Here is a 71,556-nt window from a genome sequence, read left to right on the forward strand (position 1 = left end):
CACTGATGCAAGACAACACTTTAGGATTAATTCTCATTCCTAAAGTAATCCAAATCTCAATGTCCAACCAAGATTTCCTATTAGTGTGCCCTAATCCATTTTCATGTTTCAAATTATCATTCTAAGGGTTTTTAATCTCAAATCAAGGATTAACAATGCTAATGGATTTATCTCAAGTCCCCAAATGAAGCTAATTTGGGTTCTCCCCGAAAACAGGGGTCAAAACAACAATTCCAGGCCAAACAGGGTCAACCCCCGTGTCAACCGGTCGACCGGTGACAGTGCAGTGCAACACTACCGGTCGACCGGTAGTGTGCACACCGGTCGACTGGACAGGGCGACCGGTCAGCCTGCAATCCGGTCAACCGCATAGGTCGACCGGTTTTCATGTGATTTGGTCGACCAGTGGAATCAGTTGCGCGAGAGAAGCTCACAGAAATCAGTCTAAAACCTGCAAATTCAATCCCAAATCGAGATATTTCAAAGGGAAACCACTAGATCTGGGTTCTAGGTCCTAAAACAAGTCCAAAGAACCCAAGATCTCCAATTTCTACTCTAGTTTTACTCAAAAACCATCAAAATCCGGTTTGAACCAAAAATAAGTTTTGAAATTCAAAAACTTGAGATTCAAGAGAGGTTCTTTCAGTAATCTTACCTTGAATCTTTCTCTTAACGTTGAAAACTTCTTTAAATCTTTTCTTGGTTCAAGATCCGTTTGATTTGGGACACAAATGAGAGAGAGAGAGTGGGCGAGAGCACGGAAGAGTGAGAGAGAGAGAGACGCACGGGAAAGGAAAAGGAAGGAAAAGGAAAAGAAAAGAAAAGAAAAAGAAAAGAAAAGGAAAAAGAAAAGAAAATGACATGTGTACAATATTTTAAAAGAACAGTCCAGAAATGCACCCATACACATTTCTCGGTTAAAATAAATTACTGAGAACAATTTAAATACCTTGGAACTATTTAAACTCACACGTGTCAGAAATATTTATTAATTAAACTCAATTAGTAATCCAGATTAGGCACACTAATAATCTCAATTACCTTAATTAATCTCAATTAATTCTTCAGGGTGTTACAAGTATATTTAGTATAAAAAACGTGATATAATATGCTATTTTTATTTTTGTTCTAATGCATAATTCTATTTAAAATGATACATCTATTTTTTTTCTATAATCATTAAGCTTTGAAAATTATAGAGGTGAATTTTTATTTATCAAATAATTTAAAATGTAAAAGTTGCAATGATTACATGAAAAGTAAACATTTCAACCAATGACAATTAAATGTCAAAATTTCAATATGCTATACTTGGTGGGAAATTTATCAAAAGTTTTTTGCACTCAAATGTTAAATTTGTAATTAGCATATTAATTATAACATTACATCATCAAAAAGTGTGATATGACATGTTATTTTTTTATTTTTGCTTCAATATATAATGTTATTTAAAATGTTAAATCTACTTTTTTCATAATTATTAAGCATTAAAAGTTGTAAAAGTAAATTTTTATTTTTAGAATAATTAGAAAACATAAAAATTGCAATGATTACATGAAAAATTAAACATTTCAACCAATCTCATATAGAAAATTTGTCACAACAAATAACAGATTACATGGAGAGTTTTTTTTTTTTTTTGGTACTTAAATGTGTTACAATTGGCATATCAATTATAACAGCATTTGAGATGCTCTAATAAATAGTTGATGTCTGCATTAGGCTAATTTTGAGTTGTTAAATTTGACATAATACTATGTATTCACTTTAGAGCAAAGAAAAAATATATATATTTATCATTATTTTTCCCTTGTACTATAATTCAAATAGAGATGGCAACTTTTTTAAATTTTGGATAAAAACTCCAAATAATTTAGAAGAATTGAACAGGGAGGGGCTAATGTTTTTCTTTTTTTTCTTTTTTGGGTAAATGATTAACATTTTATACTATTATAGTATGAGATGGTTTTTATTTTTTATTATTTTTTCTCAAGACAATTATTATTTTGCATGTGTCTAGGGTTTTAAGAAGAATTCATTAGTCTATCGAGCTAATTTTTTTTATTTCTTTCTTTTCTTTTTTTGAATTATTAATATTTTTTTACTTTCATCCGTTAAATATATATTAAAAATTATTTATTTTATGTACTTTTTAATTTAATATGATTTTAACGTAATCTAATTATCAAAACTAACACACAGGTCTACTCTATATATATATATATATATATATTTTTTTTTTTGCAAATGAGTAGTAAATAGTAGTAATTAATATTAGTATTCGTTTTTTGATTCGAATCATGATTCATAATTCACTACAGTATTTTTTCTCATAAAAAATATACATAAATTAAAAATTGTTGTAATCTATGAACCTAATGGCTCTAAGCCTTTTCCTCCATTTTTCATTGTTTTTTCTTCTATCCGATTTTGTTTCACGATCCAATTAACAGCGCGTGGGGCAACATCTTCATCACCATGGAAGACAACGCCTTCTTCCGTTGGCGGGGTCGGTACAACGTCTCCATCACCCGCCGTGGGTAATGAATAGAAAAAAAACACCAGAAAAACTTCTCTAAAAAATTCTTAATAAATTATTAAAAAAAAAAAACAGAGAGAGAGGTGGGGTATTAGCTATGGAGTCACTCCTCGGAGAGAAGAAGACGAACCGAAACCAAACCCTTAATAAATCCTCCATCTCCGCCATTGCCAATCTTCCCCCTTCCTCTCCTCTCCGAAACCTCCACTGTTATGTGCTTCGCAACGAAGCCACGCATAAGCTTCGCTGTGGATGGGCGGCGACGGGGACTACGGCGACTCTCCGACAGGTCCTCCGCCGCCAGACGACGCCGTCCCGGAGGAGGATGACTCTTCGCCGGCTTCTTCCTTGCTCAGAAACCGACTCGCCGAGTCGCCGATCCTCCTGCTCGTCTACTTCCACAAGGCGTTCCGCGCCGAGGTCGCCGACCTCCGTCGCGCTGTCGCCAACGCGTCGGAGCGTGGACACCACTCGCGGGACTTCAACTTCGAGCTCTTGCGCCGCTTCGAGTTCCTCAAGCTCGCTACGAAGTACCACTGCGCTGCCGAGGACGAGGTATGTCTAAAACGATTTTCCGATCTTGAATTGGATCGGAAATTCTCGTCTAAAGCAGAGTAAAATTCTTGATTTCGTCTTTGAATTATTCGCGTTTTCTTCGATTTTGATCGCTGTTTTTGCTTCGATTGTTTGTGTGTGTTTGTTTGGCAGGTGATTTTTCTGGCGCTTGATGTTCACGTGAAGAATGTGGCGAGTACCTATTCGCTTGAGCACAAGAGCATCGACGGGCTTTTCGATTCGATCTTCTTCCGGTTGAATGCGATGTTGGAGGAAAATGGTGATCAGGACGTTTCGGTGAAGCCGTTTCAAGAGCTCGTGTTTTGCATCGGCACAATCGAGACCTTCATTTCCAATCATATGCTTAAAGAAGAGAAACAGGTTTCATGTGCATTAATAAGTTAATAACAAGCAAGTTTTTCGTTAATTTATGGCGTAATTAATTCTTTCAGATGAATAAACATTGTTGATAATCTAATTATGATTCTTTTCCATTTGGTTCTACATAAAATAATAACATTTATTCTTCGAGATAATAGAATGAATTTGTGATTTTTTTACTATGCATCTGTTCAGAGGAATCGGCAAAGAAAGTGCTATAATAGTTGCAATTTTGCTACTTTCTTGCATTTAAGACAAGAATTAGCTAGGATCAATGACACAAATAAAGTTTTCTTTTGATAAAATATTGGTGCTATTCTTTCCTTTTGCATGTTAAAATTGGTAACATTTGACAAAGATAACTTTATGTGCATCAGTATTCAAAGTTCTGTTTCTTTTTTCTTAAAAAAAAAAATGAAGAATAGCACCAACACTTGAGCAAACTGGAAACATTTTTAAAAATAAATTAAAGAGAAAAGTAGAGTAATTAAGACATTATAGCTTAGGTTTCTACCGGATTTCATTACAATGTGCCCTCCATTTCTCAGCAAAATTTGTTGCCCAGACGGTCTGTGTACATTTTAAAAGTTTTCTTCTAAACACAATGTTTGATTTTGCAGAAGGTAATAGATTAATAGGAGTGTGTAGCCAAATTCAAAATGGCTCTTTTTTTTCTCCCCTAAATACATATATATATATATGTATATGTATTTAGATATTTACATATGTATGTATGTATTTATGTATGTAAATATATGCATGAATATAGCTGGCGTATTTTTCATGATCAACGCCTTATATAAAATGCCCAGATATGTATGTATCTTTATTCATCATTAAATGTATGCTTTGCAGATTTTCCCATCGCTCATGGAGCACATCTCCACCAAGGAACAGGCCTCACTTGTGTGGCAGTTCCTGTGCAGTGTCCCTATAGTGCTACTGGAGGACATGTTTCCATGGATGCTCTCCTTTCTTTCACCTGAAGAACAAGTGGAAGTTACAGATTGTGTAAGGGAAATTGTACCTGAAGAAAAGTCGCTACAGGAGGTATAAATAAAGCACCACAGGAAATTTTTTTTCTCAAATGAATCAATTCACATCTTGATTAACCTGTCTAGCTGTTTTGCTAAATGGTCGTGACTAGCTTCAATATATTGTGAAGGTTGTACTTTCTTGGCTTGGTAATAATGTCCATTCCTCATTGGGTTCCTATAGAAAGAGTGGAGGAGTTGCAGACATGAAAATGTTACTCAAGTCTTATTCATGTCGGAGACTTCTTGGAGACACTTGGAGAGCAAGTTCTCATAATGAAGTTGGACACAATCCGGTTGATGGTCTTCATCTTTGGCACGGTGCAATTAGGAAAGATTTAATAGCGGTGCTGGAGGAGCTCTATCAATCAAGAAGCTCAAGCGAGTACTCAAATCTTGACAAACTTGTTGTCCGACTAAAATTCCTTGCTGATATCATTACATTTTACAGGTAAACAAAGTGGTCCGTGAAGCACTTTTACTTGACGCATGCAATAAATAAATTGATGAGGAGACAAATATATTTACATGCATATATACACACACGCGCGCGGGCATATATTCCTTTTGGCATATTTATCTTTCTAGTTAAACATATTCTCACTAGATACTTCCTCATCTACAGCAATGCATTGGACAAACTATTCTGCCCCGTGTTAAACCAACTTGTCCATGGCTGTATGTCTCCCTCAGCTGAAGGGTTCCGCGGTGAGAAGCATATTGAAGGTCTACAAATGCTTCTCTACCAAAGTGCTCAAAAAGACATAAATGTGGGCAAATTTGTCAATAAACTTTGCTGGGAGCTCGAGTCTTTCATCGTGGAACTCAGCAAACAGTTTGCTTTCCATGAAGCAGAGGTACACACACTTTGACTACGTACTGTAGCGAAACATGAAAAAAGCAGAGGTAAAATCATTTTGGTACCCTGTGTTATAGCGAAACATATTCTTAGCACCCCGATGTTTTTAAAAACATCTTCTTGGTACTTTAAAGCTGATTTTTGAGATGTAAAATGACCTTAGTATCCTTCTATTTAATTAATCAAAATCCAATAGATTTAGAAAAAAGAATCATGGCATTTTTATTTTGTTTTCTTTTAAATATTTTAATGTTTTAAAATATTTTCAGATTTTTTTAAAAGATACTGATTTCTATTCAATTGATAAGAATGGTAGTTTGGACATTGCATATCCCAAAAATTAGCTTTAGGGACCAAGAAGATGTTTTAAAAAACATCAGGGTATCGTTTTAATATTATCAAAAATAGAGGGTACCAAGAGCATGTTTTGCTGTAATACAGGGTATCATAATGATTTTATCCCAAAATATAATTTGTGGGATGATTATAGTTTCCAAGATTTGGCTTCCTGATATATAGGAACTTTATGGCTGTATGTATGATCTCATATCTATTCTAATAAAAATTATTTGTGAGAAAAATTTTTTATAAGCTGCTGTTAGCATTACTAAATAATTGTTTAAACAAGGCAGGCCATATGTTTGTTATTTGACACTTCTCCAGGATTTTTCCAGGTGTTTTCGATCATTGGCAAGAATTGTAGTCATCAGACACAGCGGCAGCTCCTGTTTGCGAGCGTTCATATGATGCCACTGGGGTTGCTAAAGTGCGTGATTACATGGTTTTCATCTCACTTATCTGATGATGAATCCAGGTCCATCCTTAACAGGATCAAGCAAGAAGATTCTTCAATTAATGGATCTTTGGGGTCACTCTTACATGAGTGGTTTCGCACTGGTTGTTCCGGTAAAATCTCCATTGAAAAATTTGGAAAGAACCTGCAACAAATGTTCAAGAGCAGGCGCTCTTTCTTATCTGAGAAAATCAAGGATGGTGCTGGATCTTCATCTTTATACTCCAATAAGCAACCTTGTGAGGAATCCGACTTAAGGCTAAAGGTGCCAAGCTCTGCGAAAATGGGGAAGAGCTGTTTGTCATATTCTTCATCTTGTGGTCACACTGCTAGGAAATGTGAGACATCATATTCCAGTGTAATTAATCTGTACATCTATTTTCCAGAAGCATTAAAGGGAACTCATCCCTTTTCAGAAATTCTAGGTGGAGAAAGTCACTCTGGTTCTGTTCTTAATGATCCGAAACCAATGGACCTCATATTTTATTTCCACAAAGCCCTCAAGAAAGATTTAGAATATCTTGTCTGTAGTTCCATTCAGTTGGCTGCAAAGGTTGGGTTACTTGAAGAGTTCTGCAGGCGCTTCAATCTCATACAGTTTTTGTATCAGATCCATAGCGAAGCAGAGGATGAGATTGCCTTTCCAGCTTTGGAGGCCATGGGAAAAGCCACAAACATCAGCCACTCTTACACCATGGACCACAAGCACGAAAGTGAGCACTTCAGAGGAGTATCACTCATACTAGATAAGTTGTCTGAATTGAGTGTTGCACTTTCTGAGGTTGACTCAAACAGGGATCAGATAATGAGGAAGCACTACCAGCTATGCATGGAGCTTCATGTTATGTGCAAATCTATGTATGAACTCTTATCTGACCATATTCATCGAGAAGAGTTGGAACTTTGGCCTTTATTTCGAGAATGCTTTTCCGTAAAGGAGCAAGAAAAGATTGTCGGAAGCATTCTTGGAAGAACAAATGCAGAAATACTACAAGATATGCTACCTTGGTTGATGGGATCTTTGACACAAGAAGAACAGCATATAATGATGTCCCTATGGCACCAGATCACAAGAAATACGATGTTTGATGAATGGTTGAGAGAATGGTGGGAGGGGTATGATATCTCTGAGGTAGCAGAGGAGTCAAATGTTGCACCTTCTACGATTGATGATCCCTTGAAGATTATCTTTGAATTCCTCTGTGAAGTTAATGAGCAGCAAGGAAAACTTTGTAGCCAAAACATGATAATTGCGGAGAAAGGTTATGTTGGTGGTACTGTCAACCGAATGGGAGATCATAAGGTGGATGAGAAACCAATGGATTCTGATTTCGACCTAGATAATGACGGTAGTTTAGAACATAGAGGACCTTACACTGAGGATGAGAAAAAGAGAACCCTTGAAGTACAAAATGTCACATGTCAAATTAAACCGGGAGCATTTATTGAAGCTGCCCAGAACTCCAAGTATTATCATTTCCTTTTGGAAATGAGTCAAGAAGATCTGGAGGCTGCAATCAGAAGAGTGTCACGTGACTCTTCCTTCGATTCTCAGAAGAAATCATACATAATTCAGAACCTGCTAGTAAGGTGAGTTGTAAGCGTCTCTCTCCCTTTATTATTTATCTCTAACCTGCTGGCTTCATTTTTTCTTTACCTTTTCTTTTCCACTAAAAGAGTATACAATTTTTGAGCTGATTGCGGATCTCCACTAAACAAAAACCATCACCTTTGATATGGCCGCTTCTTTGCAAAATCTCATGGATTAAAGTTTGCAATTAAGGGAAATAAATGACGTAGCTTCTTTTCTGTTTCAGCCGGTGGATTGTCAGACATCATTCTCATTTAACTCCCTCGAGCAATGAGCAAGAGTTTCCTGGTCAGCACGCATCATATAGGGACCCTCTCAATTTAAGTTTTGGTTGCAAACACTACAAGAGGAACTGTAAGCTTGTTGCTCCTTGTTGCAACCAGCTTTACACTTGCTTACGCTGCCATGATGACATGGCTGACCATACTATAGATAGGTATAGACAGCCTTAATTAAGTTTTCCTTAGAATTTAATCTTCGCATTTTTTGCTAATGACTCCAACACACATGCAGGAAAACCGTAACAGAAATGATGTGCATGCAATGCTTAAAAATTCAACCTATTGGTCGCACATGCTCAACGGTTTCCTGCAAGAAATCTTCCATGGCAAAATACTTTTGCAGGATCTGCAAAATTTTTGATGATGAAAAGTACATAATCTAATTGATCTAGTTTGATCTCAGTATTTCACCTTACATTTGCCATACATAATAGCTCTCTGTTTTGCTGATTCATTCCTAATAAACACTGTACTGTCCTTTGCCAAAAAGAGAGACTCTAATGTTGAGTTCTGTGTTATGTGGAGGTTCTGATGTAGAAGTTCTCCGCAGGGAAATTTACCACTGCCCTTACTGTAATCTGTGTCGTCTTGGGAAGGGATTGGGTATTGACTACTTCCATTGCATGAATTGCAATGCTTGCATGGCACGAACTCTCTTCATGCACGTATGCAGAGAAAAGTCGTTTATGGATAACTGCCCAATCTGTCATGAAGACATCTTCACCTCCAGTTTGCCGGTGAAGGCTCTTCGATGTGGGCATATGATGCACTCTAAATGCTTTGAGGTACTCCATTATTCCTCTACTTCTTTTGTAGTCGTTTTGCAACTATTGACAAGCTTACTGTAGCTCATACTGCTTTCAGGCGTACACATGTACCAGTTATACCTGCCCAATTTGCGGCAAGTCACTTGGGGACATGAAGGTAAGTGTTACTCTTTAGCATCTTCCCCCCCACCCTAACTTTCTCATTCGGGGTTTGGTTATTTTCAAATTATGCTCAGAATCTTAAGCCTGTAATCTTGAACTATATTACTGCAAAAAATACTTTTTTGGAAGAAGAAGAAAAATTCAAAAATTGATTAATGATAGATGTAACAGGCTTTCATACTTCTAGGAAGGATATTGCTAGATCCTAAGTGATTTACCAAATTTTCAATACCAAGTGACTTGGCATATGATTCGTCGTCAACTATTATCGTCTTGCAGGTGTATTTTAATATGCTAGACGCATTATTGGCTGAGGAGAAAATTCCAGATGAGTACTCCAGCCAAACTCAGGTTAGTACATGTGCCGTTTCTTTTCGCCCTTCTTGTCGTGCTTTATACTTCTGTAATGTAAGGGGTGTTTCATTTGGCTACTCTCTAAAAGTTGCAGGCCATACTATGCAACGACTGTGAGAAGAGAGGAGAGGCTCCCTTTCATTGGCGTTACCACAAATGCTCTCTTTGTGGTTCATACAACACCAGGGTTTTGTGAACATTTTTTATTTTTTTAATTTTTGGGTAGAAATCATGATGTGTAAATAAATTCCTTAGCGAGTTTGAATAATTGCTTTGATGAAGCTACCGGTATAAATCAGCATGTACCAGTAATTTATTACGGAATTTGGCAAAAACATGCCAATTTTAATGTTTGATTAATTTAGTTGCTTTTATTGAGCATAATTTAAGTAACCATTTTGTTTCCTTGATTCAAAATGTGCATGTATCAAGATTTGATATGTTCTAGTACTCGGCAACAGAGTTGCATTCTCTTATGATTGACTCGTGCCCATTGAAGAACAAACATTCAGAGGGGAAAAATGGCGCATCATATTTTTTATGGAGTTAAAAAAAAAAAGAAAAAAAAGAGAAAAAGATGATCCATCCAAAACCAGTTTAGAAGATACATGATAGAAGATGACTTACAGATCAAGTGCTTTTACAGCTGTTGGCTCTTTCTACTTCTACTTTATATGCCCATAGAGAAATCTCAGAGTGAATTGCTCGTTGAATTTGGTTTGGCCACCAAATCTTTGCAATGGTTTTTCTTCCTGGATAATGAAATATATTGCTGGAAGCCGCAAATATTCAAGAGATCAAACTTGAAAGTGACCACATTGTTATACTGTAATCACCTCTGTAGACCTCAAATTTCAGACTTGTTCTCTTACACTGAAAATGCTGTTTGCCTGGCAAAGCCAACAATTAAGCAGGGAAATATGATGGTACAAAAAGCAGTTTTCTGCACCCCACTGGACATTCTATCAAAGCACAAATCAAAATGTCGTTCGAAACCTATCTAACTCGGGAGCTAAAGCCTTCTAAATGAAGTAAGTTATAAGCCATACATCTAAATGCTTTCACTTTGCATTAACTAAGATTCTTCTCCATATTCGCCAGATCTATGACTTCATTTGTTCATCAAGGTAAGCACTGTGATGCAATGGAGAGAGAATTTTACCCGCCTAACCTGAATATATGGTGGGATTTAGAGTTCCCAAATCCACCTAAACAACACTCATAATGGGAAAATCTTAAATTGGAGAGAAAACTCAAGTATTCAATATCTCAATAATCAAGCCTTCTTATTACAATAACTACTGACTATGGATATTTATAGCTCACATGTACAATGATAATAAAATACTCACTAAGACGAACGACATGATAGACAAATAACGATATACTAACAACAGAATAAAAACTAAGCTAATGAACGATAATACAACTACAAATAACAACTAATATAACTAGAACCTCCTACATGCTTCTGATGGAATATGCATAAGAAAAAAAAATAATAAAAAAAAAAAAAATATATATATATATATATATATATATATATATATATATATATATATTGGGTAAGAATATGCGTAGGAACGTTAGATAACTTCGAAATCTGATTTCAAGGTAAATACTAGTAGTTCTAAGGCTTTACTCAAATATGAACGTCGAAAAATGAAAGTAAAGATCATTTGCATATATGTTGTTTTAAAAATAAAATAAAAAAGGCTCCATTTGATGACGTGGTAAAATGCAAAAGGAGATTTCATTATATATTTTTTACAATTAGCCAATAAGTAACTATAGACTGATTAATTCATGAAGTGTTCCATGTGATATAGCATAGAATGAAAGACGCGATAAGCTCAAAATTGTGGAACTTATTCATAAAAGAAAGAAAAAAAAAGGGAGGGCAAAGAAGAAGGAAGAGGTCGTGGAAGTTCTATATAAATGAATTTGGAATAGAAAACTACAATTAAAAAAAAAAAAAAAAAAAAGGGAGAAGGAAAGCGTTTGCACTAGTTTGTTGTTTGCCGGCTTCATTTATGATCAGTTGCCGCTGTCACACTGGTAAGGCTAAAGCATGCAGCAGCATTCTTCAATTCAATATCCGCAACAGGATCAAGTGACTGAGTTGTGTCCTTCAATACGGATTCTTCCGAGCTGCATATAAATTTTACAATATAAGCATGAGATTCTTAATGGGAATCATAATTACCTTATTTGATCAACATAGACAACTAAAACCAACCCATATTGTACCTTGATTCATATGCCTCTTTAGAATCCGCGAAAGATTGTCTGTCGTCCATGAAAAACGGCATCTCATCACAATCCTGCACAACTTGTTGCTGCACATCCAGCGGCTGCGAAACCACCATCTGGGACTGAATAGCCATTGAGCTGTTGTTATTGTTTTCACTGTTATTAGTAGTACTGTAAGGATATTGAGCCCACAAAGGATTCCCCACATTGTTGTTATCCTTAGAATCCATAAAAACAACTGCGTCATAAGCATCATTCGTGTTATTAGAGTAAGCTTCATGTTGAGTCACAGCCAAACCAGGCATGGCATTATAAGCCTGTGCGGTAGTATGATCACTCAAAAGCGGGAGCGCATTACTAGGCGGCGCCATGCCACGCTCTAGCTGAGACGTGACATGTTGATCATGATGAGGCATATTAGACGAAATCTGTTGTTGTTGATGATGATGTTGGCGACAAATCTCGAGGTGAGTATGAACAGAATGAAGCTCTTGCTCCAAATGCCAAATTTGGTATCTCAACTGACAGATCTTCCCCAAGCAACCATGGGCAGGATCTCTGTCCCTTTCATTGGCTTCGTAAATAATGGACCACATAGCAGCTGCTTTCTGCTCAGGGTCCAACTTTTCGAGTATTTTCAAGATGTTTTTTACACCAAACAGCTTGTGGGCATTCTGAAAAATCTTTGGTTGGTCAGGTGGGAAGTAAGGAGCTAAAAGGCACTCTGCCGTACACCTTCTTCTTTGGTACTTGCAAGCAGCGCAAGCCTGGCTTGTGCCACCTTTAAGGGTCATTTTATTGTCGTTTTGGCCCACAAATGATGGGAACAAACGAGATAGAACCTGAAACTAAAAACCCAGAAAGGAAAGGAGGAAATGATACTGAAGAGGAAGAAGAAGGAGGAGCAGAAGGTGGATGTGAACAAGGACCATGAGAGTTTCGGTGATGAGAGACTGAGATGAGAAGCATTTTGTTTTCTTGTTGAGCTATGTTGTGAGGAATAAAAAGGGGATGACTATGAGGAAGCATTTTGGATCTGAAAAGGTCTCTGGCCAAGTGCGAATTTGGAGGGAGAGAGAGAGAGAGAGAGAGAGAGAGACTGAGTAAAAACAACAAGAAGCGAGTTTTGTGGGAGATCATGGTGTGGGTTTTTAGTTTCAGGGTAGAGAGAGAGAGAGAGAGAGAGAGAGAGAGAGAGAGACATTTAAGGACAAAATTTGTTAAGCTAGGAGGATGTTCCTAAACTTTTGGGCCGCATCATGGCTTTATGGCACAATTAGTTAAATATTTTAAAGAGAGAGAGAAAGAAATATGTTAATATTTGAGATGAATTAAAATTAATAAGTTAATAGTTTATATAAGTTAATAAATATGCTAAATTATTATTTTTGTACATAACTTGTCTGGTTATGAACCATAACTTGACAAATTATTATCCATAATTCACGGTTTTTATCCATAACTTGTTTGGTTATGAACCATAACTTGATAAGTTTGGCCATAACTTATCTGATTATGAACCATAACTTGACAAGTTATGGCCTATTAATTTCTATAACTAAAAATTGGTCTATATACTTTCTTAAGCTTATCATATTGGCCTATTTTCTACTATTTTCCTATTTAAAAATATATATATAAATGCAACTCAAATATATCATTTTTATATTTATACCACCTAATAATATAAACTTAACATTTATGTCACTTAATTCATCACTAAATATGGAATATTAAAAAAATATCTTACCGTATTATTTTCTTCTTGGTGAAGATATTCTGATATAATATCATTTTTTTTAGTTAACAAAGATAACAAGAGACCAAATATCATTAATAAAAAATTGAAACATTTTGGTCGTATATTACGTAATTTTCTCGATATTATTTGCATGACTAATAAGCTCATCATTGTATCGACGTTGGTGGATGAGGTTTCAATTATCGCTGTATAATGTTTACGAGGTGTGTTTCATATTTGGGTACATACCACTTTATTATATTGGTGTAAAGTTGGGAAACCATTTTAAGAATATACCAACTAATATATTTGTTTAGTTTATTTAACTTCATAATTGTTTAATTTATTTTGAATCCAATATTTGATTAACATTAGATTAGTAAAAGTATTATGAGTAGAAATCTTCATTGAAGAAGCCTAATAGAGTATGTCAGGTAAATGAGGTGGCCGATGTAATGGGGGCTTTTTACCGCATACTAGCGATAATCTCGTTGTATTCGGTTATCACGAGTAAAATGTCAATTCTATGTGTTAGTAGATTATATTCGTATCAATCCGTTTATTAATTGTATTAGAAAATATCAATTTAAACATGACATACTTATTAAACGTGTTAAAAATATCAATCCAAATACGACTCATTAATTAATCGTGTTAATCGTGTCAACCTGTATAACATGTTTAAATAAATATATAAAATGAATAACTAATATAATAATAATTTATTTAACACGGTCAAGACAATTTTAATATATTTATTGGTCAATTTATCTTTTTCTCTAAGAAAAATAAATGAATTTTACCTATAAATATTAAAATTCACATTATTTGTATTTAATATGTCATATAAACTTTTATGTTATATCACATGTTTTATATTGCAGAAGAAACATATAATTAATCGTGTCAATTCGTGTTAAGAGGTCAACCCTAACTTAATTCATATATTAATTGTGTCAACCCGATTATGACCCAAACTCAATAATAGTAAACCCAAACCCACTAACTTCGTGCGGGTTTTGAATCATGTCGTCGTGTTACTATCCGGATTGTCAACCCTAAACATGAGTTGAGTATAAGGGTACATAAGTAATAGAACCATACTTTTTGGATTTTTTTAAAATAATATTCATACCAAATGGTGATATAAGTCAACATGACTAATGGTCGGTAATTTTTAGCTCATATTGCAACATTGTATTTTTGCTTTTTTTTGGTCGCTTAAAAAATTTATAAATTTTTCTTTCCGATTCGAATTGAGACAATGTTTCTTCATATGCGTTCATAGAGCTGCAAATTCGGGCTGGCCGGGCCCGGGCAAGGCAGCTCAAAAGGGTAGTTAGGGCCAGCCTGTAGTTTTAATCGAGACAGGTCGGGCCGGCCCAAAATAACTTTATATAGGCCCAGCCCGGCCCTAAGGGGCCCTAAGGCCCGATGGACCTAGGGCCGGGCCGGCCCGAATTGGCTCGGCCCAGCCCAACCCGACCATGATTTATAAAAATTTTAAAAAAGATAACGAAATTTTATAATAAATAGTGAATATTGTAAAATTTTAATAGAATAAGACTTTATTGGGACACTCTCGGGTCACCCCCGGGACACCCCGGGGACCCAACCGGGAGACCACCGGGACGCCCCCGGGACACCCCCTGGGCACCCCCGGGACATCCCCGGGAGACCCCCGGGACTCCCCCGGGTCACCCCAGGGTCGTCCCCGGGGCACCCTTGGGACACCCCCGGGGCACCCCCGGGACACCCCCGGGACACCCCCGGGGCACCCCCGGGTCCCGGGGGTCCCAGGGGGGGTGGGTCCCGGGGGTCTCGGGGGTCTCCCGGGTGTCTCGGGGGTGCCGGGTGTCTCGGGGTCCCGTGGGTGTGCCGGGGTCCCGGGGGTGTCCCGTGGGCCCCGGGGGTCTTGGGAGTCCCGGGTGTCCCGGGGGTCCCGTGGGTGTCCCGGGGGTGTCCCGGGGGTCCCGGGAGTGTCCCGGGGGCCTCGGGGGTCCCGGGGGTGTCCTGAGGGTCCCGAGAGTAGGTTTTCTAGGATTTTTAAGGTTTTTAGGGTTTCTAAGGTTTCTAGGGGGTTTCTAGGGTTTCTAGGATTTTTAGAGTTTCTAAGGTTTAAAGCTTGAGTTTTTATAGAAGTAGAAGAGGGATGGGAAAAATTCAACCAAATATGTGTTATTAGGTTAAAAATAAAAACTACTAGTTACGTATACTGCCCCTCACTACGTGTTACTATCCAATACGTAACCGGTTTACAACTGACACAAAAAAAGCATCGCTTGAATATCCCTGGGACAAACAGACCATAAAGATTAATTTCAATTGTTGATATTAATGAATGAATAGGAACTTCAACAGTTTATTGATGGATTGCAGAAGCAACCATATATTATAAGCGTTGCTATGCGGTTCCAGATGACTCCAACTCCATAGCAACGCGTGACTTTCTTATATTTTGAAATAATAATGTTAGGAAACTACCTCAAAATTTAACTTTGTTTATCAATTAATGTAATATATGAGGTCATTTTTATATTAGTGAGTGTTTAAAATATTATCACGTTAATTAATAATAAGATTTTATCTATTAATAAAAAAATGATAATTCACACACTACATTAGTTATAACACAAAAGTTGAAATTTAAATTGATGTGCTTAGCTTATTCGTTTTGAAAATAAAACTGCCCTACAAGTGGGACGCATTCCCTTGGCAACAACTTTTACTTTTGCACTTGCTCCATCATCCGGAGTTAAAAAAGGGTGTATATTATTTTCTTGAAGTCGTTTCCTCTTTTAGAAAGAAAAAAAAGCGAGACGTCGTTCTTTTGTTTTAAAATATGGTGTCGTTTCATACTAATATTATTTAGAGAAAAAAAGACAAATATCTTTTAAATTGTATGAGTTTAGATTTTCATTGCTCACTCTTAATTAATATCTTTTACTCCTCATTTTTAATTAATATATTTCTTCATCAAATAACTATATTAATTAAAAAAGTATTTAATCAAAAGTAAGGAGTTAAAATTTAGATGCATGCAATCTGAAGTAAGTTGAACCATTTTCTTTATTATTCTAACGTGTAGTTTGTCGTCTACAGTTACACGACATGTCGTGTAAAGTTAGAAAGTATGTATACTACCCTTTATTGTATAACGATACGTCGTTTGCATATGAAAGCTTTTTGTGGTCATTTCACAAAGTATTAAAACGTGTACGATCAAATAGATAACTAACTGATAATTTTGTATTAAATTTTATGCTCACCTCTGGACACGTGCCAAGAAGAATTGCAACAAGGGGAGGTCAAAGTGGCTGAAGAAAGACAAGTGGAGGATGACATGGTAGAGAGTGGCGTGACAAAAGGTAGAGCTAAAAGAAGCATTAGAACGAGATTTGATGATTGAAGAGTGGCTGCTACGAGGGGATTGCTAGTGTGATGATTTGAGGCGTTGCAACAAATTCAGTTAGAGGTTGCATTGGTTCTGTTAGAAATTCTAACTACCAGTAGTTAGTTGGGAAGGAGAGTATAAATAATGAGGGTGTACAACTCTGATGCAAATAATGAGAATTACAGAATTTCAGCCATTTGTTTTCTCATCTCATCTTCTTGATTCTCTATTTCCTCTTATCATCTTCTTCTTTCTTTTCCTTTCTCGAATCTTTCGAATACAGTCCCCTTATCAATTGGTGCTTTCATTCGGCTGCCATGGCAACCGGAACTCGAAGCAGATCTATTGAAGAATGCATGGACAAGCGGGAACAATTGATAGGCCAAGTGCAGGGCGAAATGGCATGCCTTCATGCTGAATTCGGGCACGTTTCTGTGAATTTGAATGATATTTCGTACAAAGTATCGACGATGTTCACGGAATGGGAGCAACGGAGGCAGAATCCATCATCGCCGATGAACAATTCTTCCAGTTCGCAAGGGGGACATGAAGCGGTATTGGCGAACTTGAAGCCATTGAAGATTGATGTACCTCGCTTCGATGGAGGAGACCCACAAGGTTGGGTATTCAAGATCCAACAATATTTCGACTACCATCAGGTTGTAGAAGATCAACGATTGAAGGTGGCACCTTTCTACTTTGATGGAAAAGCATTAGATGCTTCGCAGTAATCAGATTACGTCTTGGAATGGATTTCTCCCTTCGATTCAAGTCAGATTCGGGCCATCAGAGTTTGAAGATTATCAAGGGCAGTTGTCGAAGCTCGTTTAAAAGGGATCAGTACTGGAATACCAAGAAGCCTTTGAATCTCTGTCGAACCGGGTAAATGGACTATCTGAATCGTTTTTGTTGAGCCACTTTATTTCAGGGCTTAAACCAGCAATCCATCATGAAGTTGTTTCTTTTCAACCAATTACCCTCACCAAAGCTATGGCTTTAGCCAAGATACAGGAGCTGAAATTGCAAACCAAACCTCAAACACCCAAGCTGTATTCCCCTTTTCCACCTCTGTTACCAACACCACAAACCAAACTACCAACTTTCCAACCTTTTAAACCAGCATACACCAAACCAATAATCAATTCTACCAATACCCAAACAACACACCAAAACAAACCACAAATCGAAAATTGTCCCAGAGCCAAATTCAGGCCCGAAGAGAAAAAGGATTATGTTTTTACTGTGATGAAAAATACACAGTAGGACATAATTGTAGGGCATCTGTTCATGTTTTAATAATACCAGATTATGAAGAAGTGGAGGAAAAGGCATCACAACAAGAGGAAGCAGTTGAAGAGGAAACTTTAGCTGATGCATTTTGTGTGGATACTCCTTAAATCAGCCTGCACGCAATGTCTGATTTGATCACGCCACAAACTCTACGGTTCAAAGGCTTAATTGGCAAATCTGAGGTACAAATCTTAGTTGATGGAGGTTCCACTCATAATTTTTTTACAATCTCTTATTGTGTCTATGCTCAACTTACCAGTTTCAAGAGAGAAGAAATTACATGTAATGGTTGGGAATGGGGAGACCCTGGCCTGTGAAGGAATGTGCGCTGTCGTCCCAGTTCAAATCCAAAAACACATTTTTTTGGTCGATTTCTATGTTATCCCACTTTAGGGAGCTGAGTTAGTTTTGGGGGTGCAATGGTTGCAACTCTTGGGGCCTATTGTAATGGATTATCAACATTTGGCGATGCAATTTGAATGGAATAATGAAACCATTCAATTGCAAGGAGAGATGCAATTTTAGCAACAACTTATAACAATGCATTAACTCCGAAAGTTGCAGGCTAAGGATGCAGTAGCCTCATTGTTTCAAATTACTCTAGTTTAGGAAGAGCAGGGCCCAGGTGGAGATGCCGTGATGGCTGAAATTGACGAGTTGATTCATGAATTTTCAAGTGTATTCGATGAGCCCAAATCCTTGCCACCTCATAGGGAATTAGATCATGAGATTCATTTGGTTCCCAACACAGTGCCGGTAAATGTTAGACCATATAGATATCCCCAATTCCAAAAAGGGGAGATTGAAAAATTAGTGTCTGAGATGTTGCAAGCATGGATTATTCGAACTAGCACCAGTCCATTTTCTTCGCCGGTTCTATTGGTGAAGAAGAAGGACGACTCGTGGCGCTTTTGCGTAGATTATAGAGCACTCAACAATCTCACGGTCAATGATAGATTTCCAATACCGACAGCGGATGAGTTAATGGACGAACTTTGGGGTGAAAAGGTATTCTCTAAACTTGATCTCAGAGCTGGTTATCATCAAATCCGGGTTAAACCGGCTGATGTGCATAAAACGGCTTTTAGAACCGACCAAGGACATTATGAATTCATTGTCATGCCGTTCGGGCTAACAAATGCACCGTCAACATTTCAGGCAACTATGAATGTTCTTACACAGCCCTATTTGAGGAAATTTGTTGCGGTGTTTTTTGATGATATTTTGATATATAACCCTACATTACATGATCATCTGATGCATCTGAGAATGGTGTTGCAAACATTGAGCGATAATCAGTTTTTTGTGAAAAAGAGCAAATGTGTTTTGGTCAAGACTCGGTTGAGTATTTGGGGCATATAGTGTCTGTTTGTGGAGTTAGCATGGATAGGCAGAAAATTCAAGCTATGTTGGACTGGCCAATTCCTAAGAACATTAAGGAATTAAGAGAGTTCCTGGGATTGACGGGTTATTATCGCAGAATTGTTCGTTCTTATGCATCAATTGCCTCTCCACTCACGGATCTACTTAAAAAAGATTCATTTCAATGGAGTGACGCTGCACAACATTCTTTTGACGCTCTTAAAGTGGCTATGACATCTGCACCTGTTTTAGCGCTACCCAATTTTAAGGAGGAATTCATTTTAGAAACGGATGCCTCAGATTTGGGCATCGGAGTTGTATTGATGCAAAGGGAACATCTTATTTCTTACTTTAGTAAGAAACTTTCCTTGCGTATGCAGAAGGCATCTGCTTATATTAGGGAATTATATGCAATAACAGAAGCAGTGCGGAAATGAAGGCAATATCTATTGGGAAGAAAGTTCGTCATTAGAACAGACCAAAAGAATCTTCGGGGATTGCTAGATCAAGTAGTACAAACACCAGAACAACAACATTACTTGGCTAAGTTACTCGGCTACCACTATACAATCGTGTATAAGCCAGGTAAAGAAAATAGATCCGCAGATGCACTATCGAGACAACCAGACGATGTCGTTGCACAGTTCTTGGCTTTGTCACAAGTCAGCTTTCAAATATTGGATCAACTAAAGCATGAAAATTCCACCACTGAATTTTTAAGCAAATTTATGCTTCTTTGGATAGAGGTACATCTACAGCCAGTGAGTATGAGGTTCGAGAAGGATTATTACTTTGCAAAGGGAAGTTGCTGCTTGCTCCTACTTCATCTCTCATTCAACAAGTCTTGCAGGAGTTTCACTCTTCGCCACAAGGAGGCCATGGTGGTATTCAGAAGACTACTGCTCGGATTTGTGCAGTTTTTTATTGGCAAAGCATGAAAAAAGATATTCAAAGATTTGTGAAGGAGTGTTTGATATGCCAACAGATAAAATATCAAAACAAAGCACCAGCAGGTCTCTTACAGCCCATTCCATTACCAGAAAGAATTTGGGAAGATCTTACAATGGATTTCATCACCGGTTTACCCATTTCAAATGGCTATGCAACTATCGTAGTGGTTGTGGATAGGCTTTCAAAACAAGTTCATTTTGGTGCTTTACCGAGGAGTTATTCAGCACCTAAAGTAGCAGAACTGTTTGTACAAATGGTCTGCAAATTACATGGTATGCCGAGGACAATAATTTCTGATCCGGATGCAGTTTTCATGAGTAAATTTTGGTCTGAACTTTTCCAGTTAAGTGGCACGGTTTTGAGAAGAACCACAGCATACCATCCTCAATGGGCAATCTGAAGTAGTCAATCGTGTTTTGGAGCAATACTTGCGATACTTTGTGGGAGAACAGCCACGCAAATGGTCTAAATTCTTACCATGGGCTGAGTACTGTTATAACGCGTCCTTCCATTCAGCCACAGGCATGACGCCTTTCAAAGTTGTCTTTGGCCGAGACCCACCTTCGATGTTGGATTCCATTCCAACAACGGCGCAATCAGAGCTAGTGGATTCCATCCTACCGGCAAGATATTCTCCAACTGTTAACTCTGAATTTTAAAAAAAAAAACACAAGCTACTATGAAGAAATCAGCTGACAATCGCAGACGGGATGTGCAGTTTAAAGTTGGGGACCCAGTCTTAGTTTAGGTTCAGCCATACTGGCAGAACTCTGTGGAGAATAGGACATCAAACAAGCTGGCCAAGAGATACTTTGGTCCATTTCCAGGGGTGAAGAAAGTTGGGGAAGTTGCATATCAATTGAAGTTGCCACCTACTGCAAGAATACACGATCTTGCTGAAACCATTCCATGGTAATACATCCTTGCAACCGCTACCGTTACCTATGGAGATTGTAGCTTGCCATCCTGTTACGGAGCCCTTGGAGGTGCTGCAACAAAGGACTCTTCACACGGCTGATCAAATGATAGAACATGTGTTAATCCATTGGACGGGACTACCAGCTAATGAGGCAACTTGGGAAAATGTTTCTGATTTTAAATTGGCTTATCCGAGTTTCAACCTTGAGGACAAGGTTGATTTTAATGGGGGAGGTATTGATATGCCTTTGGACGTGGACAGAGCAGAAGAACATGCAAGGGAGGACACGTGCCGAGAAGAATTGCAACAAGAGGAGGTCAAAGTTGCTGAAGAAAGACAAGTGGAGGATGACGTGGAAGAGAGTGGCGTGGCAAAAGGTAGAGCTAAAAGAAGCATTCCCAGGAAAATGATTGAAGAGTGGCTGCTAAGAGGGGATTGTTAGTGTGGTGATTTGAGGCGTTGCAACTAATTCAGTTAGAGGTTGCATTGGTTCTGTTAGAAATTGTAACTACCAGTAGTTAGTTGGCATTTTCGCTGTATGAAGGAGAGTATTGATAATGAGGGTGTACAACTCTGATGCAAATCCCGTTTTTGTTTTTCACGTTTTTTTAAGAAAAAAATAAAAACATTTTTAAAACGGTATTTGACGTAATAAAGATAAAAAATAAAAATGAAAACGATTTTTTAGTGTAGTGTAAAATGAGAAAAAAATGAAAAATAATTTTTAATCGTTTTTTATTTTTTTTGTTTTTGTTTTCTCATCTCTCGAGCAGAGAGAGGAAAAGAGAGACATTAATGGATTTTTTTACACTGAAAATAATCTCTTAATAAAACTATTAAACATATTTTCAAAAATTATTTCTGTCTGAGATTGAAAATGTTTTTATTTTTATTTTTATATAAAAAAATAAAATTATTTTAAAATGAGTTTTAAACGCGTTTAATTAGAAATTGTAACTACCAGTAGTTAGTTGGGATTTCCACTGTATGAAGGAGAGTATTAATAATGAGGGTGTACAACTCTGATGCAAATAATGAAGAATTACAGATTTTCGGCCATTTGTTTTCTCATCTTATCTTCTTGATTCTCTATTTCCTCTCATATCATTCTTCTTTCTTTTCCTTTCTTGAATCTTTGGAATACAATCCCCTTATCACTAACCGTCTAATTCCATGGTTAAAAACAACAGTTTTTATTGATAAAGCAAAAATACGTATTCTACCAATAGACAAAAATACATGTTTTATTATGAAGGCTCTCGAATTAATTATGTGAAAATTACTTTAATCTTTTGTTAAAAGGAGAATTACTTTAATATTGTGTTATATAAAACTAGATTAATAGAAAAAATTAATTAATTAACATTCTTTCACCCAGCGACCAGTGTGAGGACGTTTGGTTGGAGGATTCAAATCATGTGATTCGAATCATTTTCGATTTACGTGAATTTTGTGTGTGAGAAAATACTGTAATGAACTACGAATCAGGAACGAATCTCTCTACTAAACATCCTATTACTCTTAGGGGAAAAAAATAATAAAAAAGAACTTCTGCAGTATTCTAGGTCCAAATCAGGCACTCTACATCATTAACCTTGTGTATTAAAACCCAGTCCAAATGGTACTCATTGCAGGCCATGACCACACATGAAGGAATGTCACTTGCCACAAAAGGCCAGTGGGGAAAAATATTGATTGAACTTTATAAAAGAAAAAAAAAATATTCCCCAACTACTTACATAAAGGGTTGTGTTTGTTAACCAAAGTATGAAAAAGGATTTGGCTGCTTATATGCTAAAGCAAAAAATAATAATAATAATAAAGCAAAAAAAAAAAAAGTCATAATCTGAAGGGATTAGTATCAAGTTGGTTCTTTATTATGATGTTTAGTACAAAGTAATGTCTCATCTCAAATGATTCATTTGCTTTGACAAACCAAAAAACAAACAAACAAAATAAAGGAAAAAACTGATTAGCTTTTGAATAAGTGTGGAAGCATAATGAGGTTCTTTTGTCACTCTAAGCCGTTTTGGTAATATTTGATGTTTTGTGTTTACACATACTTTACACGAGCTAGACAAAAAAAGAAGAATCAAATAGGAAAAAGTTTTCTGTTTGTTATATGTTTTGCTTCACATCAAATTAAAAAACAAAAACATCGGTTAAAAAAAAAAAACTAACACGAAAAAGTTTCTAAATATCACATTTTCATTAGACGGATGTATCACATAATCAAAATGACGTAAATTTAAGAATAAGAAAAACATTTTTGCAATTAAATACTGTTCTTCTATAGTTATAAGCTATCAATAGGGGCTCTTATTGAAATTTATTCCAATTACTCATGTTTCTTTTAGCAAGTTGGAAACTCAAAGTCAGTAGTGGCATATATATATATATATATATATATATATGCTGCAAAACATGTTAGGAATTGAAATGTTTTCAAATACTGGAAATAACACAATATAGAATGATATTCTTACAAATGGTATAACATAAACTATACTATTTCCTCTTGTCGATTGGTGAAGAAAGCACAAAGGGAGTTGATGAGATTGAGACTAATTAAAGAATGGTTTAAGATTTTCAACCCAAAATGACAGCAAGCTATGTTACAAAACTAATCCACAGCGTAGTTGTCAGCTTGATATTGCACAAAGTCATAACTTATGTCCAATTCATATGTTGTCTTATCTGAAAGACTTCATTTAATTGCGCACCGATAAAGTAGGTTTTTGAGAGACTTTTCCAGTGTTCTATTTTTTAAGAACATTGATGTTATATGTTTTTTTGCCGTTAAATCTATATCAAAATCTATTTATTTTACATATTTTTTTTAATTTGGTGTATTTTAACTAGATTTAATAGTTAAAAAAACATAAAATAAGGGAACACTAGAAAAACTCTCCCAATTATAATCGTGATATGAATAATTGGCATTGGACTTACCAGTATAATTTTTTTTTTATTCTTTTTGTTTGAATGGACTTGGTTTATTTTCACTTAATGTATGTTATGCAAGTGTAACAAATTAGTAGAGAAGCCAAATATAAATGAGGGGGGATACGTACTCATATTTTTGAAATTTGTTTATTATTCTTAATATTTTTGTAAAATTTCAATTGTATTCCTATTTTATAAAAAATATATATAATTATATAGAACTATGTCCTCATTTACTGAATAATTATTTAATAAATTTTTTCAAGTGCATAAATTATTTGTAACTTTTTTCACAGTGCCCTTGAAAAAATTTTATGGTTTCGTCACTAGATAGGATAAGAAGATATGATATGAGCTGCCAATACGGAATATTAATACCAAAATAGTCAATTATTTTACCCATCTCCATGATTCTCTATCCTTCTGTACCTTTAAAAAAAATTCATTAGTGAAAGTTGTGGGGTCAATAATAGGAAACATTTTTTATAACAATAATAGGAAACATTAATTGCTCCTAAATGGTGTGTAGGCTGCAGAAAATTAACACCACAATAGTCAATTCTGGCATTTTCTGTAAGAGAATTCTGTCACACACCCTTTCTTTAACCAAGTGTTTGGGTAATAGTTTAATGTAAAAAAAAAAAAAAAGGGTATAAATTCCGTGGTTCTTAAGAAAGAGACAAAAAAATGATGTTTATAATCTCATAAAAGGGGAAAAGATTTTGTAGAAACCATGAATGAGGACAAATAGAATCTCTATTATAAAACAAAGGAGACCAAATCTTACATGCTTCATGCTTTCTAGGGAGTTTGACTGCTTCCTTTTCATTTCCTTTTAGGCAATATACTACTATATTATATAGTTGTTCTTGTTCTGCAATTTTTTTTTATTTCAAATTAAATATAACAGTTGGCATGTGCAAGCTCAGAGATGGTTGCTGGTACTAGAACTGCAACATCTAACCAAAAAGCTTATTAATTAGACTTGTTCAAAATTCCATACACATCACAATCTCTGTGCATGCGTAAGCTGCATACGCTACATATCTGAAAAAATTTAAAAAGACTATTAATGCTCTTTTTACCGCTCTCTTATCACTTTTTATATTTACTCTTTAAATAATAATATATGATCATATAACAAATAACAAAAAAAAGTAACAAAACGAGTGATATTAACATTTCTTATATTGATATTTACTTGAAGGGTATTTTTTAATAGCTTGAGAAGAATGGTATTCTAAATTATTATCGGCAATGATGTAGTCACTAAAACTAGGATTATACAATAATCAAATAGATGTGACATTTTACGGATTTGAGTTTTCAATTCGAGTTGAGATGTAACATTTTTTGAGAATTTTTCACTGTAGCAGAAAAAGTTAGATGTGACATTTTTTGATAACTTTTTACTGTAAAAACTTAAAATTGAAAACTTAAATCGATGAAATAAACGATGCCTTAATCTGTCATAGACTCATAATTCTCGTGTTGTATTAGGAGTTTGTAGAGCTGTCGTTTTTTCTTTTAAGAGTGGATGAAACTTACATTTTCTTTTTCCCCTCTGAAATTTCACAACGATAAGTGAGCGCAACTATAGATTGTAGTTATACCTTTGTACTTCTTCATTTGATTACAGTGAAATGTTACAATAGACGTAATTAAGCTATATATATATTAAGTTGTGGAGTCTAGTTATTACCTCGACACAAAGACAACATGCAGATTGGTCACCTTGGAGGGTGGGATTGCCAAGCAAAATTTCATCAAGGGTCCTTAGAGATTTCATATTTGTAAAATTGAATATTGCCGCAGTTTTTTTTCTCTATATTTAGAATAAATCACTGAAATACAAATTTTGCGTGTAATTTGTTTATTTTTTATTATTTTTTAATAATAATTATTCAAGTTATTACATCTTAGTTGAGTAGTCGATAAACTATAATGCATAAATAGTAGTTGAGAAGACTCGATAGAGAACTAATACGACTAGGCATCGAGGAGTGAGAGATCTAGATAAGAGCCAAGGAGATCAACATTATCCCGAGAAGTTAGGAAGAGTTTAATGATCTACATTCAAACTCAAATAAGGATCGTGAGAAGATAAGATCCGTGAACCGTCAAAGATATGGATTATCTCCTTAAATTACAGTTTAGAATTCAAATTATGTAAAGCAGAGTCTATAAATAAAGGCTAAATCTCCTCATTTATTTTTTATGCATAATTAGTGAAAATTAGTGCACCGAAAGAGAATACAAACATTACTCCAGCTGAATCTCTATAAATTTTGTGCCCTTAAAATTCTTTTGCTTTGAATATCGTTTTTGCATTTATTATTCATCGTTTTGCCAGCGAATATTTCCTGGAGTGAGTTAATTGTGAGTCGACGAAAACACAAGTCTTGCATAATCATCCCTAAAAAAAATAAAAAAAAATAAAAAAAAAAAAGTCATGTATAATTATGCGACAATCTTGGCATGCTATATAGCATGTCCACGGGGGACTTCAATAGTTCAATGGTCATAAAAACTACTCCTCAATCTAATAAGAGAGATGCCTGTTGATTGTTGATTCGGAAATATACTAGCTGTATAAGATAATTAACGGTATTTTTATATATAAAAAAAAAATTGTTAATCATAAGCACTAATTGCACTTTGTCAAATGTTGTTAATTAGTCAGCCCTATGATATTGATCAGAAGCTTCTTTAATTTTCCCTATTCGATCCTTATAGTGTAAAATATGTCAATTTTCATAGTCAACGCTACTTTATTTTAATTTCATTCATGCCCTTCATTTGAGAAAATGTCAAACAAAGCGAGTAGAACTCGACTACTCGTAGTGTCATTTTCAAAGCATTCGAACACACCTTACCCATTATTAATCAGAGTCTGATATTGATGACCAAAGAGGCAAATATATGATAATAATATAAATCTCATTTGGGAATCTTTATAAATTATCTTTGATAGGTGCATATTGTGGGGGGATAAAATGATTGATTTTAAAATTATTAAGGATAACTAACTTCCAATTTAACGATAAGAAGTCAATTTGTGTTACAATTAAAATCAATACTTTATTTTATTGTTCTATAAATCAGTAAAGGGTTAATAAAGTCTTTACCACCATGCATGCTCTACAATAGTATTTTCTTGAAATGATGTAGAAGTAAATCGAATTTTCTTCTAAAACTTACGCATTTTTTTAGAAACAGATATGAGAAAAGAGTTCAGATTGGTCGTCTTTATTTTTCTGACTTATCTTTTTAATCTCCACTATTCATTTGCAATATTATCTAAATTTAACAATTAGACTATATGTTAAATAACTAAATGCAAAAATGCTCCAACAAATCAGGAGGTATCAAAATTTAATAGAAGAATAACTAACAAAGCAGGACACTAGATATTGACTCATGATAGGGGAAAAGAAAGAGGTATCCATCAAGCCAATAGTCATTTGATAGAGAAAAAAGAAAAAAAAAAAAACTTATTTTTAAGCGCATGTTTGGTTTAACAATTTAAATTGTAGTGAATTAAATTGTGATTCAAACTGATATTTAAATATATAAATAAATTATAATTTAAATTAAAAATGTAATCAAAACTATATTTAAATAAAACTTGAAAACTGTCATTAAAATTTTATAATAAGTTTTATAATTATGAATACATTAAAGTTTTATAAGTTTTATAACAATTAGACTATATGTCATTTAAATATAAATTTATTCATTTTTTTATTATGAATATATTAAAAAATCATTCTAATCAAAATTAACATAAAAAAATTATAACATTTTTAAATTTAAAATAAAAAAAATAAAATCAAAATTATTTTCACTCTAAAAACTTAGATTACATACAAAAATGAAAATGAAACAGAAAAAGGAAAGAAAATCATTTCGCTCAAATATGGCTGACAGAGGGATAGAGTTAACCAAACGAGTTGGCGAGTTGTAAGTTCTGACTGGTCAATGACTCCATTTGACAATTTCGATCGAAACAATAAAAACAAAAGAAAAGTTAAATCGAATTAAAAAAAAAAAAAAAGAGAGCGAGAATTCTAGTTTTGGCCTTTAATCTATGTTTCTTTTATCTTATTTTGGCCCCAAGCTTTGGAATGTTACAAATTACATCCCTAAATGATACTCTTTGTCTCATGTTTGACCCTTTATGCAATCAATCATATGAATATATATATATATATTATTTTACTTCTAATTTTTTAATTTTAAATTTATTCATGCCTAATTTGTTTAAAGTACCCTTAATTAACCAAGCGTACAAGTGCGACACAGTGGATTTCATCGAGTTTTTAACAATTTTTGTGACAAGAACAAAACGTGGAACAAACAAATGAGCATAATTCAGGGGAGCAATTTGTAATATTTAGAGGTTTGGGGACCAAAGTAGGACAAAGAACATAGTTCAGGAGCCAAAATGAAACCAACCCAAAAAACAACGTAAGCAAAATCCTCATCTTCTAGATATCCCAAGGTAATAAAAGAGTAGCAAAAAGCTGTGTCCGCCGCTGTCCGAAGAGTCCTCTCTGACTGTCCAACAAACCCACCCCCCCAAAATCCAATCCTTCTGTTTCTCAGTCAATCGAATTCATACTCTCTCTCTCTCTCTATCTCTCTCTCTCATACTCTTCGTCAAAATTTCATCTCTTTCCAACACCCCACAAAACCCAATTCCTTCTCTCTCTCTCTCTCTCTCTCTCTCTCTAAAACCTCGCCATTGACTTGAACCAACAACAAGAAGAAGTAACAATCTCAAGCTTTTCACTTCAAAGACAGAAAACCCATGCTTCTACAACCCAGAAAATCACATTCACTTTAAAGAATCTTTCTTTACTCTGTAAAAACTGTAATAGATTATGGGTGGAAATGGGAAACACAGGTGGAAGATTTCATTCCATCGTCCTTCTTCTTCTTCGTCAAGCTCAAAGATGGAAGCCAATCACCATAACCACCACAAGCAACAAGAAGAACCTCCCAAGGACTTCCTCTGCCCAATTTACGGAGCTTTAATGGCGGACCCCGTCGTCGTCTCCTCTGGCCAGACCTTCGAGCGACTCTCCGTCCAGCTCTGCAGAAATTTAGGCTTCTCTCCCAAGCTCGACGACGGCTCAATTCCCGATTTCTCCGCCATCATCCCGAACAAAGCCATCAAATCGGCGATCCTCCATTGGTGCGACTCCTCCGGTGTGGTGCACCCGCGTGTACCGGATCCCGCCACCGTCGAGAAGCTTGTGAGGGCGTTAATGGCGGAAGAGGAAGTTTATCCTTCTCCTCCTCCTTTTTCGTCGCCGCAGCTTAGGGTTTCGGAGCGGGAGCTCATCCGCGGCGTGGCGGAGAATCCGCCGGTGACATTCTCCCACGCCGCCACCGAGCTCGGTCCGCGAGTGAACCATTTCTACTCGAGCTCGTCGGAGGAGTCTGTGGTCATCACCGCAGATAATCCCGGCACTCCTCTCCCCTTCGCGACGCGGCCGCTCTGTTATTCCTCTTCGTCTTCCTCCGAAATCACGGAAAGCGAAACCCTAGCGTCCTCGATCCCCAATTCAGCTCCGGCGTCGGAGGAGGAGGACCACTTGGTGAGGAATCTGAAGAGCGTCGACGTCGTTGACCAAGAGGAGGGCGTACTTTCTCTCCGCAAGTTGACCAGGACGAGAGAGGAACTTAGGGTTTTGCTCTGCACCGCTAGGGTTCTGTTAGCCCTAAAGCCTCTGATAAGCTCGAGGTACGCCGTCGTCCAGACGAACGCCATAGCTTCCTTGGTCAACCTCTCGCTGGAGAAGCCGAACAAGGTGACGATCGTGCGATCGGGATTCGTTCCCTACCTGATCGACGTTCTGAAATCGGGATCCATCGAGGCTCAGGAGCACGTCGCCGGCGCGATCTTCAGCTTGGCGCTGGAAGACGACAACAAGATGGCGATCGGAGTCCTCGGCGCGTTGCCGCCATTGATGCACGCGCTCGTCCGATCGGAGAGCGAGCGGACTCGGCACGACTCGGCGCTGGCTCTCTACCACCTGACGCTGGTCCAGAGCAACCGAGCCAAGCTGGTGAAGCTCAACGCGGTGCCGACGCTGCTAGCCCTAGCACAGACGGGGTCGTCGGCGAGCAGAGTTCTGCTTGTGCTCTGCAACCTGGCGGCGTGCCCGGAGGGGAGGTCGGCGATGCTGGACGGGAACGCTGTGGAGTGCTTAGTGGGGATGCTGAGGAGGAACGAGTTGGACTCGGAGGCGACTCGGGAGAACTGCGTGGCGGCGCTGTTCGCCCTCAGCCATGGGAGCATGAGGTTCAGAGGGCTGGCGAGGGAGGCGAGGGCGGTGGAGGTGCTCAGGGAGATCGAGGAGAGAGGGAGCGAGAGGGCGAGGGAGAAGGCGAAGAGAATGTTGCAGATGATGAGAGGGAGAGACGACGGAGAAGACGAGGAAGGCGACTGGGAAAAGGCTCTCCGTTCTGGCGGCGCCGGCGGTGTTGGGAGGAACTTGCACGGTCCAAACTCAACTACTTTTTGATTTTGATTTTGTTTAATGGGTCTCCTTTTTTTTCCTTATTATTATTAATGGTTTTTTATTTTTATTTTTTTAAATCTTTGGATTTATAGATTGATTGTAAATTATATAATGTTTGTGTCAAAAGAAAAATGTGTAATATTTGTTGGTGTGAGGGAGAAACATGAACAATTTTTCCCCAAAGTTTTTTTTTTTGGGTCTTTTTTCTTGATCGGGTTTTGGTTAATACAAGTAATTTAGAATGTAAATTACTTTTGATTCAAGAAAAAGGAAACAAAAACAAAAACAAAAAAATGTAATGTAGTTTTTATTGTTGAGGAAAAAGAAACGAGAAAAGGTGTAATTTTTATTGGTGTTGGTTGCCGGGGATTTTTGGGTAGATATTGGTGCAACTTCCTTTTGTCAGCAATGCTTAAAGTGTTGTATAGAAATTGCATTTGATGTCCTCTTCGTTTCTACTTGTGAGTCTTTCTGTACACAAAATGTTGAATGCATTGTGCATAAGCTTTTACTTGACAATTGACATAAACTAAGAAGAATGTTTTGAGAGAAATCTTGACAAATATCTCTAAAAGCGTTTATTTTTTTTTATTTTTAATTAATATTTTTTTAGTTAAATAATTATATTAACAAGAGGGTATTAATAAAAATTAAGAAATAAATTTTAAAGGAAGTTCATTAATTTTCTCTTTTTTTTTTTTTTTGAGGGTTAAAAAACTAATTCGACTTTGTGAAGTTGAGGTCCCAGGAGCCTACTCGTATTTCTTCAAGAAACATAAGATTGTGTCTTAAAATGTGGTATCACATATGTACAGCTGGTGAAGTCTTGTAGAACTACTAGTTTATGTGGGAGTAGCTCATGAATGTGTATGATGAAAGTGAGTCTAAAAGTAGTTTGTTGGGAATCCATTTGTTTAGGGATATTATTGGTAGGGCATGCCATGCATAAGTGACAAGTATACTTTTCCCCTTTCGTGTTTGTTCTTTTCTTTTTCTTCGTGTAAAAGGTTTTGGCACGCACGCTACTTTTCTGTTGTTGGCTATAATCTATCATTTCGCCGATTCGAGTTTTGTTACAGTAAAAAGCTCTAAAAAATAATTACATTTATCTTTTTTATTACAGTAAAAATCTCTCACACAACATCACATTTCAACTCAAATTAGCGAACCGGATTAGTAGATAATGAAATAAAGCTCACAGCTTTGGAGTGTTACTGGAATGGTGGTGAAGGATGGATTAGTTTAATCCTACCTTCTTTCCCTCAGGGGAAAAAAAAGGGATGTTATAGGCCTCCTAAATTGGAATAGTAAGCTAAAGCAAAACGGAAGAGGAAACAAAAGTGTAATTCCACAAAAAGAAAAAGGGACATGCAAAAATGATTCTTTTTTAAATATTTTTTTTAGTAAATAATCATGGCTTTAGACGTGGCTTTACACATTCAATAAAAGTGGACGTTTAGTTCATAAATTTAAAATTATTTTTAATATACGTGTGTTTTTTTAAGAGAAAACACTGTAATGAGTCACGAATTATAATTCGAACCATGACACGAATCCTTATAGAGTTTTTAACACAATTATCCTCTAAACTTGTCGTGGTTTAGTAAATTATCACATAAATTTTTAATTTTGACAAACAATGCCCGAACTTATAAAATTGTGTATCTCATTTTACTTAATTTGCTTAACTTATTTAATAGATGGAATTGAAAGATTTGTGTTACATTTAAATTGGGATGCAATTTTTTTGTCAAACGATTCAATTTTCACCGATTCGAGTTTTGCTGCAGTAAAAAGCTCTCAGAAACAGTCACATCTAACTTTTTTTGTTACAATAAAAAACTCTCACATAAAGTTACATCTTAACTCGAATCAACAAACTAAACGTGCCCTTAAAATCCATAATTAGTAAACACGCCCATAGTAATTGTAGGCCCTTTTTATTTCACCGATTCGAATTTAGAATTCGAGTTTTGCTACAGTAAAAAGTGTTGGTTACCGAATCGAATTCGGATGCGGAAGCGTGGGGGATGGCAGATCAAGTATAACAAAATTTTTTATAAAACCTTTGAGATACTCTATAGATTATATTAATTTATGCACGAATAAATTAATCCCATTAATTTATTTATTAAGAACTCAATTAGGAATAATACCTAGCGGCCGATTAGGATGATAACTTGAGTTCTTTGACCTCGAACAATTCTTGCTCCAAAGCCTTGTGTTTAGAAAACCAATGTCTTTCTCGTCAATTCCTAGAATCCGCGAAAACGTGTGTGTGGGCACACCTGAGACAAAACGGATTAAAATAAACACTCGAATTTCCACAAACACCAACGCATGCACGATGTGAAATTTTTAGAGAAAATTTTTTCCTTCCCACAATAAGAGAATTTCGGCCACAATAAAATATTAGGTCAAAAAATTGTTCAAAAATTGTGTCTCACAATTTTCTATCATTCTCTTATTTATAGAGTAGAAGTCAAACTTTTAGAATGAATTCAATCTCTATCTCCAAGATAAAGCTTGTTAATTATCTCCTATTTGAATTTGAAACAAAATCTCCTCTTCTCTTTTATCTATTATGGCCGGCCATAGATAATGGATTTTATCCCTGTGTAGGCGCCAATATCAGATAGGAAAGGAAGAGAAAATCATCATTTATCCTGCAGTCCAATTTTGACTCAAATTCAAATTTCAATTTAAGTCAAACTTAAATTAATTTGAATTCTAAATTGAACAACTTATCAAATAAGTTTAAATAGATAAAACTAGATGTGTTCAAATTCAAATTTAAATAATAATATTATTTAAATAATAATTAATTCTCAATTAATTATTTTCGAGTGTTTAATTTTTAGAATTTCATAATTCTAAAATTTCCATTTTTCCCTTTGTGTCTCATAGAATTACTAGGACGACGCGTGGAATAATGGACCTATAATCCCGAGCTCTAATAAAATTAATAATTAATTAAACACTTTAATTAATTAATAAATTCTATTAATTCCAATAGTTACTTCACTATAAACTTGGAATTGCACTATCGAAATTATAAACATAAATTACTTCTAAACTGTGAAGTGTCCATTTGATATAGTCACTACATATAGATCAATCCTCCATAAATAATTCATGATTAGAGCTAGGTGAAATCCGTTAATGTAACGACCGGGAAAATTTCAGGTCTAACCTGGACAGTTCGGCATTTTGACCATAAATTCTTCCGGAACGAAAAGCAGTAGAATTTTTAGTTTGATCAAGGAAATGCTATGTAGAAACTTTATGTACGGGGTAAAATCTCCCGAAAGTGTAAGGTTATAATACGAATATTTATACAAAGAAAATTCGTAAATATCAGTAATGAATAGTGAAATATCAATTAAAAATTAAAAATTTTAATAGGTATATTTTAGTTATGAAAAAACTGAAATATTTGGTTTGTGACCAAATGACCAGTTAGAAAAAGAGTAGAAATATTAGAAGTAAGGAAAATAGCAAAAGTTCCTGAAACAGAATTTTTCTGAGTCAGTTAAAATGGGAAACTGCTAAAAAAATGAGTACCGCAAGGGTACGCATTTTGGGCAATTCTGAATCAAAAGAATGCAAATTTCAAAAAAAGAAATTGACTAAGGAGATACCCAAGAGAATTGGGTTGAAGATGAGAAGTTTGACCCAGGGTGCTCGACAGTTCAGAAAAGCAGTATAGAACCTGTATTGGTTGTGGAATTATCAGTACCGAAAAGAGACTCGTTTCGAGAAACGGAAAGTTTAGTCTCGACAAGAAAAATGTGAGGAACATGGAATCACTTAAATTAAGTGTTAAACTTAATTAGAATTAGTAAACTTTAATTATAGAAATTAAAGTAATTATTTTAATCTAGAAAGTAATATTATATATTATTAGAAATACTATTATAATATTCATTACATTCTAAAAAAGCCCCACGGAGACATTACAAGCCAAATGTGTCTTCTTTTCCGAAGTGTGGCCGAGAGAAAAGAAAAATGAGAGAAAAGAGAGAAAACAAGGGGAAATCCAAGGAATCAACCGATTTCAGCAGAATTTCTTCGTTCAGTCCGATAGAAACGCAACTCGAGGCATTCTAGCGGAAAATCTCAACTTTTTGAGGTAAGATTTCAGATTTTTCATGAGAAACTGCTTGCTTTGTCGTTTTGATGAATAGTAACTCATCTCGAAAAAAATCCGTAAAACTGAAAAATGAAACGGAGGTTTTGTCGGGGACTAGGATAGGAGTTCAACGTGTAATTATGGAAACGATTGAACAAAAATTTTTAGATTAACACTAAAAATCCGAATGACTCTAGAAAATGAAGAACATATGTCTTTGTTCAATTTTATGTTAGAAATTGTGTTCAAGAATATGAATCTTGACTCCAGGTACCGAAATCGGAATTAAAACGAGTTATTGAAAACTCGAGAAATGAGAAAAACAAGGTGAAACTCTGCCGAAATTTAGTTTGAGTAATTTGAACTAAAACTGAATTTCAAGAGGAATATGGGATTAAAATGTGAAAAGAAAGGTGTTTCGATAATCGGTGATGGTTAGAAAACTGAACACAATAAGAATTCACAGTTTTGGACCGAAACTGATAATTAGGCCCATGACTGAGTAACTTGCACGGTTTTAGTGCAAATCTTTGAGATAGGAAATGGTTTGAGGTTGAATACCAAACATAAGGATTGTAGACATTTCTGAAGTAAATTTCAATGTAATTATTGATCTTAGAGTCTAAATCTAACGATCAAAAAATTTATGCAATAGGGCCGATTAACGGTTGAAGTCGGAAAGTGTCAAGGGAGACAAATGACGCGTTGTTAGTGAAGCTTCGGTAAGTACAATAGTTTTTCTATGGCTATATCACGAACAAGCTTACTTTTCTATGTTGAAAAATTGTGCATATAGTAGAATTTTGAATGTTAGATACAATGTGAATGTTAGATACTATGTTAGGTATGTATCTACAAGACTTATGTAATCGTAGAACTTTATTCTATAAAAAAGTATGTATTGATTTTAAGTTAAGATCAAACTAAGAGAAATGAAAGGTTAAACTTTAACGAAAAGTTAATCTCATGATAAATTGCTTTATAATGCACAAATTCATAAGATTTAACTAAAGTTACCGTTTCAATGAGAAAATTGATAAACAGTAAGAGACTAAACGTCCTGTTTGTACTGGCCTTCGAAGGAAAGGTCATTATGAGACTATGAAAGATATGAAACCGTGACTGAGTTGGATTGGTTAGCTACCCCACTCCTCACTGGTTATGCGCGCTATGGTACAACAGGACATGGCCCATAAGAAGTAAAAGACATGAAAATGAAAAACAAAAACCGTTCCATATGAAGTTACGGTATCTGTAAAGAAGAATGAAAAGAATGAGAAACAGAAAATGAAAGTCGTTCAGAACGTGATAATACGATGTGAACGACTAAAATGAGAAAGCAGAACAAAGAATGTAATGAAAGAAGAAGAACATAAGCCATACACATTTTAGTAGCACATAATGTATTATGATATATGACATGAATGCATATATGGGTATGCATAATTATTGCATATGTTATGACCTATTGATACTTGCTGAGCGAAAGCTCATTAAGTTTGTTCGTGTTGTAGGAAGCTCGGGTAAGGCACCGGCTCCCTGAAACTTGTTACTGGGCATGCAGAGAGGATGTAGCAGCGGAATGTGGGCAAGTGGGTTGTGGATGCATCACGTGTTTTGGAAATGCTGCCAAACATTATATGTAAAATAAAATAGTGTTTTATGTATTTTGATGACTCATGTAACAGAATGCCGTCATGCTACAGCATTTTAGGTATGACTAATATAACAGAATGTTGTGAGAATGCTACAACATTTTGAGAATGATTAATGTACAGAATGCTGTTAGAATGCTACAACATTTTACGAATAGTTGAAAATAGAAGGCTAGCTAAATGCTACAACATTTAGACGTACATGGTAAGAATGGAAAATAAAAAATTGGCCTGAATTTTAAGAGGTTATAATTAGTAAGTGTTAGAGGTTAAGTAATGTTAAGTATGAGTATAGGATGATGATCAGAGGTTAGGGTCGTCACAGTTAACCTCTCAAATTACATCTTTATCCTTAAGTACCATTGATTCTCTAATAGACAGTGATTCATAAAACACATTTATGAATCGGAGCTCCTACTGGTCCAAGTACTGAATCAACCCTCAAGAGAATTATTTATCTACTTCTATCTCAAAAAGGAATAGATTCCATCTCGTATAATAACATTCCTGGCTACCTACTTCATCATGTCTCTAAAATACAAGAAATAGGATTCAGGATCTCAGAATCCATACCGAGTAAATAAAAAGACACAAATCCATAAATATGAGTATGTTAAGAACTCAAGATTAAGATCATTTTATATATGACCATCAATAGACTCAATAGAATTTCTATACTTAATGAAAATTATTAAAAATTCATATTGTGTCTGTGTCCTTGTTCCACATAATCTCATTATGTGAAATACACTCGTTCAATATCTCACCATATTAACAATGTGGATAACACCGTTCCATTCTAGATGGGAATGACATGTATTAATAATGTTTTAATTAAAGATTCTGAACTTTAATTAAATTCATTATGAACACCGTTTTTTATTATTATCCTTAAATATTATCTTCTCGCATATAACACTTATATACAACGTTTAAGGTCACATAAATAATCATAAAATTTTCATTTGACATTCATAAAATATTTATAAATATATGCACATAAAATAATGAATAAACTATTTTATTAAATAAATAATAAATATCCTATTACATTTCATACTTTTAGGACACCATTTCCAATAAAAAGCTATCAGAAACAGTCACATTTAACTTTTTTACTACAATAAAAAGTTCTCACATAAAATTACATCTCAACTCGAATTAAAAAATCGAATTAGTGAATTAAACGGGCCCGTAATATATTAGAATATTGGATATGCCTTTTTGCTACCTTTTCTTTGCATGTTAAGCCTTCAAAAAAGGTGTTTTAACATTTGCTCGCTCACAACCCACAAGTTACTTTGATTTGGGGGTAAAAGAAACTTCAAAAGTAATTTAGTTAAAAGGGTAAATATTTTTTTGGAGAATTTTTATCATAGGGTATGAAAAATTACCGTGTGGATAGAGCAGTTTTTCAGAGTCATATCATTTTCATTACGTTCGTTTTAGTACAAGATTTTTTTTTCTCATCTAAGTAAACATTTCGCGTAAATAAAGACATCACTGTCATTTCAATTGAAATGACATGTCACAACAATGCGTATTTGTGTTCAGGGCTCGTTTATTTTCATATATATAAACTCAAATAATTAATTTTATTATAATAATTTTCTCTCAAAATAAAATTTTATTATATTAATTTTGTTACAATATTTTCCTTTCAAAATAAAATTTTATTATATTAATTTTGTTACAATATTTTCCTCTCAAAATAAAATTTATATTTTAAACGTCATCATGTTTTGAATACAGTGTTTACCTCGAAAGGTTTACATCCTTTTTGTGAATAGCCGACGTGTCGTCCATCATGAAACGCTAAGTCGCCACTGTCATTCCACAAAACGACTTGTCATTTTTACACCAAAATGTTTGCTGCCTCGTATCTAAAACAAGTCGTTCACAATATCACGATGTCGTTCATTCACCAATAGAAACGGCATTCAAAAGAATGTTGTCGTTTGAAAGAAAGGAGCAAACAAGAAGGAAGAAAATACCATGCTTGCTTTCTTGCTTATCAAATCGGATCCTAGGCCACGGTCGAAAAAAATGCAGAAACTCCGGAAAAGGAAACAATCCGAGCTTCAACCACACAACCAAGCACATTTCTTGTCCAACAAGAAATCCTCAGCCAAACGGGCCCCACCCATCTCCGGCCTAAGCGAGGTGGCCAAAGATCCGTACCCAACTCATCAATGGCCAACGCCGGACCAATGCCGAGCCGTACGAGACGACCTCTTGGCGCTTCACGGCTTCCCTCAAGAGTTCGCCAAGTACCGCCGCCAAAAACCCACCACCGACAACGGAGAAGAGTCGGAATCGAAGGAAAGTGTTTTGGACGGTTTGGTCATGACTGTGCTTTCGCAGAACACCACGGAGGCCAATTCTCAGAGGGCTTTTGCTTCTCTCAAGTCTGCTTTTCCCACTTGGGAACAGGTATGTCTCAAAAAAATCTTTTTTTTTTTGATTTATTTGATAAAATTTGAAGCTTTGGAATAGATTTTGAGTGATTTTTGGACTTCTAATTTTAGGGGAGATTTTTTTTTTTTTGGTTGGTAATTAGGGTAATCAATATGTCGTTCCAAATGATCTATTTCATGGGTTTTGCTCTCTCTGTGTCCAATAGCAAAACACAAAGAAAAAAAAAAAGAAAATTTTCTAGAATCGACTCCTTAAAATTAATGTGAAATCAATAATTATTCCTTTTATTAGTGTTAGTGTTGTTTTTGGCTAAGTGATTATTTATTATTATTTCTTTTGGGTTGAATTTTGATGATGTGGGAGGTGACTTATAATTCCCAAATCGTTTGCAGGTTCTAAATGCTGATTCAAAGTGTATAGAGGATGCTATAAGATGTGGAGGTTTAGCCCCAAAAAAAGCTTCATGTATTAAGAACACACTAAGGAGCTTGCTCGAGAGAAAAGGCAAGTTATGCTTGGAATACTTGCTAGATTTCTCAGTTGATGAAGTCAAGGCTGAACTTTCTTGTTTCAAAGGAATTGGCCCCAAAACGGTAATCTATCTTTCTTGCAATTATCTTTTTTTATGTGTTTTCTGTTATCTGTAATCTTATACCAATTAGCACATAGAATGACAGAAACAACAATGTTTTCTTGGTTGGTTCAAGTGTCTCTCAAATTCTTTCATTTTGTGGTTGTTGTTTTGTCAATTCCTTTATTGGGTTTGCCTTGTTAAAAAATGGTTATTTCCACATCATACAAGGGATTTTGACATGGGGTTTTTGTAAATTATGTAACTGAGAATTTGAAGTGGATGACAGGTAGCTTGTGTTTTGATGTTCCACCTTCAACAAGATGACTTCCCAGTAGACACACATGTAAGTTCATAATTTATTGATTTAACTGCTTTTTACATTATGCATTCTTTTTAATGCGTAAACTGATGTTAAGCAGGTATTTGAGATTGCAAAAGCTCTTGGTTGGTTACCAGCTGGGGCTGACAGGAATAAGGCATACCTTCATCTCAACCAACGTATCCCAAATGAACTCAAATTTGATCTGAATTGTCTCCTATACACGCATGGTAAAATGTGCCGCAAATGCATCAAGAAAGGGGGTAGCCAGATAAAGAAGGGTTCAAGTGATGACTCCTGTCCTTTATTACATTATTGCAAAAGTAATTAGACCGTGTTTGGTAAGAGGGAAAGAATATAGGAAGAGAGGAAAATGGATACGAAAGGGGGTACCTTTTTCGTATTGTGTTTGGTATCGTCTCATCAAACCAGTTCGTATTGGGGGAGATTAAAACTAGATCCTTTGAATCCATTCGCACCTCTTTTCCTTCAACCAAACAGCCATAGGTCTTAAAAACCTTCCTCCCACATCCCTCTTTCCAGTTTTTCCTCCTACCAAACAAGCTCTTAGTTTGGAACTGTAAATATTTGTTAAAGGTTTTTATTTATATATTTAGGTTTTCCTTTATTCTGCTATGCATTTTCTCCCCCGTTAAGCTGTAAGCAATTTTCCTTTTTGGGGTGAGGCGGGTATTGATGATTAGTAGGACTGGGAGAAAAACTTGTGGACCACTTGTTGTAAGGGAACCGAAGCAGGCTACTATGAGACAAAAGATTTTCTTTCTAAAGAGATTCTATTAGGACTATTATATGTCCAAGGTCCAATATTCAAAAAAGTTTAAGAGGTTTTTCTTGATCACTCATGGGATCCGGGCGGTCCAAGAGGGACCATCACGGCTCCTCTCTTCTCGAGAATCTATACATGGACAGCTATCTTTCGAGCACAAGTTTAGGTTTGGCCTCAATGGGAAATAAATAGAAAAATGAAAATTAAGTGATTTTAGATTTTAATCCTTACCAACTCGATCTTGTTGCTCTGGGCAGCAATCATATAATTTGCTCTAATGTCACACAATCAATGTTGATTTTCATAGCCCTTCACTAGCATCCCTCTTGATTTTTTTTTTGTTGTTGTGTGGGTGAAAGCAAATCACAAGAATCTAATAATACAATAAATTTTGTGTTGTGAGATGTGTTGAAGGCTTTGTGCATGTTTGGTCAGGTGTTTTGAGAAGTAAAAAATGAAAATGAAACGAAAGGACGTTTATTTAACAAATATTTTGAAAATAAAAATGAAAACAGTAAGAATAGTTTTTGTGAATGAATTAGAAAACAGTTAAAAGTTATTTTCACTTTTTTGTTTTTATTTTTATGTATTTATCAATAATATTATAATATATTAATTAATAAACACGATTTCACTTTTTTATTATATTCAAAACTAATATCTTAATAACTAACCAAACGTAATTTTAGAATCGGTCTCAAAATAATTCTCAATTATTCTCATTTTTATTTTTTTATTAAAAGTAAAATCATTTTTAAACTAATTTTAAATGCACCCTTTGATGTTTGGTTGTACCTCAAAAGTAAATTAACCGAAAAACGCATGAACTTCTTACCCAATTCAATCATGTTGATTACAAATTAGTTTATCTGAAAAATCCACTTGTGGCGTTAGATATTGAATCTTTTTATGACTTTTAATTAGTAAAAGATATATATGCTTACTTCATGGTCCATTTCCATTACTATACTCTTTTATTTTAGCATTTACACCTCCCCAACTTTAAGAAAAAACAGTGTGTGCATTTTATTGTTGCAAAATGCAGGAGTTGATATTTAAGTAATTGTCACAAAGATAAACAACTCATAGGAACAACAATAAACAACTCGCTCGCACCCCATAACTTTTGGACTTTTGGTGTTACATTTCAATGTTCCTAATATAGTAACTCTTAATTATTCCACCATAATTAGGACTAAATTACAAAATAGGAAAATAACTCTTTTGAAGGCTAAATGATAGAATTTCGTCGAAAAATGTTGTACATCATAACATTGACGAAACGATAAGTCTTGATCATTGGCCAGCTTTCACCTCCCAAATCCAAGATCGTCAACAAGACTTTTAAAAACGATAAATTACCTTGTTTGATCTTTCGGATGATCCCACTGAGCTTGTAACCATTTAAAAGTCATTTGAGTGTCTAGTGATGAAAGTGAATTCTTGTGATATATTATTCATGTTAATAAATATTAGATTATTTCTCTACCTTATACTATTTATGTAATTCATACAGATACAATTGTGTAAATAAAAAAAAGAGATGTAATTAGATTGTATGTTTGAATTGCGTTTATATACAAATACAATTACAAAAATAAAGAACATGGTTGTATAGTTGTATTGTGTTAATAATACATTACGGAAACAAATCTAATTATTATAAAACTAACAAAATCTAAAGTTGTATAGTTGTATTGTGTTAATAATACATTACGGAAACAAATCTAATCATTATAAAACAAACAAAATCTACTGTTTATTTATTTTTAATTTTTGTGGTATTCATATCTAAATTATTGTTAAAATTTTTGTGGTATTAATATCCAAATTCTCATTGTGGTTAACATATTTAGATTTTTAAATTTTTGTGGAATTCATATCCAAATTCTTGTTAAAATTTTTGTGGTATTAAATCCAAATTCTTATTGTGGTTAACATATTTAGATTTTTAATTGTTGCTCGCAGCTTCAAAACTGATGTCATTTAAACTAAAAAACATTACAATCTTGATTCAAGAACTTGTCAATGGAACTCAAGAACTTATTCATAGCCTACTAATTGTGAAGTTTTATGCTTGATCAATGTGGGAGTTTTGACACACCAAATTAAAGCAGGTTGATGCTTTGTTTGTGTCAAATATGTACCAAATAACTATGTAAATTAACTTAGAAGTGCTAAATATTTAGTCCTAAGTTCACCTCATGGATATTAGACTGACAACAGGAAGGGAGGAAAATGGAAAGAAAAGGGAGTACATTTTTTGTATTGTGTTTGGTATTGTCTCCTCAAATAAGTTCGTATTTTGAGAAATTAGAAACCAGGATTTTTGAATCCATTCACTACTCTTTACCTTTCTACCAAACAACTATTGATCTTAATAGAGGTGGATTTTTAGGGTTTTTCAACGGCAAGCACAGAAATTAGGACGTTTAAAATTCCGGAAATGAACGGTTCGTATTTGAAACCGGTTTTGACGTGCTTTTATTATTTTTTGTTTGAAAAAGTTTCGATATACTGAATATGGTAGGTTCCATTAAATGTAATTTCCAGATTTCAATTTAAGATTTTATTCTCAAAATTTTCCTTGCTTGTGTTTCATTATTTCTGGCATTTTTTCTTTATATAAGGAAAAAATTATTTTTCTATACAGGACGGTAGATAGTTTTGTAAATAAATAGATAGTAGACATTTTTAGGTTTGTAGAGGGTAAAATCTACAACTGATTAAATCAAAGGCCAATGATTGACTTAAGAGTTGTCGATTGATGAAATTGATCCGTTGCGAGAATGAAAACGTTAGTAAACGTGAAAGTAAATGAAAGCAATAAAAAGACACAAGGAATTATAGTGGTTCCCCTGATAATGCAGGGTACGTCCATTGTAGGGCTCCGGTGGTTTCATTATGACTGCTGAAAAGCATTCCAATAAGTCGTTCTAAGAAGAACGGGATGAGAGAGAGAAATAAATGTTGAAAATACAGTAAGAAATGAAAAAGTTTTTTAGAAATGAGCGTGAGAGCTTTTGTGTGATGTGGAATGTGTCCAAATACCTTGTATTTATAGCTAATGAGGCTCTACAAGTTGTTTCCAAATTATCTGCGTGATATGGCCTTTAAGCTGTGATAATTCCTTTTCTTTTTGGGCGTTGCATGACTTCCTTAACTGGTTCTGTCCATAATTGACTAGTCAATAATGGTTTCTTGTCCATTTTGAGTTGATCCGACCTCTTTGTTGCGTGATTGCTGGAGATATAGTCTCTTTATGTGGAAGACAATCAATTTCGTCTAGTGAGAGGGTTGCTTGCGGCCTAAGTCAACTGTTGACCTTTTTTCTCATTAATTATTCTAACTTGAGCAGTTGATATCTTTTCTTTTCTGGCTGATTTTGTTGCTAAATTCCATATAAGGAATGTCTTGAGGATATTCTCTCGTGACTTGATGCCTAAGGCTCTCCGTCGACTCGTGAGATCGACTGGTGGAGTTGATTAGTCGAACAGTCGATTCTACCTGCTTGAGGACTCGCGGTGACTTATTTAGTGACCTTCCAGAGCCTGAGTTGTCTTAGGAAGACATCACATGTGAAATTGGCCTAACACAATTCAGGAGCCTAACTTGACCTAATAGGTTAACCTATTGGGTCTAAGTTCCTTCCATGTATATAAACCACTTCACATCCTCATCCAATTTCTATGTGTGACAACAGACAATGTACTTTCATCAACAATCTCCTCCTCATGTGTGTGTTCACTGAGCTCCCCCTTGGACCAAAGTTTCTAGTAGCCGGTATATCCAAGCATCACACTCCAAACGGGAGCCAACTCAAGCATGGGAAAGAGAACCGAAACCATGCGAGTCCACTAAATGCTCCACCATTTGCATTTGCATCAGCACCAATTGCGGGAACACCAACTCTCCGTAGAGGCAACGTGAGAACTGCAACTGAGTGTGATCGCTTGACCCATGCGAACTATCGGCTATGATACTACTTCTTGGGGAGACATCACATGTGAAATTGGCCTAACATACTTCAGGAGTCAAACTTGATCTAAAAGGTTAACCTATTAGGTCTAAGGTCATTCCATGTATATAAATCACTTTAGTACATCCTCATACACTTTCAATGTGCGACAACATACAAATGTACTTTCCTCAACAAGTTGCAACGTGTACAGTGAGAGATGAGGTACGAAATCTAGCCTCAACAAGGTTCATGGACCTCTAAGTGGACATTTATGTATAACCCACTATATAATATTCTATGATATCACACAATAGCTGTTGATCTTCATTGCCCTTCACTAGCATCCATCTTGATTTCACATTTGAAGTTGGTTAGAACATGACAACCTTTTTACTTGATTTTATTTTATTTTATTTTGGTGAAAGCAAGAAACAAATTTGAATTGGCATCACGGGAATTTAATTACACAAGACATTAGATTGTTTGTTGTTAAAAGTTTTGATGTTTGGTTCTACCTTGAAGTAAAATGGCTAAAAACGCATGAACTTTCTACCTAATTCAACTATGTTATTTACAACTTAGTTTATCTGAAAAATCCACCTCTGGCATTAGATATTGAATCATCTTTATGACTTTTGTAGATATATGCTCACTTCATGGTCCGTTTCCATTATTATACTCTTTTATTTTATCATTGACGCCTCCCCAACTTATAGAGAAAACAGTGTGTGTATTTTTGTTGCAAAATGCAGAGTTATCAAATTGATATAACTAATTATCATAGGAGAAACAATAAAGAAAAATCATGTTAGTATTGCGGGCTGAAAGTAGTTTTGAAGTTAGTTTTATCCTTCTCGCTCGCACGCCATCACTTTTGAACTTTTGGTGTTACATTTCAATGATTCTAATATAATAATGCTTAATTATTCCACCATAGATTTCCTAAATAAAATATTATTTGATTCCGATGTGGAAGTTAGGTGGGAATTTGGCTAAAATAACCGAGTGAAAAAGTCAAATTAGGAAAATGACTTTTTAATTTTAATTTTATTTATTTTATTACCATAGCTGAGCCCCCTCCTTCTCTCGCCGACATGAGCAAGAAGAGCTCTCCATTGCGGAAAATGATCGGGGGCGGTGCGATTGCGATGGCTGGGTTCGCGAGGTGGGCGTCGCGAGTGGCTGGAGTTCTCAAAGTGGGTGGCGCGATTGGCTGGGGTTCTCGAAGTGGGCGGCGCGATGGGTCTTGGCTGGGTTTGCTTAGGTGCAATGGGTCGCGGGTGGGGATGGGGATGGTTGGCGGGATCTCCGGTGGGGATGGGCGGCGGGCTCACATATTTGGCCATGAAAACATGAAAATTGATTAGGGGGGTTTTAGGTTCCTTTTTTTTCGTTTTTCTTTTTTCTCATAAAGTCATTTTGCAAATAAAAATTTTTGAATTGTTATTTTGTGAATAAAGTTTTTCTATTAGGTTATTTTTACAAAGGCCTCAAGTTAGGCACATAGTTTGAAAAGAGTAGTACTGTTAGGAACACATTTTAATTCAAATTTTTTGTGTCAATTTAGAGTTGTCACTTTTTATGGTGAATGTAATATTTTATTATTAAGTGATGTGGCAAACTTTTAAACAGCTACTACTAAAAGAATAAAATTTCAAAGTTGGTATTAAAGTTGGTATTCGTAAAATTACATATTAAAGCTCTTTTTTCTTGCTATGCATATGAGTAATATCTTGTTCATTTGATTTCCTTATTACATTTTTGCCTGGTTACTACTTTTTCTGCAAAATCTCTTGAACTCTGTCATTGTATTGTTAGACTGCATTTAATAAAATGTAATCAGTTAAGTAACTTTAAAAACAATGTGGTGATAAAACGACTTGATGGCAACGGGGCAAGTTTGGGACGAGGTTTTACAAATACGAATATCCATCCTTTGATCATACCGACATGGAAAAGAAAAACCTTGGATTATTTGGCTTTGAATTGGATCCTCATGCTAAGGGTGAGAAACGTCAAGGAAACTCTGAAAAAAGCAGAAATTTGGTGTCAATACTAACACAGTTTTTTTGGAAGTGGAAGATACTAACGTGCAAGATGGTTCAATAAATCGACTATAGAACAAGAAGCACAAATGTAAATTTTGTCAAAAAGAGTTAACGAACTCGCAGGCATTTGGAGGTCACCAAATTAAAGTGCCATAGAAGGAGGGACTTAAGGAAGAGATATGCAACTTCAATTAAAGAGAGCCATGATTTTCTCTAAACCCCACCATTGTCCCTGTGATTTTATATATCATAGATCTCCCTGAATTAGCATTCAAAATGGAGTCTCCACATATTCTTCAACTCCTTGGATCAAAAACCAAGTCTAGAAGGTGTGATCTTATTTCAGTCTTTAAAATTAAGTTCTTCAAAAATAATTTGAATGTTTTCATGTTAGGGAGACACCACATGCAAAATTGGCCCAACATAGTTTAAGAGTTTATGTTGTAACAGGTGGCAAACAAAAATTGGATCTGTAAAGATTAGATATTACTCTGTAGGGTTAGAATAGTCATTTCTAGTGTAAGTTCCAATTATCTGTTGGAACATATTTGTGCTAGTGGGCAAGTGGCAATATGTTGTTTTCTTGACTCTTATTTGTTCTGAAAAATTTATAAAGGAGAGAAACAGAGAGAGGGTAATAGATAAGGACGAGAGTTTTCTAGAGCGAGAAACAGTGTTGGATTTCAAGTGAGAGAAAGGGACTTGAATGTATACTGGGTTGGGAAAACTTGTTCTTGTAGTTATGTGAAAACATCTAATAAAACTTCTTTGAGATTTCTCCAATTTCTAGTGTGTTGTTTTCTTTTAGATCTCTGGTTTGGTTTCTTGTTTCTTAGTGTTGGTTCGTATTTCGGTAGAATTCTCACAAGTAGTATCAGAGCCATTATAATGGCACTGGCGAAATACGACGTCGACAAGTTCAACGGCAAAAATGATTTTGGACTATGGAGATTGAAGATGAGAGCTCTTCTTGTTCATCAAGGTTTTGAAGCTGCTCTAGGTGGAGAGAAGAATCTGCCAACTTCTTTGACGGATAAGGAGAAGAAAGATATTCTTGACAAGGCGTATAGTGCTCTGATTTTGAGTCTTGGAGACAGGGTATTACGAGAAGTTTCAAAGGAAAAATCTGCAGTAGGGATTTGGCTAAAGTTGGAGAATTTGTACATGACGAAATCCTTGGCAAATTGTCTTCACCTAAAGCAGAAATTATACACAGTCAAGATGCAACCAGGTTCAACAATCAAAGATCATCTCGACGAGTTCAACAAAGTAATTCTTGATCTGGAGAATATAGAGATTAAGATTGAGGATGAGGACCAGGCGCTGCTTCTCTTAAGATCTCTACCGGCGGAATTTGAGATCCTACATGACACTCTGGTATATGGTCGAGACTCGTTGACGCTGGAAGAGGTTCAATCTGCCCTAATCTCGAAGGAACTGAAGAAACGATTAGAGGGAAAGGAAGAGAACAATGGCGAATGACTCAATACAAGAGGAAGGCCATATAAAAGGGACTTCAAAGCAAAGGAGAAGGCGAGATCAAAATCCAAGATAAAGCGGAAATGTTATCACTGCCACAAGGAAGGATATTTTAAACGTGATTATCCTGAAAGAAATAAGAACAAGAAGAAGACAGGTGATTCTGATTCAGGTGATGTGTCCGTAATTTCAGATGGTTATGAATCTGCAGATGTATTGCTTGTTTCAAGCAAGAAAACAGAATCTGAATGGGTTTTGGACTCAGGATGTACGTTCCATGTATGTCCTTCAAGACAATGGTTTTGTTCTTATCAAGAATTGAAAAGGCCGTGTAGAAATAACGCATCCTATAAAGTGGCAGGGATTGGAAGCATTAAGATTCGAATGGAAGATGGCACTGAGAGGATTCTTAGTAAGGTGAGACATGTACCAGAATTGAAGAGGAATTTGATTTCTCTTGGCATGTTGGAAGAATCTGGTTGTTCTTACAAAGCTGAGAATGGAGTTCTCAAGGTCTTCAAGGGCTCTCTGGTTATTATGAAGGGGATTCGAAGTAATGGCATCTATATCTTGCAAGGAAATACAGTTCTTGGTGAAGTTGGGGCTGTAATTTCCACTAGTTTTGAAAGGGCAAGGCTGTGGCACAGAAGACTGGGTCATGTCAGTGAAAGGGGACTGTAAGAACTCAGTAAACAAGGACTGCTGGGCAAAGATAAGCTAGGAGGACTAGAATTCTGTGAGCACTGTGTCTTTAGCAAGAAACAAAGGGTAAAGTTCAGTAGTGTAGCTCATACAACAACAGATGTCCTTGAATATGTCCATTCAGATCTTTGGGGACCAGCCACAGTAACTTCACATGGAGGTAACAGGTATTTCATAACCTTTATTGATGATTACAGCAGAAAAGTTTGGATTTATCTGTTAAAGTCTAAGGATGAAGCCTTTAGAGCCTTTAAGCAATGGATAGCCATGGTTGAGAAACAGTGTGATAAACTGATCAATAACCTAAGAACCAACAATGGTTTAGAGTGCCTTGCAGATTTTTTCACTAATTACTGTAAAGATGCTGGGATTAGAGGGCATAAGACAGTAAGGAAAACTCCTCAACAGAACGGTTTAGCAGAAAGAATGAATAAGACCCTTCTGGAGCGTGTGAGGTGTCTACTATCAAATGCTAAGCTATCAATGAAGTTTTGGGGAGAGGCTGTTCACATTGCTTGCTACTTAGTTAACAGATCACCTTCTGCGGCCATAAGTTTCAAGACCCCACAAGAGCTATGGACAGGGAAGCCTGCAGATTACTCAAAATTGAGAATTTTTGGGTGTATAGCTTACTACCATGTGAATGAGGGAAAACTGATGCCAAGAGCCAAGAAAGGCATGTTCATGGGCTACCCAGATGGTGTAAAAGGTTTCAGAATATGGTGTTTAGAGTCAAACAAATGTATAATCAGCAGGGATGTAACCTTTCATAAGGAAGGTGTTTTACAATCCTCTACTGAGCAGCTGGAAAGTGGTGTAGGCAGACAAGTTCAAGATAGATTAGAGCTTGAGGTGGAGCCCACAAAAGAAGCTGTATAGAATAAGGAATTGACTGGTCAACAGGATGAGCATGCTGAAGCAGTATACCCTGAAACTAAGGAGCAATCAGAAATGCAGGCATACAGGCCGGTGAGAGACAGACACAGAAGGGACATTAAGCCACCACAGAGATATGGTTATGCTGATTTAGTAACATATGCTCTGACGGTGGCTGATGAGGTGATTGAAGAAGAACCAAAGAGTTTTGAAGAGGCAGTGAAATCCACTTAAGCAAAAGAGTGGATAACAGCCATGAATGAAAAGCTGGAGTCACTGGAGAAAAACAATACCTGGGATCTTATTCCAAGGCCACCTAATTCCAAGATAGTTGGATGTAAGTGGGTTTTTAAGAAGAAGGAAGGAATACCAGGGGTTAAACCAGCTAGATTCAAGGCTAGGTTGGTTGCAAAGGGATTCACACAGAGAGAAGGTGTAGATTTCAATGAAATCTTTTCTCCTATTGTGAAACATACTTCTATAAGGATTTTACTGTCCATGGTTGCACATTTTGACATGGAACTTGAACAAATGGATGTCAAAACAGCCTTCTTACATGGAGAATTAGAAGAAGAGATTTTAATGCAACAACCAACTGGATATGAAGTTCAAGGGAAGGAAAACTGAGTATGCTTACTCAGGAAATCTCTGTATGGCCTTAAGCAATCACCAAGGCAATGGTACAAGAGATTTGATAGCTTTATGCTAAAAAATAGTTTCAAAAGAAGTAAGTTTGATAGCTGTGTTTACTTGAGGAAAACATGTGCTGAAGAGTATGTTTACTTGCTTCTCTATGTTGATGATATGTTACTGGCTTCAAAGAACATGAAGGAAATCGTTAACTTGAAGAAGCAGCTTCATTCAAAATTTGAAATGAAGGATTTGGGGGCAACAAAGAAAATCCTTGGTATGGAGATTATAAGAGAAAGGGAATTAAGGAGATTGAGGCTTTCTCAAGAAGTATATATGAAAGAAGTGCTAGCCAGATTTAGAATGGATACATCCAAAGCTGTTAGTACGCCGATTGCTCCACATTTCAAGTTATCTAGTGCTCAGGCACCTCAGACGAAGGAGGAAGAGGAGCTAATGTCAGGAATCCCATATGTCAGTGTAATAGGCAGTGTAATGTATGCCATGGTATGTTTAAGACCTGACATATCTTATGCTGTGAGTTTGATCAGTAGGTTTAGGGGGAATCTTGGGCAAGAACACTGGAAGGCTGCTAAATGGGTTCTCAGATACTTAGCTGGTACAAGGAGTTTTGGTTTGGTGTATGAGATTTCAAAAGAGGAATTTCAAGGGGCTCAAGGTTTTGTAGATTCTAATTTTGCTGGAGATCTGGACAAAAGAAGATCTCTGTCTGGTTTTGTTTTCACTTTGTTTGGCAACACTGTGAGTTGGAAGGCTTCTTTACAACACATAGTTGCTTTGTTAACTACTGAAGTTGAATACATTGCTCTCACTGAGGCAATAAAAGAAGCTTTATGGATCAAGGGCTTGATAAATGAAATGGGAGTTGATCAGAAGGAGATTCAAGTTCATTGTGACAATCAAAGTGCCATTCATCTATGCAAAAACCAGATGTATCATGAGCGTACAAAGCATATTGATATAAGATTGCATTTTATCAGGGATGTCATAGAAGGTGGTGCAGTTAAAGTGATGAAGATTCATGCTGCTGAAAATCCTGTAGACATGATAACAAAGCCTGTGCCTGTGCAGAAATTTAGACTATGCTTGGAGCTGCTGAAGATCAAACAGTCGGAGGAGGAAGATTAAATCTTTGTGTGCCAAGGTGGAGTTTGTTGTGACAAGTGGCAAACAAAGATTGGATCTGTAAAGATTAGATATACTCTGTAGGGTTAGAATAGTCATTTCTAGTGTAAGTTCCAATTATCTGTTGGAACAGATTTGTGCTAGTGGGCAAGTGGCAATATTCTGTTTTCTTTACTCTTATTTGTTTTGAAAAGTGTATAAAGGAGAGAAATAGAGAGAGGGTAATAGATAAGGACGAGAGTTTTCTAGAGCGAGAAACAGTGCTGGATTTCAAGTGAGAGAAATGGACTTGAATATGTACTGGGTTGGGAAAACTTGTTCTTGTAGTTCTGTGAAAACATCTAATAAAACTTCTTTGAGATTTCTCCAATTTCTGGTGTGTTGTTTTCTTTTAGATCTCTGGTTTGGTTTCTTGTTTCTTAGTGTTGGTTCATATTTCGGTAGAATTCTCACAGTTTAACTTGACCCAAAAGGTTAACTTATTAGTTTTGAGTCCTTCCATGTATATAAACTATTTCACATCTCCACCTATTTTCCATGTGGGACAATACACACATGTACCTTTCTCAACAATCTCCACCGAGCTCCCACTTGAACAAAAGTTTCTAGTAGCCGGCGCATCCAAGCATCACACTCCAAACGAGAGCTAACTCGAGCATGGAAACGAAAGCGAAACCATGTGAGTCCACCTAATGCTCCACCATTCGTATATGCAACAACACACCTGCGAGAATTACAATCGAGTGTAATTGCTTGGCCCATACAAACCATCGTTTCTAATACCACTTGTTGGGGAGACACCATATGTAAAACTAGTCCAACACACTTTAGGAGCCTAACTTGACCCAAAAGGTTAACCTATTAGGTCTTGAGTCCTTCTATATATATAAACCATTTCAAATCTCCACCCACTTTTCATGTGGGATAACACATACACGCACATTTCTCAACACTTCATCCATAGCCAATAGAAAAGACTAGAAGAAATTTCATTAATGCTCCTCAAACTTTTTAGTGTTTGTAACATATGAGCATTTGTACTACCATATGTTTATTTGTTCCTCTTGTAGTTCAAAGTTGTAGCAAAATTGCCCCTTTTGAAAGAAAAAAAAACCTGATCTCTCTCCCTTCCTTCTCTCTTTTTCTCTTAAGTGGCATTACGGTTTTTTTGGGCATCTCCCTCTCAGGGCCATAGTCTGGCAGTCGCTTTTGGCCACACTTTGAATTTTTAGTCCCAGGGATTGAAGTCTCGGCATCATAGTAAGGAGCTTGATGGAAGGCTTGTCTGTTTAAGTTGGAAGGAGTTGGTTTTTGGTGAGGTATTAGATGGAAGACACCAGACTTTGTTTGTCTCCATCAGAACCATTGTATTTCTGACAGCCTGTGGCCTTTAGGCTTTGTCCCTCTCGTTGGAGTAGATCTGGGTGTTGGCTCTGTTCGTGGCTGTGGCTATGGCCTGGCCGGGGGTGGCTCATGATGCGTGAGTTTTTTGGAGGGTGAGCATCTTTAAGGGTTTGGGCTCTGAAGGTGTGGTGGCTCTCCTAGGAGGGAGCGTGTTGGGAGAGTTGGTCGTCAGTGGCTATGGGTTGCTCCACGAGACTGGTTGATGGTGATTTGGCTGCAACGACTCTGGCACCTTTCAGATCTATTTTCGCTGGCTTCTTTGACCTTGTGGGCTACCTTGTTTCTGGATGTTTTTACTGTGGTGTTACGTTTTCATCTCCATGTTATGGCTGATGGTTATGTCGAATAACAACGATGTATTTTCTGCCACGTAGGTTTTGTCTTATTTTCGTGTGTTTGTTTTATGTTTTTAATAATGGAGGTGGTTTCTCCCCCGACCGATTGTTTTATTATCTTTGATCCACTTGATGTGTTTCTCTACAGTGTTATGGGTGACCAGTCTACAGGTATTTTATACTCGATTGGTCAAAGTTGTCCATCGATTGTAAATATGTGTTTTTAAATAGCCATATAGTGCTTGTTCCTCATGCCAACATTCCAATATAAGAGCTCAGTGCACATTTTTCTCCCTTCCCGTTTTCACGATAAGTGGTGGAACCGGTTAATGGTCGTGGTTAAGTTATGCTTGTATTGTAAGGTCATTTGTCAGCTTTAGTGTTTGTATTTTTGTATTTTGGAATACAATTTATCTTAAAAAAAATAAAAGAAAATAAAAACAGGTGTCAAATAGTGGTATGAGGTTTGGACTTCCTGGTAGCGGCACAAGAAGGAAGAAAAGGGTGGGAGAGAGGGAGAAAAAAAAAATATATCCCACTTTTTTTTGGTACTGAATAAATCTCCGGCTTCTTAATTTGTCAAACTATTTATATTAACTGGGTGAACGAGGACTAAATATTTAGCACTTCTGAATTATACATGCAGTTTATACTTATTAAATATATACTTGACACATACAAAGCATCAACTTGCTTTAAGTTGTGCAACTCCCACATTGATAAGTAAAAAACTTTACGCACTTTCGTAAGTATAAATAAGGAGCAGATTTGATAATTTTAGGTGAGGTGGTGTACAAGCAACTAATTATGAGTTGCCACAGAAATACGATTGGCATACCAATATCCAACTAAATGAAATGTAATTTAGTTAGTTGTAAATCTTCTATCCTAATTATAGGTTCAAGTCACTTTGAGTCCCATTTAAAAGTGCTGATATTTTTCTATTTTGTATTAAAAAAATAGAAAGAATGTGAATTTAAATACCACAATCAAGAATTACAAGAACTTGTTTAAGAATAAATAAAGTGACAACAACAATCAAAAAGTTGAACAGTTTACAATAACAATTTGTTTTTGTAATGCACAATTAAACATAATACAATTACACAATCCAAGTTATTTTACATGTTGTGTTCTTTATTTGTATAATTGTATTTGTATAAATTATAAATGCATTATAGTCATCCGATCTTATGCTTATGTCGTGCTCTTTATTTATACAATTGTATTTGTATGAATTATGTAAATGTTATAAGGCAGATAAATAATCTAATATATTTATTAGCATGAAAAGTATATAATAAGAATTCATTTGAGAGACATGTTCAAATTAGTTGTTGTTAGGATTTTCATTAGTTGACAATTTGTTAGCAACTGTGTGTAAAAAATTCAAAAATAAGATCAGCTTGAAGATGATGCAGAACCAGATTTTGTTCAGAATTTGTGGCGACCTTGAGCCAGATTTTGTGCACATTTTGTGGAGATTTTGTGTGGAGGTCAAGATAATTCGGATTGAAATATTTATGGCATAATTCGAATATTAATTGAAGTTGACTAATCCAACGTGGAAAGAAGAAAAAGTGAAAAATATTTTGAGAGAAAATTGTGTGGATTTTAATATTTTGAGAAAATCGTAGAGAATATGTTGTGGAGGATATGTTTGAGTTTGAGGAGATCTTGAAGATCGGATCTAGTTGAATAATAATCATGGAGATATTTAGAGATTATTTGGGAGAGATTTTTGAGAGATTATTTTGAAGAGGATTTTGATTGTGTCAACATGGATTACAAGACTTATAAGAAGACCTTAAAATTACTTACTTAGATACAGGGGTTTTATATAAATACATTTAGAGAGAAGTCTGTGAGTTTGTGAACTTTGAGAGTTTATTGAGATCGTTTTTTAGGAGAATAATTAGAAGCTTTCTAGGAGACTGCGTATAATCAATCGAAGGAATTTCACCCTACAGTTTTTAAACATGAGTGATGCTCATTAAACAATGTCATAAAAGAAATTCTACAAGTGACGACATTGTCGAAGAGGGAGTCTTTAAGTGTATAAGTTTGATTGGTGATTGTAATCATTGAAACTTAGTGGATTGTTCACTATCTGGGCGTGGCTTCACAGATGTAGGTTGTTATTAAATTATGATACTAACTTTCTGTGCCTATTTATTTACTGCTTTCCTAATTTGATAAGCTAATTTACGTTTCTGAATTCAAAGAACTTAATTAACTATTAGATAGTGTTCGCATAAAACATATCTATCACTTGTAAATCGCTAGACAAGCTTGTGGATCATCCTAAGTTCAAATGAAGTAATTTTATCGTTTTGAAAAGTTTTGGTGACGATGTTGAAGTTGGGTGAAAAAAAATACACTATTGAGGGTGAAAAATGGCCAATATTCAAGATTCATCATTTCGTCATGACATATAACGTTTTCTGATAAAATTCTATAGTTAACGCCTTTAAAAGAATTATTTTCCTATTTTGGTAATTTTTGTCCTGGTAATAAGTTGACAAAGAAGTTTTAATTTAGATTGTTTACTTATTCTTTGGGTCAGATATGAATTTAGTTTCTCATTCTTGTTATTTTTTAATTTTGCATTATTATTATATATAGGCCATTTTAGCCTAGTTTTTCGTTTGTGTTTTATTCTTTAGAGGAGAAAATTACTAAACTTATCCTTAAGAGTTTATGGATCTAAGATTTTACTTTTTATTCTTAATTTAATTAATATCTTTTTGACTAAGAACAATGCTATATAATTATGCGGAGCCGCACCTCCGCACTCACAATGGGTGGGCCCATGTGGGCCCCACAAGGGTATGACCCCCCTTGTGAGTGTAGAGCGGCTCGGCTCTGCGGAGTCGTTTAGCTTTTTTTTTTTGACTAATATTATTTTTTAACTAAAGGATATTAATTGCGAGTAAAGGGTAAAAATTCAAGACCCATAAATTTAAAGGGTATTTGTCTCTTTTTCTCTTATATCGGTGCACATTCTTGTCATTAATTACACATTGTTGACTGAAATTGAGTTGAAGGATACTAGTTTGTTATTTAAGTTCAAAATTTTGGTTCCTTTCCGACATTCGGTTGAATGCTCATCCTTTTTATCTAGTCCGATATGGTTTCTATTTTATTTCACGATTAAAACTATACCTAATTAGTTTAATCTCACCGTTAAATAGTGTATTTTCTCATATCTTATTACACAATTCTTTAATTTTTATTATTTTTCTGGTAAAAAATAAGTATATACATGCAAGAGTTTTACAAAAGAGCATGAGAAATAGTAATAGAGTTCAGTTTTAAATCACTAGATCAATATCGATCATGATAATTTTGTAGATTTTTTCATTTTGGTGCGACTTAACGATTAGAAATGAACAATGTTGATAGGGTATCCAATACCCGGCCGGTAATATGTACACGGAGGATAAATTCGAGAAGAAAATCCGACTTCCAAAGGGCTAGTCAAAATGTTGTCAACCATATAAAAGAAAAGCTAGTCAGAATAATAATGTCGTTTTTAGCAAAGGACGAGAATGTGGTCAAACACAAGAATATATTCTCCCAATGAAGCGGAATTAGCGTTTATTATTGAACCTATGGAAACGTTGGCTTTCGTTTTGATAGAAGCAATATCAAGTTATTTATTATCTTTCCGTCTAAAGTAAAACGTTTCACGCCATTCTGTTAAATAAGAATTTTGAGTCACAGCTTTCACATTATAGGGATATGTTTGAAAAGGCCTGAAAAAAAGGAACAGTAAAAAGTTTTTTGTGCATTGTCGGTAGATTAAAAGTTCAAGATATGAGTTTGATGCAGGTGATTATATGGCTTTGCCAAATTCATGATTATTCCAAAAATATTAAAAAGTACGTAGTTCACATTCAATAGCTACTACAAAAATGATTATAAAAGCGGTAGACTGTTATTTTTAACATCGATTTTCTGAAAATTTGATGTTAAAGATGAGAAAAAAAAAAATGGAGCTATTTCAATATAATTCTAATTGGTTTTTGAAAAGCATTTGTTATTTGCGTATTTATAACAACCTTTTTTTTATATGACTGATGTAATTCTGTATTTTCTCTAAATTGTAGCCATTAAACCTATATAGCAGCAAAAAAAAAAAGAAAAAAAAAAGGTCTTCTAGAGATATACATGTCTCATTTGTAAGATTAATCAGAAATCAATACAGAAGAGCTAGGGAGGTAAAGTCCTTATATACCATTATTCGACCACTCCTCCAAATCAAATATTTGATTTATACAATCCTCTTGGTTAATAATAGTTAATAGCCATTTGGTTATGTAGCATCTCCGTCAATCTCTGGTACTAGAAACTAGCTAAATAATTTTAGGGTTTTGTGATGTAGTTTGACTTTTATTCATAATCCTGGAATGTTTTATATTTTATATAGATGGTACAATGCATTTTAATCCATATCGTGTTGTTTATTATTTTCGTTTTTTTTTTTATTTACAGCCTCTTGGTGTTTGAAAATAGATAATTGATATTGAACACTTTTTGATAGTTGTACTAACTGAGGTTTTATTTGCATCAACTTCTGCAACGACAGTTCTCAAAAGCTATATTGAGAATTATCTAGCTTAGCGAAAAAAAAAAAAAAAAGGACTCTCCATGTCGTATTTATCGTAAGCCAAGATAAGTAGAAATCCCATTATAGTGTCACAAGAATAATATTATATTTGTCATATTTATGTGGACATTATGACTTTATTCATATTCTCACTTTTATGAGGATGATCTTACGCACATGTTTTATTAGTTTCCTAAAAAAGAAATACCATAATATTGTATTAAGATGAAGATTCTATAATTAAGGATATAATGCTCAGTCTGCTCAGTCTTGTGATCTTAGTAGACAAATTACATATACATATATACATACATATAAATTTATATATAAGATTCTATAATTAAGGATATAATGCTCAGTCTGCTCGGTCTTGTGATCTTAGTAGACAAAATACATATACACATATACATACATACAAATAAATTTATATATATATCTATATAAAACTCTTGAGCTGGTATGGACCGTCACGTAAAGACCAGTACAGGCACGTGTTCGCCACTGAAAAATCTAAAAGATCAAATATTGTATTAGATTCTAGTATGTGCCCTTAACGAATGTAATTTTTGTTTTCACTTCTTTTCTTTTCTTTCCACTTATTTATATGCCTAATACTATTTTTTTTTTAAATGAATATGCCTAATTCTATTTTGTAGGTTTTTCATTCCTAAAAGAATAAGAGCCAACAAAATGCTATTAATGTGTCACTGCTCTTTAGGGCAAGAGCTCCCAATTCTTACTCACTAACCTTTGACCTTATATAATTTTGATGATGCAGATAAACTTTTAAATAGAGGTTTCAGTTGACTGAGCAAGAAGGTCAGATGTCTCACGATTAAATAGGTAGGATTTTAATGTTGAGACTTTGTACAGTCCATAGTTTTCTTATAATCAATTGTATTTGTAATTTTGATGATTCCACTATTAATTGATTTTGTTTATAAATTTGATTAATTATATAAAAAAATTTAAGCTAGCTCGACAGTGAATATGAACAAATTGATAAATGATATGCTAACTTAGAGGTGTTGCATTTTTATATATAAGATAAGAAACAAACTTTATTAATGACCAAATAGATAATTATAGGTAGGGGACAAGAAGTCCTCCTAAATCATAAAACAAAACACCAGACACATAAAAAGCAAATATCAAAGAGTGATCTTTGTAAAAACAAATCCCATATTCTCTCAACAAATAATCTAATTAAAAAAATATCAGTAAAATCCTTTGTTAAAATCATTTATTAAGTCTCCCCCAGATGAGTTCCACTATCTATTTTTAGATCTCTACTTGAGCGGGTCTGGATGTTTAGTACCAAAGAATACGTTTGGTAGTATCTATGTATGTATATTTGTGAAATAAAGAATGTTATGTCTAGTGGAGTTATATAATGGAAAAGCACTTGTATGTATGGTTTGTCTTATGGCCATAACAAGATAGGTTTTAAGCATGAAGTCCATGCTGTTGATATTCCTCGTATTATTCACCAGTAATTAATGTACAGTACGTACCTGACACATACAAAGCATCTACTTGCTTTAAGTTGGTGTGGAAAAACTCTCACATTGATAAAAGTAAAAAAACTTCACAAACTTCCATCTAGTATAAATAAGGCGTGGGTTTCTTGGTTGAGGTATCGTACAAGCAACTCCGAATGAGTTGCTTTAGAAGCATACCTGACAAAATTATTAGGATAACAGTACTGAAATAAACGAAAAAATATAGTTTTAACCTGTGAGATCCATCATCCCAAACTAAAATTAGACCTAATTGTATAGGTTCTTGATCAATCATCTGACCTAATTGTATAGGTTCTTCATCAATCATTTGTGGTGCTTTTTAAATATAAACGTTGGTCACACGTCATTTGTGATGATGGTCCAGACGTCTGATCATTTATGATGCTAGTTAAATATAAACATTAGCCCAAATGTTAAATCAGACGCCGGTGCTAAATATAAACGTTGGCCCAGACGCTGATGCTAGATATAAACGTTGGCCCAGACGCTAAATCAGATGCTACCCTTTTGCTTACATGTGTCCTCATAATTTTATTCGAATAAACATATAATATAATAAGTTTGCTTACATGTATCTTCATAATTTTATTGGAATAAACATATAATATAATAAGTCACATTTTCACAACTTCTTTACAAGATTACCATTGTATCTTATCTCACTCTCTTTCGTTTGTCATCACTTCACTTTAGCACTCTTCTCTCTAAGCCGGCTTGAAATGGTAAGCAAGAAATATCAATAACCAGACACTACTCTAACCAGAAGAAACCGCTAAAGAGCCTACAGAACAATAAATTAACTTAAACTGTTCTAATTAGTTTCGTGTTCTTCGTGCTAAAAAGAGAAAATTAATCAGCAATAAAATAGATCTGATTCAAGTCCTCACCCATAAGAAAACGTTCAGAAATGTCAATTAATCCAAGTATCTAACCAGACAAGCATAGGCAATGAACCTTATGTTTAAAGTATCTATAAGAAATTGGAGTGGGTTACGAACCTTCAAGTCAGATTTAGAAGTTCCAAAGATCACAAATCTCTCTCTTTTTGTTCTCCTTTGTTTCCTCTATCATCTGTTCGATTCTCCTCTTTCGAAATATCATATCTCTTTAGCTTTTTATTTTCATCTTGGTTTTGAACTTTTAGCTTTGGTTGCTTCCCTCATGTTTTGGGATTTTTTCTGCTTAGACTGCAGTATTCCTGAAATTAGAAAGAATTACGGGAAGGTATTTGAAGTGGTGGCATTGGCAATCTCGTAAGTAAGCTGCAGAAATATGACTTATCATATGGCGAGATCGAGTTATAAAAATATGAGAACATGTGTCGATTAAAGACAATAGCATTTGATTGAACGTCTGAATGAGTGGTTGTATTCAGCACTGCTCATCATCCAGAAATTCATAATTCTAACTTTTGTTGTGTTTTTTCTTGGGTAAGATATGAATTTAAGCCCGTTTATTTCACCGATTCGAGTTTAGAATTCGAGTTTTGTTATAGTAAAAAGCTCTAAAAAATAATCACACATAACTTTTTTACTACAGTAAAAAACTCTTATATAAAGTTATATCTGACTCGAATTAAAAACTCAACCCTAAGAGTTCCCAAATCCACCTAACTTTTTTACTACAGTAAAAAACTTTTATATAAAATTATATCTGACTCGAATTAAAAACTCAACCCTAAGAGTTCCCAAATCCACCTAAGCAACACTCATAATGGGAAAATCTTAAATTGGAGAGAAAACTCAAGTATTCAATATCTCAATAATCAAGCCTTCTTATTACAATAACTACGACTATGTGGATATTTATAGCTCACATGTACAATGATACACACTATGTGGATATTTAATTTCACATCCCTGTTATTCTTTTTGTTTTGCATTTTACATTTTAATTATCTATAGACTGTCTTAACCTAGTTTTTTGTTTGTGTTTTAATCTATCAATACATATGTGCATTATATTGTAACTAAAACTATACATTAATGATCGAAATTTAGTTTTATTCCTAATTTTGCCTTATATGAATCAGTGAATTATAAAACTATTTTCTTAAGATTTTCTGTGAATCAATATGTTTATTGTCTAATATTTGAATAAAACGAAAGAAAAATTTACAGAGTTCAGAAATTAATGTTAATGTTGAATGATAATAAAAATAGATAGTTTAACAAAATTGATGAAAATATATTGTTATTAAAATTGTGCTTATCTTGTTTATTTATAATATTTCGTTGGAAAACGTTAAAAATGTATAAGATTAATAAGATTAAGGAAAAAAGATTTTGTTACGCACTATGACACATGAAGCCTTCTAATTGAAAGTCAACGTCGTAGACATTTAACAAACAGTCAAAAAACTGAAGTTGAACGTGGGAATTAACGTCAAATAAAAACCGACGTTAAAGCTTTTAGCATTAGCAAAGCTTCAAAAGTAGCATTTTTTTTAAGAGCAGATGAGTGAGTCAAGCCTCCTTCCAGTACTCATTATCTTCCGTGTTAAAATTTATGAAATCCAAAAACTCTATGTATGAGATATAATTCTGAACTGTATTGCAATATTGAACGAAGTAATAATTCAACAAAAATTAATGAAAATTTAACGATTCAAAATTGAGCTTAAGTTTAACCCTTAATTAAAAATGTTATGTGGTTGAAAACATTTAACGAATAAGATTAATGATTGAAAATTAATAACTTGCCATGCATGGTTAAGCATATATTATAGATTTACATTCATAAAGCAGAGACATAATATTATATTTATTAACAAGAATAATAAATCACAAGAATTCATTTTCATCTCTCGACACTTAAGTTTAAATAATGACAAAAACTGTAATATAATGAAACACTAAAAACGTCTATACTGCAAATTATATTATAAAATAGAGTTAAAAAACCTCATAAAACCACACAGAAAATTATACCATACAAACTTTTTTCTTCACTGATCCGTTCTTTGGTTCCAAATTAAGAAAGGAAAAAAAAAAATCCTCTGTCGTAATATACACTTCCATGCATGATCATCACAAACCACAAACCATCCAAATTATATTATAAAATAGAGTTAAAAAACCTCATAAAACCACAAAGAAAATTATACCATACAAACTTTTTTCTTCACTGATCCGTTATTTTGTTCCAAATTAAGAAAGGAAAAAAAAAATCTTCTGTCGTAATATACACTTCCATGCATGATCATCACAAACCACAAACCATAAAACCAATCTTCTATCTTTTTGTTGTCGTTTTTCTTTCATTCTCTAAGTCCGAATCGAATTGAAAGCATCGCACCTCCTTCTAACCTCTCCTTTGGGGCCGGTCTTGATGTCAAGCACGCTGAGCTTCTCCATGGCGTGAGAGAAGGCCTCGAAAAAGGCCTTCTGGTCGGCGGCGAACCGGTCGACCGCGGGCTTCGTCCTCGGGTCCTTGACAAGCGCGTTGTCGGTCTTCAGTAGCCCTAGCCCTCTCTGCAGGTTCTGGTAGTACATGTTGTCGAACTTCCCGGGCGTCATGACGTCGTTGAAGGCCGCCATGCTCCGGTCCGTCGCGTAGTTGGCGCACGTCAGCCGCAGCGCATCGGCGAACTTGGGATGGATATCGGGGTCGGTCGGGGTGGTCTTGCTGTAGTGGAAGAGGCGGTCGGCGAACTCCTTGCAGTGGGAGAAGCCAATGGTGTGGCCGCCGGTTAGGGCCACCATTTCGTCGACGGTGAAGCCCTTGTTCTCGAAGATCTTGATGATGTTGTCCATGGTGAGGCCCACCGAAGGGAGGTTTCCTGCCACCCGGGATGCTTCGGAGATGAAGCCGTCCTTGCGTCCAAGTCTCACCTGTTAATTTATAAGCTGATTATGTTAATTATTGTTATAATGTTAAGGAACAAGAAAATTGATGGATTGATAATAATCATATAAGCTAGCCATGTATTGAACTCATATACTTTTGTTTATGGTTGATTAAAATATTAATGAAGAGTTATTATCGTACACTCCTTACAACTAATAATTATTCAACTTCAACCAAGGAGAAATTAAGTGATATAGTGTTTTGAGTGTGTACAATTAGAATCAATCATACGTATTACCATAGATTACTCTTATTCATATCACAAGTTAATGAGACTCACGCATTAGAACAATATGCATAGATCGCATATAATTTTTAAGTAACATATACATGTCAAAATTTTTATTACTTTATAGTTTTGTATAGTATTTTTACCATATTTTAAGATACTCATAATCTTAGTTAGTTAATTTTATTAATCTTGTAGCATAAGCTTCATATAAAGCTTACTACATACGTGTCTACTCACACGTGTACACTCTGTATAAATATTAGCTTGTACTCTATTTTCTGGTTTAATGAAAAACTACATTTTCCTATCTTCAGCCAAACAGGTTTTTCCTTCGTAATACCATAGAAATATATATCCTTTAAATTTTTATATACTAATTTTTACTTTTAGAAACATGGTAGTGATGTAATTTAAAATTTTCTTACTTTTTAAAATATTTGTTGTCACTAAGTATTTTATTATGTATATCAACAACTTGTGCTAATTATAATTATCATCAAAATAATCTGACATGATAGTAATTTAAAAAAATTAAAATCAGAGTTTTCATAGAATTATTTTTTTTTTTCAAGCGCTATATAGTTTTTTCATTGGAACATATATGGTTCCTAGGTTTGTAGCCCCATGTCGAAGCCGATTATTTGACTCATTAATATAATCATCTTCCCTAAAATATATATATATATATATTCTCTTATTTTTTTTTCACTTTTTTTCTTTAATTATTGAGATATTTTTGTAACTTTGTTGCATCATTTGAAATTATAAAACACAAGCACGTACCTTGTAGAAGGGACCGCCAACCATGATGATGAGGTCCCGGGTGGTCTGAGCGAGGATGTCGGCGCAGGAGACGATGCCGGGGCAGGTGAGCTCGAGGGCTGTCTTCGCCCGAACGACGACGTCGAAGGCGTCGCCGGGGAGGGAGAGATTGATGTCGGCGTCGCGCTCGGGGTGTCGGTTGACGTGGTTGGGGGAGATGAAGACGGAGGCGTCGCAGCCCTCCACCATGCAGTCATGGAAGAAGAGGCGGAGCGTGGCTGCCGCCGTGGTGGGGTTCGATATCTGCTTCTGCGTGACGATGTCCCGGACCGTCCTGTCGAAGTCCGGGCACGTTTTCCGGTAGTAGTCTAGGTCCAGCTTCGATTCCGCCGCGAAGGGGGCGGAGAGGAAGAGGAGGAGGAGGAGGAGAGGGAAAGCCATGGCGAAAGAAAGAGTCTGTGAGAGAGAGACAGAGAGAGAAAGGAAGAAGTTGAGACTTGCTTCAGTTTCTCTCTAAAGGAAGAAGGAAAATGTGTGGAAAAGAAAATAGAAAGAAGGAAATGATGGTTGTTAGCGAAATGGGGAGGAGAGAGTTTGAGTTTTGTGGATGGGAGTGGTTTTAGGGGCGTTTTTGCTAATGTTATTACATAACATTTTATTAATATTGATCAAGGTAATGTTGACAAAAACCTTTTTTAAAAATATATGGGTCAAGATTTTTATTTTTATTCTTAATTTAAAATTTTTTTAATTAAATAATTATATTAATAAAAAAATATTTATTAAAAGTAAAAGATAAAGGTCTAAACGAGTACACACTCTAGATAAATTCTCCATTTTTTCATTGAGCGAAGAGAGATATTCTATATATATACGTTTTCGTTTCTTTAGCGTCATTTTTGCATGGCTATCTCGTGGGGTCAATGTTTTTCTTCTTTTGTTAATCCTATTTTTGAATGGGAGGAGGGGGTAAAATTTGCACGTAGTTTTCAAGAGAAATTATTACTTTGTTTTTGGAATTTTACACGTTTACCTTGAACTTGTATAGTTTTAACAATTTGCCTTTTAAACTTTTAATTTTGGTAAATTATTCTTTGAACAAATAAAATTGTTTCAATATGCTCAATTTTAATAATGATTGTGTTAAATTAGTATAAAAAAAGTACTTTCAATTCCTGAATTTTTAATCCTTAAATCTAGAAAATTTAGTAAAATGGGGTCTATTTCAAGTTCAAGCGGTTGATTGTTAAAATTAAAATTTTAAAGGACAATTTGTTAAATCTTCCGGAGACAATTGTGCTAACAACTTTTCTTTAACACCATAAAACGACACTGAAGTCAGAAAACTACAACATTCTACATTGAGCATTCTCATAGATAACTATTACAAAGATGACAATTTACTGTGTTATAAGACGAATATAACCTGAAAAGATTTGAATATGAGAAAACGACAGACGCGGCAATATTTTTTTACAGAGAACATGAAAGACGATAGTATATTAAGGAAACAGCATAATCTACATTAAGGAATTTGAGTATTTGACCACGATAATGACAAATTGCAAACAATAAAACAATAGAAGTAAAACAACAATGACCAGAAAAGCAAACAACAAAACTCATAAACGACAGTGATCTTAGAAAACGACATGGCACATTTGGAGAGTTTTGCCAACGATAAGTACGCTTTTTTTTTTTTTTTTTTTTTTTTTTTTTTGGGTGCTGGTTGCCAACGATAAGTACTTGGATAAAGTAATGGAGTGTTGTAACTTGTAGGACGACAGCCAAAAACGAGCAAAAAAACAAGTCAAAACTCATAAGATGACAATAACCTGTGAAAACGACAAACGACAGCACATAAAAACGACAGTAATTAAGGAAACGAAAATTCTACATTCAGATTTTCAAAAAGAAAAAAAAATTATGCATTCAGATTTCTCACCTCATGGTTCGTTTAACTAAGTAATCTCACAATGTTATATACATGTATTCCCTTTTCGAAAATCACGTTGAGACATCTGAACAATGATTATAAATTAGGCGGATACTCTACTTATTCACTTGTATTATTTTCATTCAGGTGTTAATTAAACTTTAACTTTTTTACAAAAGAAGATGACATGTTTAAATTTTAATTTTCTAAAATTAGTATTTCTCTTATGGCACTGTAATGTAAAGTTGAATACCACTTCTAAATTTAAACTCTAATTTTTCATATACCACTTTGATCGTGAAAATTACATAAATTTCCATATCTAATTGAAAACTTGAAAGATAATTTCACACCTGACTTAAGGCTGTTGGAAAGAGCTCGTTAAAAACTGCTTTTTGGCTTCTTAGGCTCAAAAATTATTTCTGAAAGTGTTTGAATAATCTGTTAAAAGTGTTTTGACTTTTCAAAAAAATTTCAATTAAAGTTAGAAATTGTGACTTTTAAAAAAATACATTTATGAATAGACTTTAAAATTTGTACTAGAGTTTATTAAAGCATTATAAACTTAATTCTAACGTTAATTTAATTACTTATTAAAAAATATAAAAATTATCTTTGGTTCTATATACTTATTAAAAAGCTACCATTTTTACTGGTTAAAAGTAAAAACAAAACCTCTGTGAAACAGATACTTAAGCTGAAATGGTATTCAGATCCCCGCCCTCAATTAAAAAAAAAAAAAAAAAAGACTTGTTGAAAATTGAAAAATCCAAACTCTGAAGTCTGAAATGGTATTCACCCATGGATCATAAGACCCAAATGGGCCAGGTCCCACCATTGTGGGTTGGTGATGACATGATGCTAGTAATTTACTGTTTACACCACTTCCTGCTTTGCGTACTCGCCTTGAACACCCGCTTTCCCCTCTCTCTCTCTCTCTCTCTCTCTCTCTCTCTCTCCTTGGAAATTTGACTGCAAAACATGTTGTCTCGCAAATCTGTGAAATGGGTTCTACTGTTGTTGGTAATCTCTATGTCCGTGTTTGAATTATCCAGCTCCAAAGCTGATCCTCGTTGGGCAGCAAAGAAGAGACGCATGAGAGAGAAAGTTCGCAAAATGTAAGCCAATTTAATTTTCCTATGACCCACTTCATATCCTGGATTCAATTTCGTTAATTTTCAGTTTTCCTTTTTACTGGGTTTTATTTATATGTTTCGTTTTTGACCTCTTTGGAAATCTGGGCACCTCTAATTCTCAGATCATCTGTGTTTTAACCAGAATTTTTAAAGTTTAACAGTTATTTGATTACTTTTTGTTATAAATTTTGTTTCCCGTAAAATATCATTGGAGTGACATAAATGATAAATTTTTGGTCTTTTGTGGTTTATATGATTGGTGCTTCCATTTTTTTTTTTTGTTATTAAAACACTGGCAATGTGCCAAGGTTCAAACTTTCAAATATTTAACACTTGGATCATTGGGAAAACTTTTGGTCATTTGAAACTATTTAGTTTGGCTGAATTGAACTGAGTGAGCTAAACGAAAATGTAATGTCAAACTACTCTCTTCTAAGCCAACAAAAAAAAAAAAAAAAAAAAAAAAAAAAGCTAATTTAGCTGATAAATTTTGACGCTTTTATTTTTATAGGCGAGGATCCAATGACGTATTAGAGATTGCTGATTGATATGCTCTTTTGCATTGGCCTCGAATCAATATGGAATCTCACTGAACTACGAATGACAATGTCAATAATCTTTAGGAGAATAATATGAGTAATTATTTGATGAGAGAATAACTGAAAAATTGTTTGTCCTTTCAGGTTTTACCATGCATATGACAACTACATGGTCCATGCCTTTCCGGTTAGTTCGCCTTCCTCATTTGCTATATAATTCATCGATTTTTGCAGAGGATCATAATTTCTTTATTGGTTGCAGCATGATGAGCTAAAACCTATTACAAAAACTTTCACTGATTCCCTTAGTGAGCTTGGAAATCTGAAGGTAAACATCTATATATTCGCGTCTTGGCTAGTCACTGTGTGCTGCAAGGATATAACTGTTTATCCTCTCTATTTCAGCTTGAACACCTACCACATGACTATAATGGATCTGCACTCTCACTAATTGAATCTTTGTCCAGGTACGAGACAATACTGAAAATGTGTCGATTTATAGTCAGTTTATGGGTTGGGTTTATTATTCTTCTCCAGTGTAACAAACTTGGAGTTATGGATCACCACTCTGATGTAAAACTTTTCTTTGACAGCCTTGTTATTATGGGAAACAACACGGAATTTGAAAGGGCAGTTCTTTGGCTGTCTGACAATCTAAAATTCAATGTTGATGCAAGGATAAATCTTTTCGAGGTATCTAATTGAAGCAATTCTTAAAATAGCATGCATATGAATGATCTCAAGCTTCATTTATAACATAACTTTAGATAGTTCAAACTGTGACAAGAATAGTGGCAACATAAGATATTTTTGAAGTGTTTAATTGAGCTTTTTTTACATGATTTCTATATGTAGTGCAACATAAGAGTTCTTGGGGGACTAGTATCTGCTCATATGCTTGCGACTGATTCTACAAGCAGGTTGGTTAAAGGAGCTTATAAAAATCAGATGCTTAGTTTGGCTGAAGATCTTGGGAGACGATTCTTACCAGCTTTCAACACACCTACCGGACTGCCCTATGCATGGATTAACTTGAAGGTACTGCCGCTATTAAAGATAGTTTTTGACATCTGATATTATCCATCTTCAAAAAGGGGAACCTTTATGAGAAAATTCTCCATCTGTTATTATCCTTCTTAACTTGCATCACAAGCTTCTCATACTATTCAAATTCATCATTTCATATGTGGATTTTAAAAATTGTTATTTTACAGATCTTAACCAATCAAATTGTTAGCATCTTCACAGTGATGCTTCATTTTTGTATTGGCATATTTGCACCAAAATCTGTTATTTGAATCGTACCTAATCTTTTCACAGAATTCATCTCTCAATTCACAAATGTATGAAAATTTTTTGTGGTTTTGTTTGTAAGAAGGATATATGACTCTCTGCATCAATGGGAAATTCTGTGGACAGTATGGAGTAATGGAGAACGAGACTACTGAAACAAGCACTTCAGGATGTGGTGAGAGGCTTATCTTTTTCAGTATTTAGATGAGGCGATCCTAGGATATGCTGTCCTGAGATCTTCTGATTTTCCATCTGGATTCAGGTTCTCTAATTCTTGAAATGGGAGCATTGTCACGGTTGACTGGTGACCCTAGATATGAATCTGCTGCTTTACGTGCTCTTCGTAAGTTATGGAGTATGAGGAGTTCATTGAATTTATTCGGAACAACTCTGGATGTGGTAACTGGGGAATGGATTGAATATTCATCTGGTATTGGGGCTGGTACGTTTTATCCGGATAGTGGCATTTGTTATGTAATTATATTTTAGACTTCAGGTCATCCTTCATGAGATAGCCAAATATCATTTTTCACTATATCTTGTCGCAAAATCTATCCACTACAGAAACCATGTGAACCAGGCAAAAAAGTTGTTTTGCATCTCAGTTTCATTCCATAGGTGTAATGGTCTTGGCTTCCATTACTTCAGTTTGTAACCGCCATTACTTCAGTTTGTAACCTCAGTTTCTGATGATGTATCTTTTTTTTTTTTTTGACCTCATATAGGGGTTGATTCATTTTATGAGTATCTTTTCAAGGCACACATTGTTTTTGGAAAGGAAGAGTTTTGGAAAATGTTTCATTTGGCGTATGTTGCTGTGCAGAAATATTTTAGACATGGGCCATGGTACTTACATTAGCTTCTATCTCTTCTCAACATTAGTTGCATTTCTTCTGCAATCTTATAAGGAAAGGTTGTAAAGGCGTTTTTTTGATGTAAAGCTTGTGACAACAAATTAGGTACCACGAAGCAGATATGAGGACAGGAAAAGCAACTTATTGGCAGCTTACAAGCCTTCAAGCATTTTGGCCTGGCCTACAGGCAAGTAACGGGAGACATAGCCATGTAGCAAATTATGATTTGAAACCTCAAAAAGACATTCCGATCTTACAATATAAATTGCATTCATCAGGTTCTTGTTGGAGATATTGCAGCGGCAAATTCATCGCATCGCAAGTTTTTCCACGTGTGGGAGAAGTTTGGAGTAATACCGGAGAGGTAGCCTGCCTTGGAATTGTTCTTTGTTGTGAGCTTCTCTATTTAATATACCATAGCGGCTATTGGCTTGGTTTTTCTTACTTTCTTTTTAAGTAACTTTTCCCTTAAAAGTAATAGAAGAAATTCTAATATGACCTGTAAAAGCTTACAGGTACTTGTTAGACCATCAAATGTTGCATCCTACTGAAAAGTATTATCCACTGCGCCCTGAACTTGCCGAGTCAACATTCTACTTGTATCAAGCAACTAAAGGTCCCTTTTTCTTAAAGTAGTTACTATTATTCTTGGCTAATAATTTAGTTTAGGTGTTATGAGATATAGGCATCGAGATATATCATTACAGGATCTAGTGTATATGCTGATCATTACAGCTATGTGGCAACCAAGTTGCTTTGCTAGACGGACAGGAGCTACACAGATGTTAATTAATTATATTTCTACCATTTCGTACCAATATATATATATATATATATATATCTACACTGATAATACATATCTCAAGCATATCACATAGCTGCATTGCTAAATATTCACTATTCTGATTTTACATGATTGTTGCGCTTTATCAGATCCATGGTACATAGAGGTGGGAGAAACAATAGTGAATTCTCTTAATGCACACACCAAAGTGGAAGGAGGTTTTGCTAGCGTTAGAGATGTAACAACCATGCAGTTGGAAGATCATCAACATAGCTTCTTCCTTGCTGAAACGTGGGCATTTGTTTTTCAACCATACTATATGGAGGGAAAAAAAATCAGCACAATACTTTCTCATCCTCACACATTTATTGGGAATAATATTTGCCTTCTTTTCTTTTCGCAGGTGCAAGTATCTATTTCTTCTGTTCGATGATTCGTTTCTGGCCGAACAGAACTATATTTTCACTACCGAGGGTCATCCTCTTCCTGTGTTAAGTGCTTGGCATGATAGACTTCCGGAGGCCTATATACCAACCAACTGGAGTTTTGTCAAGGTGCTGCTTTACTAAGAACTCTTTAGGCACCGAATAAAGCTTTAACAAAAGAAAAAAACCTGTATATTTTCCCTGCATGAGCTGATTTCTATCACTTGCAGGCGTGAACCGTTTTCCAAATTCATGTATGTCTGAATTCTGGCACCAAAGGTATAGACATTTTTTTGACAAATTTTAGGTTTTATTTTGTAGAAAGAAAGGCTAGTACGGCAAGCGAGTTCAATGTCTTTGCAAGTATGTCCGGCCACCACATTGAACACGGGAGAACATGGTGGGCAATGGGTCGAGAGCGCTTGCCATGTCCCTGATGC

General features: G+C 35.1%; 6 protein-coding genes across 6 annotated transcripts in view; 4 read left to right on the top strand and 2 right to left on the bottom strand.

Annotated features, from left to right (window-relative positions):
• The first annotated feature begins 2,638 nt into the window (after window positions 1-2,638).
• On the top strand, window positions 2,639-9,617 carry LOC21389837 (zinc finger protein BRUTUS-like At1g74770). The gene is made up of 12 exons (XM_024162116.1): window positions 2,639-3,094; window positions 3,248-3,475; window positions 4,331-4,525; window positions 4,641-4,960; window positions 5,135-5,366; window positions 6,043-7,751; window positions 7,979-8,188; window positions 8,266-8,403; window positions 8,584-8,818; window positions 8,898-8,957; window positions 9,242-9,313; window positions 9,411-9,617. Exons 1-12 carry the CDS (start codon window positions 2,792-2,794, stop codon window positions 9,510-9,512), a joined length of 3,804 nt encoding a protein of 1,267 aa, XP_024017884.1. The 5' UTR covers window positions 2,639-2,791; the 3' UTR covers window positions 9,513-9,617.
• Window positions 9,618-11,343: 1,726 nt separating this feature from the next.
• Window positions 11,344-12,363, bottom strand: LOC21389838 (LOB domain-containing protein 27). Its single transcript, XM_010092741.1, has 2 exons — window positions 11,567-12,363; window positions 11,344-11,467 (listed from the first exon to the last, which is right to left on the bottom strand). The coding sequence occupies exons 1-2, from the start codon at window positions 12,361-12,363 to the stop codon at window positions 11,344-11,346; spliced, it is 921 nt and encodes a 306-aa protein (XP_010091043.1).
• A 16,298-nt stretch (window positions 12,364-28,661) lies between these two features.
• On the top strand, window positions 28,662-31,165 carry LOC21389839 (U-box domain-containing protein 38). Its single transcript, XM_010092742.2, has one exon. It carries the CDS (start codon window positions 29,059-29,061, stop codon window positions 30,706-30,708), a length of 1,650 nt encoding a protein of 549 aa, XP_010091044.1. The 5' UTR covers window positions 28,662-29,058; the 3' UTR covers window positions 30,709-31,165.
• A 7,320-nt stretch (window positions 31,166-38,485) lies between these two features.
• LOC21389840 (putative DNA glycosylase At3g47830) lies at window positions 38,486-40,817 on the top strand. Its single transcript, XM_010092743.2, has 4 exons — window positions 38,486-38,925; window positions 39,303-39,503; window positions 39,771-39,827; window positions 39,904-40,817. Exons 1-4 carry the CDS (start codon window positions 38,488-38,490, stop codon window positions 40,132-40,134), a joined length of 927 nt encoding a protein of 308 aa, XP_010091045.1. The 5' UTR covers window positions 38,486-38,487; the 3' UTR covers window positions 40,135-40,817.
• A 21,689-nt stretch (window positions 40,818-62,506) lies between these two features.
• LOC21389841 (peroxidase 41) lies at window positions 62,507-64,591 on the bottom strand. The gene is made up of 2 exons (XM_010092744.2): window positions 64,171-64,591; window positions 62,507-63,139 (listed from the first exon to the last, which is right to left on the bottom strand). The coding sequence occupies exons 1-2, from the start codon at window positions 64,588-64,590 to the stop codon at window positions 62,573-62,575; spliced, it is 987 nt and encodes a 328-aa protein (XP_010091046.1). The 5' UTR covers window position 64,591; the 3' UTR covers window positions 62,507-62,572.
• A 2,431-nt stretch (window positions 64,592-67,022) lies between these two features.
• LOC21389842 (alpha-mannosidase I MNS5) overlaps window positions 67,023-71,556 on the top strand; it is a 4,985-nt gene continuing 451 nt past the window's right edge. The window contains exons 1-15 of the mRNA XM_024162115.1: window positions 67,023-67,203; window positions 67,905-67,947; window positions 68,023-68,088; window positions 68,166-68,227; window positions 68,354-68,453; window positions 68,616-68,798; window positions 69,180-69,228; window positions 69,316-69,495; window positions 69,779-69,899; window positions 70,013-70,094; window positions 70,186-70,271; window positions 70,423-70,523; window positions 70,841-70,982; window positions 71,095-71,245; window positions 71,438-71,556. The exon at window positions 71,438-71,556 is cut by the window's right edge and continues 451 nt beyond it. Of these exons, the coding sequence (XP_024017883.1) occupies window positions 67,067-67,203; window positions 67,905-67,947; window positions 68,023-68,088; window positions 68,166-68,227; window positions 68,354-68,453; window positions 68,616-68,798; window positions 69,180-69,228; window positions 69,316-69,495; window positions 69,779-69,899; window positions 70,013-70,094; window positions 70,186-70,271; window positions 70,423-70,523; window positions 70,841-70,982; window positions 71,095-71,245; window positions 71,438-71,556 (1,622 nt within the window). The 5' untranslated portion in view covers window positions 67,023-67,066. The remainder of the gene's footprint in view (window positions 67,204-67,904; window positions 67,948-68,022; window positions 68,089-68,165; window positions 68,228-68,353; window positions 68,454-68,615; window positions 68,799-69,179; window positions 69,229-69,315; window positions 69,496-69,778; window positions 69,900-70,012; window positions 70,095-70,185; window positions 70,272-70,422; window positions 70,524-70,840; window positions 70,983-71,094; window positions 71,246-71,437) is intronic.

Source organism: Morus notabilis, unplaced genomic scaffold, assembly GCF_000414095.1.
Source record: "Morus notabilis unplaced genomic scaffold, ASM41409v2 Scaffold778, whole genome shotgun sequence".
NCBI classification, from domain to species: domain Eukaryota; kingdom Viridiplantae; phylum Streptophyta; class Magnoliopsida; order Rosales; family Moraceae; genus Morus; species Morus notabilis.

Excerpts from the sequence above, each read along its gene's own strand:
- LOC21389837 (XM_024162116.1), top strand. The coding sequence starts at position 2,792 with ATGGGCGGCGACGGGGACTACGGCGACTCTCCGACAGGTCCTCCGCCG. Across the intron at positions 3,476-4,330 it reads TGCTTAAAGAAGAGAAACAG|ATTTTCCCATCGCTCATGGA; the intron begins GTTTCATGTGCA and ends TATGCTTTGCAG. Across the intron at positions 7,752-7,978 it reads ATTCAGAACCTGCTAGTAAG|CCGGTGGATTGTCAGACATC; the intron begins GTGAGTTGTAAG and ends TTTCTGTTTCAG.
- LOC21389838 (XM_010092741.1), bottom strand. The coding sequence starts at position 12,363 with ATGACCCTTAAAGGTGGCACAAGCCAGGCTTGCGCTGCTTGCAAGTAC. Across the intron at positions 11,468-11,566 it reads AAAGAGGCATATGAATCAAG|CTCGGAAGAATCCGTATTGA; the intron begins GTACAATATGGG and ends ATTTATATGCAG.
- LOC21389839 (XM_010092742.2), top strand. The coding sequence starts at position 29,059 with ATGGGTGGAAATGGGAAACACAGGTGGAAGATTTCATTCCATCGTCCT.
- LOC21389840 (XM_010092743.2), top strand. The coding sequence starts at position 38,488 with ATGCTTGCTTTCTTGCTTATCAAATCGGATCCTAGGCCACGGTCGAAA. Across the intron at positions 38,926-39,302 it reads CTTTTCCCACTTGGGAACAG|GTTCTAAATGCTGATTCAAA; the intron begins GTATGTCTCAAA and ends AATCGTTTGCAG. Across the intron at positions 39,828-39,903 it reads ACTTCCCAGTAGACACACAT|GTATTTGAGATTGCAAAAGC; the intron begins GTAAGTTCATAA and ends GATGTTAAGCAG.
- LOC21389841 (XM_010092744.2), bottom strand. The coding sequence starts at position 64,590 with ATGGCTTTCCCTCTCCTCCTCCTCCTCCTCTTCCTCTCCGCCCCCTTC. Across the intron at positions 63,140-64,170 it reads TTGGCGGTCCCTTCTACAAG|GTGAGACTTGGACGCAAGGA; the intron begins GTACGTGCTTGT and ends ATAAATTAACAG.